Genomic DNA, 72,089 nt, shown 5'->3' on the forward strand with positions numbered 1-72,089 from the left:
TGAGAGCCACATTTTTAAAACTTAAACTATATAGGACTTCTGTGCATGGGCCACGAAGTTTCAATCACACTGTACGTGCGCACCCGCACATGGTATTTTGTGGAAGAGCCACACTCAAGGGACCAAAGAGCCGCATGTGGCTTGTGAGCTGTGGTTTGCCAACCACTAAGCTAGACCAAATGAGTATTATCTGTTTGTTGTAGGCACATGAATCCTTGTCTGAAATGAATATTCCACACAAACGTGACATTTAACAGAGTTTCATTGAAATCTGGTACACAACAGATATCCTAAAAATACATTGGTAGAATTAATTAAGTCAAGCTGAAACTAATTGAAAACTGAAAAAAGAAGAGCTATGAAAAAAAGTTTCACAAAGCTATGAAACTTTTCATGCAACACAATTTCTATAAATATTGATAGAAACACATTTTTGGTAAATTGATAATTTCACCAAATTTGATTTTGATGTTCAAAAGCAAATGTTTTAAAAGTTGATAAATTTGGAAATTTTGCTGAATTGACCTTTAGGTAGCTTGATCATTGGTGTCATGTCTTCAGTAAATAGATGTCTAAATAATTGTCTAGTGTCTGGATGCAGATAAATGTCAGAAGGGTATAAAATTAAGAAAAATATGTCACAGTCACTTTTCCCTCCCTTTTTTGAGAAGTAGGAAGTGAGGTTAAGTGCTGATAGTAAGAGATGAAAATCCACAGACTTTAAGTGGAAAAGTTTGTAGGGGTCAAAGAGATGACAGGATTGAGCAAGTCAGGCTTACCGAGTTGTGCTCAGTATCCAGCTCTGTTGATTCCAATTCCAATGTTTTGCGATATTTTTTTGTTTCTCAGAGCTCTCATTGATGAGGGCACAGGAGTAGAGAAACCAGATGATTAGTAAGTGGGTGGGAGAGAAAGGCATGGGGTTGAATAGGGGCTGCCATGAGAATGGATGAAATGAAGGATCATAACGTTCAAGCTGGGTTGAAAGGAAGAAAGGCCTGGTATACACAGGGAGACAAGAGGGAATGAAAAGGCCTGGAGTTGCAAGAGGTTGAAAGTGTAATATGTACACAGGGGCATGAGAGAGCCAGAGGCAAGAAGGTGGGTTTACAGAGTGAGATTCTGGAAGGTAAAAATTCAGGGGTAAAGTAGAGCTGGTCATGAAAGGGTCAATGGCCTGTTAAAGAGAGTGGGCTGCCTGGATGGTTTCCAGGGGGAGAGAACAATAAAGAACTATGGAGCCAGAGTCTTGAAGGGGACATGCACTTAGATAGGGTACGTGAGCAAATGGGATGGTAGCAGGTCTTGGGATGGTGAACAAGACTCTGGGCCTAAGACTTCCCTAAATGAGTAACCAGAAGCTGTTTCTTCCCACATCCACCTCCAATCACCCAGTGTGTTATAAAAAAGGCGGTAGCTGGTTCTCAGTATTTGTAAGATTCCTCCAGAGAGGCCTTTGATCTTTCAGTACTTGTTTCTATCTTTGCTAGCTCCACATTGACTTCTCAGTTGTGTTTTGAAGTAATGATATTCTGTCTGTTGTGATTGAATTTAATGGTTCATTATGTGACTAGCTCTAGGCTGCTTTCTCCCCAAAGGCAGACAGGTTAGAACTGCAATCTTGCCAACTTACTTCTGAGTTGTGCCAGTAGGTGGTCTAGGCCTTAGCGTTAAGGCCAACACCATCAGAAAGAGGTGGTATAACCAATGTCAAGTCCCAAAAGAGAAGGGCTTCACAAAAAGATGGAGAAGCCATGGATGCCAAAATGGGGAATAAGAAAGCTCTCTTCCCTCCACCTTTGCCCTTGACGTGTGATTTTGAATTTTTCCTTTAACCTATAGTGTCTGTCTGCATTGACTAAGGACTGGCAGAAGTACTCATTATAAAATTGCCGTAGTCTGCTCACGCTGCTCTAATAAAATACCATAGACAGCTTAGAAACAACAGAATTTTATTTTTCATTGCTCTGAAGGCTGGGATGTCCAAGACCAAGATGCCAGGATAGGTGAGTTCAGGTGAGGGCCATCTTTCTGGTTCATACCTGTGTCTTCTTGTAGTGTCCCTAAGTGGTAGATGGAGTAAGGGATCTCTGAGGGGTCTCTTTTATAAGGACACTAATATTGTTCATGAGGACTCCACCTAAAGGCCCCACCTCTTAACACCCTCATGTCAAGCATTAGGATTTTTAAAAAAATGTATCTTTATTGTTGAAAGTATTATACATGTCTCCTTCCCCCCCCCCCCCCCCACCCATTGACCTGCCCCTTCCAAGTATTAGGATTTCAACATATGAATTTGGGGGTAGGGGAGGACACAAACATTCAGAACATACCAAAAACAAATACATTAGTTTTCAAAATTCATGTTTTAAGTGTCTTCCTCTCAAGGTGCTACATATCTCTGCCCTGTCTCTTCTCTTTTCACTGTCAACTAACTTCTTGAATTGTCTTTATGGTTGTTGTTTTTACCCTCTCAAGAGACTGCTCTATCAGAGGTCAATAGTGAACACCCTAATTCCCAAGTCCAGTGTCCACAGATACTCATTAAAGCACTACTCCAGAGGCTGGCCAACATTAGGGTCTGACAAATACAAAACTTATCTAGTGTCTCTGCTCTCAAGAATTCACAATCTACACAAATAGATGTTTTGACATCCTCGTCCCCTGGACTTTGAGACACCAGTGTTCTAGTTGTAGTCCTTTTACTGTCCTCAGAGGGCTTCTCTTTCTCTCTCTGGTCTTTGCATGTTTGCTGTATCATAAGCCTTTTAAAAAATTTCTTACTCGGTATTTTTTTTTTGTTGGAATCTCATCTAGTCCAATTGCTTCCATTCTCATGTATGTTTATGTGTGACTTTCGCATCTATATTGCTAGTTTACATATAGACTCTGAGCTCACACAACTGTTACATATATCCTTTGTCCACATGATAGCTCCTTAAGGGGATTAATATGTTTTCAACAAAGTTCATCATGGCAATCTCAGATCTGCTTTTCCTTTGCTATTCTGTTAGTAGAAAGATTCTCTGTGAATGGAACTCAACTTATTCCTCTACCTCTTGTAATCCCACACAAGGTCTGATCTAATCTGTCTGTCAGCTTTTACCTCCCTTGCCTCTGGCTTAGTCTAGTCTTCAGTCTACTCCCTTTGAATTCCTAAAATAGGCTCCTATTTGGTTTCTTTGCTTTTAGTCTCTCTGTCTATCCCATCTTCCAGTCTGATGCAAGAATGATCTTTCTGAAATGTAAATCTGATGCCTTTTCTCTCCACTTAAAAATCCTTCAGTGGCTTCCCCTGGAGCACTTTATCATGTCTTACGTGGCCCTTTGTAACCTGATCTTGCTTGGCTTTCCTGCTTCATTTCCTCCACTTCTTCCTCAAATACTAAATCCCAGATGTACCAAATTACTTCCTTGGAATTTTTCAATCACTACACACTGCTTCATAAATCAGTGCACTTATACCTGCAGCTCTTGGTGCCTGGAATGCCCTCACAGCTGACTTCTCCCCCCAGTGCTTGATGAATACCTGTTTTCTTCAAGATTCAGCCATTTCCTCCGAAGTTCTTCATTGACCTCCTCCTTTCTTGGTACTCCAGTAAGCCTTGTGTGCATCACTTTCACACTATCTGGCCACTGCGCTACGTTTATTTGTTTATGACCTATCCCTCCAATTGGCCTTTTGGATCCTTAAAAACTCATCCCTGTATTTTCTATACTAGCACGGTGCTTTGAATGGAGGAATATACTTGCTGAATGTATGTGATTATTTTTTGAGTGCCTTCTATGCACAAGGAAGACACTGCACTAGGTACTGTGATGAATTTTGCAGGTTCTTTTCCCTCTTAAAAGGCAATTTCTCACTCTTTCATAGATTCTGTATCCTGTCTGATGTCAGCCTCCTTCCCCTCCACGTATACATTCTGAGTCACTCCATTCATTTCCTTAGCGTTAATTGCTGACAACTCCCAAATCTGTTCTCCCAGTAAAGAACTCTTTTGCAAACTCCAGATGCTCCCAACATCTTAAACTCAGCACACACAAAAGTGAACTATTTTATTATCCTCTGTATAAAAAGATGATTGTGGGAAAGTTTCTGTGACAAAATATATTTTTAAAAAATGAATTAGAAATTATGTCAGGATAATAACATTAAGTTTTCTGTGACATCCCTAAAAACAGCTTTTGTATTTTTTTTGCCTTGAAGTCAACAGCAGTAAAGCTTTAATACTGTGCTTTCTATGCTGGACTACATGGTGGTCTGCCAAGGTATCTGTGAAGTCACAGTGTAAGTGAGGCTCACCTCCAACAGAAGTTTGTGTGTGTGTGTGTGTGTGTGTGTGTGTGTGTGTACAATGTAAACTATTTGAGTTTTAAGAATGGAAAAATACTATTTTCATATTGTGAACATAATACAAAATACCAGAAGAGTTTAAACTCCTTTCCTCAAAATATAGGCACACAGACCATTTCTATTATTAGAGAATCCCAAGTGTTAACTACCAAATTCATGTCCCAGAGACAGAGATATGAATTAAAAAATGCCCATGTATTTAAGGGCACATAGAGGAAAGCCTTCGGGGTATAGACGTTATCCAATAGTGAACAATGGGAAATCAGCACTGCAGGAAGTTCTTTTTCAGATGAAGTAAGAGGAAACTGGGGAAGGGAGGAGTTAGTGAGCTTTAAATACCAAGCTAGGCTGAGAACTTTGTTCAATGCATTGATTCAGTCAATAGATATTTTCAGAAGCCTATTTTGTCCCATGTTCTCTACTGGGTGCCACAAGAGGGAACTGGATATGTCACCTAACCTCAAGAAGTTCACTGTGTAGTGAAGGTTGCTAAACAATGTAATTGTGCCTTTGCCAAAATACAGGACAGTGTGAAATTGGGCCACTGGAGAAATGCCTAGCTTTGCTTGGGGAATTCAGTGATTGTTTCACATAAGATACATCATTTTAGCTTTTGGCTAAATCTTGGAAAATGCAAAGGTATTTTCTGCCTGTGGTTTGTGAGAAAGTTTTCAGAAAACAGGAATAAGAAATGTGTGGGAAATGCATTAGATACTTGCTTACATCCTTGACAGTCATTACCAGCACTTAAGTCCCTGGAGAGGAAGAAGCCCATTTCTTCAGCCTTGGACTACTCAGCAGTGTAGCTTAGCACTGTCCTTGCACACAGCACCGTGTTTATTGTTTTGTAAAAGCTCAGCCTGAGAGCTCAGTATGTAAAGGACATGTGGCTTTCTCTTCATCATTTAATAAACTTATATTGAGCAGCTATTTTTAATCAGGTCCTTTGGTAGGAATAGGCATCCAGAAGAATGAGTCCCAGTTTCTGGCTTCAGGAGCTCAGTTGAGTGGAGGGTATCAGTCAAGTAGACAGACATTGGTGATCCAGGATGATGAAAACTTTGGTAGGTGTATGCCCCGAGGACTATAACTGCACACAGGGGCCTCGCCACATTTGGAGGGTGAAGTGGAAGTTGGAAGCCTCAAAAAGGCGACTTCTGAGTAGAGGTTTGAACAAGGTCTTCTATGGTTGGGTCTCAGCCTCATCTCCTACCATTAACTGCTTCCACTCTTCATAGGAAACTACTTGATATTTTCTGACTACCAGACCTTTGTGTCATAACAGTCTTGATTTTATCCGCAAAGGCAACAATGAGTCACTATAATTAGTGCTGGTTGAGATCAGTATTTTTCAGGAAAGGCTGTAATCCATTAGTGAGCCATAAAAATCAATTTAGTGAACTGGGACCAATATTTTTAAGAACTGAACTAGGAAAGAGTAGAAATATTACTATGCTATTTGTAAAGGCAAATATTTTGTGATGCCTTTGCTCTAATTATACAGTATATGTATGTGACCATTGTGTTGAGGTAAAATGCTCTTTGATCTATGGATCACAATAAAGAAAAAGAACCTTAGAAAACACTAAAGGTTCAGCAGAAATTAGTTTAGGCCTGTGCATTACTGAACCATCAATAGCAAGGGATAGAAATACTACGACTGTTTTAGAGTGTTCTGGGATGGATGTTTGGGAATCAACCCAGGTTAGTGTAATACAGTTAGGTAAATTCAGTGGATTAGAGAAACACTAAAGGCCTTGTGCACAAATTAGTGCACCAGTGGGGTCCCTCAGCCTGGCCTGTGGGATCAGGCCGAAACGGGCTCTCCAATATCCCGAGGCGGTCCTGGATTGCAAGAAGGTGCAGGCCTGGCTGAGGGACCCCACCAGTGCATGATCTGGGCTAGGGAAGGATGCCGGAGGGAGGTTGGCCAGCCAGGGAGGAACTGCAGGGAGGGCTCCAGGGCATGTTGGGTCCAGTCCCAGTCCTGATTGGCTGGATCCCAGCAGCAAGCAAACCCTTCCAGAGTGTCTGCCCCCTGGTGGTCAGTGCACATCATAGTAGACCAGTCGACTGGCCCTCTCCCCCACCCCAGTGCACATCAGTGAGTGGTTGAGTGGACTTAGCATATCATTAGCATAATTATCATATTACGCTTTGGTTGAACGGTTGACCGGACACTTAGCATATTAGGCTTTTATTATATAAGGATAGTAATGTATCTTGGTTCACTAAGTAATGAACTTGTGTGTATCCATGGTCAAGAGAAGCCATCCAGGAGATGCCAAGTTGTGTACAGTTAGGTATGTAGAAGGGGGCAGAGGGTTTTCTGGTTGGTAGAGACTGCATCAACTAAAGGTAACAAGGGGAGCTGTGCAAAAAGAACAGACAAAATAAGGACTTCCATGCTTCTGGAGCATAAGATTAGTGGCAGAAGAAGTAGCTGAAATAGTGAATGGATGCCTAATCACTGAGGGGAGTCATGGTAAGGAATCTGGATTCTTTTCCTATATGAATGGAGGAGCCACTGAATACTATCAAGCAGAGAATTAAGATATCAGAATCTTATCACTCTGGCTGCAGTGTGGAGGGAAGCAAGTCAGGAGACTGTTACAGTAATCCAGGAAAAATGTCTTAAATTTCAGACTAGGGAGAGTGACTGCAGATTTCAGAAACATTAGGGAAATGAACTCAACATGACTAGTTAATTTGACTATAGATGAGTGCAAGGAAGCAGTCCCTAGCTTTTAAAGCCGTCTCCTCTGGATATTGGGGTGATCCTGTGTCACTGATCTGTTGAGGCTAGAGTTCATTATTATGATTTTTAAAAATATATTTTTATTGATTTCAGAGAGTAAGGGAGAGGGAGAGATAGAAACATCAATGATGAGAATCATTGATTGGCTGCCTCCTATGCATGCCTTCTACTGGGCATGTGTCCTGACTGGGAATCAAACTATGAATTCCAGGTTCATAGGTTGATGCTCAACTACTGAGATATGCCAGCTGGGCTAGAGTCCATTATTTTTTGAAGGGAGTGGGCATAGCTGACGACTTTGCAGTAAAAAACTGGAGCCTGAGAACCTCTGAAAAGTAGACATTTGCAATACATCTGGTCCACTCTCTTGGGGGTCTGAAATTTTTTAAAGAGGTGTCTAGATGGCATAGTCCAACAACTGGGATGAAAAGTTATCATTAACAGGCCAGATTAGTAAAACAGTGTTATTTCCCTTATATTGTCCCTGAGCCTTCAGTAAATATTCTAGGATTCATGCACTCTTCTCTGGCCAAAATACGAAAGATGAAGTATCCCTTGAGGCCACTGTGGTGGTCCATTAGATTGTGAGCTCCTTGAAGGGGTAGGTTGTTTCTTCTCATTTCTGTATCCCTAGAATCGATTCCAGGGCCCAGCACATGGCAAACACTTGATCAAGACTGTATCCCTACTGCCTAAATTGATGCTGGGTACTAGCAGATGTTCAATAAGCACTTAGGGAACTGCTGAAAACTCCAAAGGGGCATACATTTCTGGGGCTAAGAGGAAAAACTATGAGAGTCAGCCATAATCTACCTATTACAAGATGTAAAGATGTGTTTTTTTTTTGTTTTTTTAATATATTTTATTGATTTTTTTACAGAGAGGAAGAGAGAGGGATAGAGTTAGAAACATCGAAGAGAGAGAAACATCGATCAGCTGCCTCCTGCACACCCCTACCGGGGATGTGCCCGCAACCAAGGTACATGCCCTTGACCAGAATCGAACCTGGGACCTTTCAGTCCGCAGGCCGACGACGCTCTATCCACTGAGCCAAACCGGTTTCGGCAAGATGTGGTTTTAATAGTAAGTGCTTTCTCTAGGAATCAGGGATGACTCCAACTTATCTAGCTGAGGTGAATGTTCATGCCAAGAAGACAGGAAGGGCATGAATTTTGGGGCAGAAGCACTCAGAGTTGCAGGTTTATTTAATAAATGCTTTGAGTGTCTAGTATGTCACTCAAAATATGTCAGAAAGAGCTTTCTGGTAATAATGTGAAAGGCAGATTGGAGCAGAGGGAGGTGTGGAGAACCCTGCTAGTAGATGTGACTAGAGAAGCTGCAGTGAAACAGCACAAGAATAGCAGTCACTGAAGCTACTATCTATCTGCTAGACCAGTGGCCTCTTCACCTTCACCCTTATCATCTGAGACAATGCGGGGGTTTGGTGGGCCCAATACATTCTGAAGGTCCAGCCCAAGGTAAAAATCTCTTCTTTCCACCATATTGGGGCTATGGAAATTGTTGGACCCTGTTCTGATGCATTTATTTTATTTTTATTTTTAAAAAGTATATTTTATTTTTTACAGAGAGGAAGGGAGAGAGATAGTTAGAAACATCGATCAGCTGCCTCCTGCACGCCCCCTTCTGGGGATGTGCCCACAACCAACTTACGTGCTCTCGACCAGAATCAAACCTGGGACCTGTCAATCGGCAGGCTGACGCTCTATCCACTGAGCCAAACCGGTTTCGTCTGTTCTGACACATTTAGCATGGGATGACAAAATTGAGTCTTCCCATGACTATCACCCTAGTCAAGCCTCTGAGCTTTGAGAGATGGGCATCCTGGCCGGGCCATGTTTGGTCACACTAATTAGTACTAGTATATATAAAGGAGCTTCCTACTTCTCATATGCCCAGACCATTGTGAAGCCGGATTTCCCCTTTCTCAGTTCCAAGAGAGGCCCAGATTTGACAATAAAAAATTTCCAGGAAATTCCCAGCAGGTTTAACTTCCTGATCCTCCTCCCATTTCAACCCTGTCCTTCACTTCACTCTCCCCTCCCGCCCCGCCTTCCACTCCAAGAGGAAAGAGCTTATGCTGGAGTTCAGTATCCTCTCTCAATGCTTGCACTCCTTTGGTCAGGATAGTAGTACATCGGAGTCCTGAGGTCCTCTCCTTTGAGGCCCATTCAAGGCTTGAGAGGAGCACATGAGGGTATTACGTGATCCTGCCTAGCAACAGGGGATGGTTATAGTGCTCCTTGAAGGTTCTCAGGGTACCAGATTCTTATGGAAGGTTCACTTTTAGATCCACACTCTCCAACCCTTGTTAGGAAGTAATTTTTCTCTAAGAAGTCCCAGGGGCTTAGTCTTTATGCTAGATGTCATAACTCAATCCCTTTTGGGGCCAGTTTGGAATTATAGGTACACCAGAGGCCCAATGCACAAAATTCATTCAAGAGTAGGCCTTCCTTCCCCTGGCTGCTGGCACCAGTTTCCCTCTGGCATCTGGGCTTCCCTCATAGCCCCAGCTTCGTCTGGAAGGACGTCCAGTCTAATTAGCATATTACTCTTTTATTATTATAGATGCCCCATATAAACCAGCATTAAGAAAAACAAAACTGTTGTAACCCAATAAAACCTGGATTTAAGAGCCAGAAACATACGTTGTGAATTTACTATCCCACGAAGACAGAGCATTTGGATAGTTCTTATTCTCAGAAATCCCAAGGTGAGAGAAAAAAAAAAATCAGTTTACATATATTCATACAAAGGATTTTACCTATTGTGCAAAGAGAAGGTTATATGGCTACCCAACAGGTCTGGGCTCCATTAAGACTGTCCACTTCACAACTCTAGCTCCAGTTCTTAGAGATGAAGAGATCCAAAGGCCTATGATCATGGGCACTGATGAGGCTACACACGCTTTGGCTCCAGTTAAATCCCTGGTGTTTGAGGTGTGTGGGAGCTGTGGATGCTTGCTTCCTGGTCCTGCCGTAGCCCACGAAGTAGCTGGTTTAGAAGTGTAAGGTTGCTATCTCTGCGAGGCAGGGGCAGGGGTGGGAGGCAGTTCCCTTTATACTCGATCACTGCCATCTTAGCCCGATCCTGCTTATTCCGATTTGGGATCTGCAGCATTCTCGTGTAGCCCCCATTCTGACCTTGGTACCGAGGGGCCAGCACTTGAAACAGCTTTGGGATCAAGTCCTTCTCCTAGAGGGGGAGAGTTACCCGTAAGAGAGCAGTCAGGCACCATTGCAGAGACATTTAGCTTTCAGCACTCCCAAAGGTAGGATCCCCAAACGCACACACCCAGACTCCAACCCACTAAACGCTCACCCCAATGTGCTTGAGTCAAAGTTACGCAGAGGGGTTAGTTACAGGCAGATGAGCAGATTAAGATTCTCACCGAATTGTATCTAAAGTCATGAGTTTCCAATTTAGTTGACAGCATTTGTCCCTAAGGGAGTGATTTTGCTTAATTCTGCCCAGCCCCCCCCCCCCCCCTTCTCTAACAACCCCCTCCCAACTCAGGAAACAAAAGAATGCGATTTGGGTGAAAGAATGGAGGCACTCACTGTGAGCCAGAAGTCAGCCATGCGCATGGCTCTTTCGTTGGTGTCTCCCAGCTTTCCATAATCGATGAGCTGTGAGGGCAGAATATCACTGATCCCACCCGAGCAAGAAACGAGGCGACAATCTTACTTCTCTAATGTTGGACTGCAGCCCATTCATTCCGCTAGCCAAGCTTCTGTCTAAATCAGGGCACTCCTAACCCCACAGCCCTAACCGTCTTCCATTTGAGGGGCCAGAGGAGTGGGCTCCGCTAACGTTACTGAAGGATTCAGACTTCGGGGGCAGGGCTTACCACGGAGGTCCCACTCCTTCCCAAGTCCAGCACGACCCCGCCCCCTCAGGCCAGACCCGCGCTGTGGACCAGAGCGTCCCGCCTCTGACCTTCTCAGCGTAACCCCTCATCTCGTCCACGCGCGCCCAGGACGCCTCGATGCGTTCGTGTCGCACTAGCCCCGTAAGCAAATTCCGCAACAGGTGGATGCGGGACTCGGGACCAAGGCCCATGCGGCGATAAACGCGGCCATGGGAGATGGCGGCGGCGACCGACAGCCGCATGTTACCCGCAACTCCCCAAACCCCTGGAGCCGGAACTGGAAACACACGGGAAACTGCGTGGAGGGGCGGGTTTGGGAGGACGCATGCGCTGTAGCTAAGTGCGTGGTGGACGTGTTTGCGCATGCGCACCAGAGCCTGCCGGGTTGGCAACCTGGGGGAGGGCGAGAAGGGGTGTTGACCTCGTCCCGGGCTGGCGAGCTGGGCGGGCTTCAGGCACCGCGTGCGCTCCCTGTTGGTGAGTGAACCAGGCGCCCCCTAGTGAGGGAGGAGCTGGCTGTCGGGTTCTTTTGCGCGGCCGGAGGCTTTTTGAGGCTCTTAGAGCGACGGAAGCTCCACCGCGGCGCCTGCTGGGAAAGTGAGTACCTGAGGCACCCAGTACTGGCGGCTCAGCCCCGCCCTGGACTGTGCGAGCAGGCGTGTCTGACCCAGGGAGGGCATCATTTTTTGTTTGTTTTGTTAATCCTCACCCTAGGATATTTTTCCATTGATTTTGAGAGAGTGGAGGGAGAGGGAGAGACAGAGAAACATCTATGTGAGAGAGACATATCCATTGGTTACCTCCTGTACACACTCCAATCTGGGGGAAGGGATGGGAGTGGGAGGGTGGTGCGGGACCTGCCAGCAAGGAACATGCTCTTGACCGGGATGGAACCCAGGACCCTTCAGACCGTGGGCTGATGCTCTATCCACTGAGCCAAACTGTCCAGGGCAGGAGGGCGTCATTTTGGACACAATTATTTTCAGCAGTCATGGTGAAATGAAAGGAGTAGCAATGATGTTCAGTTAAGAAACGCAGTGAAAACTTTGTTTTGTTGAGGTAGATACATATAATCATCCAAAAGCACTCAAAGGAAAAAGAATGGATTTATACTTTTAAATTACATCAGCGCATTTTATTTTTAAGGGAGAAAACATACACCTTTATGTGTTCAAGTAACATACAATAACATTATCGTTTCTGCTTTGGAGGCTTAATGACTACAAGTTTACAACGAATATGAAAATATTGTTCTTTGTTATGAGTTGAATTTGTGGTTCCCCCCAATAGGGCAAAGGATATGTTAAGTTCTTACGTCCCCTAACCTCCTCCACCGCCTCTCCAGTACTCAGAATATGGCTTCATTTGGAAGGAGGGTCATTGCAGATGCAATTAGTTAAGATGAGATCATACTGGAGTAGGGTGGGCATCTAATCCAAGTGACTGGTGTCCTTATAAAAAGAACAGAGCCGAAACCGGTTTGGCTCAGTGGATAGAGCATCGGCCTGCGGACTCAAGGGTCCCAGGTTCGATCCCGGTCAAGGGCATGTACCTTGGTTGCGGGCACATCCCCAGTAGGGGGTGTGCAAGAGGCAGCTGATCAATGTTTCTCTCTCATCGATGTTTCTAACTCTCCCTCTCTCTTCCTCTCTGTAAAAAATCAATAAAATATATTTAAAAAAATAAATAAAAAGAACAGGGGTGAAGAGACAAGAGAGGGACATACTGAGTAAAGAGAACCTCATGAAGACAGACACACATGGGAGAACCCATGTGACCAAGAAGGCAGAGATCTGCATTAGGCAGTAGCCAGCCAAAGATCCTAAAGGATTTCTGGCAAACACGAACTTAAGACAAGGGCATTGAACAGATTTTTCTCTATATCCTTCAAAGAATGTATGATCCAGCTGACACATTAGAGCCAACTCATTTCATTTGTTTTAAGGTGCCCAATTGTGGCACTTTGTTACAGAAGCATTAGGAAAGTGATACACTTGTCCCCATATATTTATGTTCACTGGACAGCATACTTAGAATTTGTCACTGACTTCACTAATAGGAGATTAGAGAACACTTCTTGTTAATTTTAAAAAGTTTATTTTGTTTGAAGCAACATAACAAATAATTAGGAAACATGGATATTTTGGTAGAAATTTATACTATCACACTTCACAATAAATTCTAGAAACTACAATGCCCTGTCTTGTTTCTTTTGGATTAAAACTTACAGCTTTCAATGATCTCCACAATTGAAAACTCACCATAAATATATGTTGGTAAACATTTCTGAAGCTCTTTTGCAAAAGTTGGAGAAAATGAACACTGCCACTGACATTATTTGATCTCTTGCTTCATAAGGAATGTCCTCTTAGTGAAAATGTACAGGATTATAGATTATTCTTTTTTATTTATTCATCTTTGGTAATATAAGACCATCATCTCTTGTTTCTTCTGATAGTCTTCAAAATTTGATTCTTTTTTCTATGTCAATTTCTTTACATTTAGCATAGTTAATATATTTCTCCACATTTTTTTCTTGTGTGTGTGTGTGTTCAAGAAACAATTTTAAACCTTTTTTGTTTTACTTTATGTTGTTCAAGGCTTATTTTGGCTAATTGCCAATATTTTTGAATCTGATTGACCTCATCTGAAACTTCACCTTAGTGAAAAAAAAGAGAAAAGTCTCATATAGCTAAGATTGTTTATTTTAAATTTACTACTACAATAGCAGGGCTATATTCTTTCATAGGGGTTGGAGCCAGAAAATGCACCTGAAGTGAGTTTGAAAGATCATAAATTTTTATGAATTTACTGTGAAAGTTATGGCTGTGGCTCAATACTGATAATCCTGCAAATTCATTTCCATGTAGAATGAAGTATTTTTAGTGGATTAGTTTTAAAAAGTGATAATTTAAGCCAGCTTATGTAGGTTACTCAACACTAACCATAGTAATTGTTTAGAACTTAGACCAACAGAAGATTTTTGTGTGAAGGTTATTGTATCTCTACCACTGTTAGCATTGTTGTGCAAGGAGATACGAATCAGATCGACTTTTAGTTAGTTTTATTGCTACTTTCAAATTCTTTACAGATGATTCACCTCCTTGTGCTTGCATCTGGGCGGAGTTCATCTACCTCCTGACTCTTGGTACCCAGTGGCTCTGAGTGTCCAGCGGAGCCCCCAGGAAAGGCATTCCGATGGATCTGACTATTCTGGGTGAGTCAACACCTGGAGTAACCCTGATGAGAGTTTAGGTTGAGCCTCTGAGGAGGTGTTGGTTGTGACTGTAGTTCTGGCCGAGGTGAAGAAAGTGGTCCCAAGCAATGTCTGGGAGGCATCTGAAGAAGAAAGACCCTAGCCGGTAGGAAAATGCTGTACATAGAATTTCTTAGCTTCTGCTGGGAGAAAGGAGCTGCCCTGTCCACAGTACTGCAGAGAACCCTGTATGATGGTGTGATAAAATAAACAATATTTATTTGTCTTATATCCTGCTTCCTGGCATAGAACTCCTAAATCCCTTGGAATTTCCTCAGTAATAGGGATAAAGGAGCATTTTTGTTATTCATAAAAAGTCCATTTCAACTATACCTGAGATTATGCTAATGAGATGACTCTTGGAGGATGAGGGCTGGCTACCAGAGGAGCTAGCCATGTGATTAGAGGGTTGGAGCTGTCAGCACTCCCTTACACCTACTTTCATTGGAGAGATTGGAGATTGACATAATCACCAAAGACCAATGATGCTTCCATAAAGACCCTAAATGGCAGGTTTTGGAGAGTTTCTGGGTTGATGAACACATTGGGGTGCTGGAAAGTTCAATGCTCAGAGTGGGCATGAAAGCTCTGAAGGCCTTCCTACATACCTTGCCCTATACAGCTCTTCCATTTGGCTGTTCTTGAGTTGTATCCTTTATATAAACTAGTAAGAGTAAGTAAAGCACTTCCCTGCTGTTTTAGCAAATTATCAAACTTGAGGAGAGGATCATGAGAACCTCAAATATATAACTGGTTGGTTAGAAGTGCAGGTGACAACTTGGGATGGGCAATTGGCTTTTGCAGCAGAGGATTAAGCCCCTGACCTGTAGAGTAGGGCTAACTCCAGGTAGTTAGTGTTAGAATTGAATTGTAGGACATTCAGCTGGTGTCGCAGAGAACTGAGAATTGCTTGGCGTGGAAAACACATGTGTTTGCTGTCAGAGGTGCTGTAAGTAGAGAGAGAAACTTCTTCCTTTACCCTGAATGACTGCATCCTATTCTGCTGAAGCCGCCCTGAAGCAGTGTCCTGGGAGCCAGTACAGGCAGCTCAGCGAGTGTTTAGTCAGGGAAGCACTTGTCAGTTGGACCTGAAGCCAACTTTTGGTTCTATCCTTAGAATCATGAAGGTCTAGAACAGTGGTTCTCAACCTTTCTAATGCTGCGACCCTTTAATACAGTTCCTCATGTTGTGGTGACCCCCAACCATAAAATTATTTCGTTGCTACTTCATAACTGTAATTTTGCTACTGTTATGAATAGTAATGTAAATATCTGATATGCAGGATGTCTTAGGTGACCCCTGTGAAAGGGTCATTCGACCCCCAAAGGGGTCACGACCCACAGGTTGAGAACCGCTGGTCTAGAAGTAGAGGGTTTGGCTCATTCTTGATCTATATATATGTATTTTTTTACTCTCTAGTCAAGGTCTTGAAACCTTTATGGATAGGATGTTCTGGGAAGGTCTAGATTCTAGACAGAGAGAGAGAGAGCTGTCTCTGGTATCAGATGGAATTGTGATCATATTACATTCATTTAAAATTAATTTTCCACAATTAGAATCATCACTAGGACATTGAAGATAACAATAAATCAAACATATCCCAAATGGAAACAAGAAACCTTGTAAGCAGTTGAATTTAGTAAAAGAAGTTACTGATCTATATGCAAATAAAGTTGAGGTTGTCCAGGGCTCTTGAGGGACATGAAGTTTGGATAGATGTCAGCATAACCCATTATGGTGATGTTTCCCTCTAGAAATGATGACTAGCTATTTCCATCTTGGCTTGCATTCTTCATGTGGTGTTCTCTCTCCCCTCCACCCCAGCCATTTTCATTTCCTAGTATTATTAGTGAGGTGAACTGCCTGCTACTGAGATTATAAGGTCTTTCAAGGTCAGAGAAGGACTGACTCAAGTATTTCATCTCTTCTCCCTCTCCTTCACCTCTAACTTAGTGCTGTGTTCTGTTGTGTTTTTTTAAACATTTCACTATAGGTTAGTAACTAAGATAAAGTTGATTTATTTTTTGTTTGTGTGTCCCTTGATGATTTCACTTTTACTTACAACAATTGTTTATTCTCCCCTTTGGGAGGAAAAGGCAAAGAAACACATTTCCTTCCTCCTAGAGCAGCAGTTCTCAACCTGTGGGTCGCAACCTCTTTAGGGATCGAAGGACCCTTTTACAGGGGTCGCCTAAGACCATCGGAAAACACAGATATTTACGTAACGATTCATAACAGTAGCAAAATTACAGTTATGAAGTAGCAACGAAAATAATTTTATGGTTGTGAGTCACCACAACATGAGGAACTGTATTAAAGGGTCGCGGCATTAGGAAGGTTGAGAACCACTGTCCTAGAGCCTCCAGAAGGAATATAGCCCTGAGAATAATTTGTGTTTCACCCTGTAAGACCAGTATTGGACTTTACACTTCCAGAAATGTAAGGTCACAGTCTGTTGTTTTCAACCACCAAGTCTGTGGTAAATTATTCCAGCAGCAAAAGGACTCTAACAGTGGGTTTCACATTGTACCTGTCAGGGTATATTGCACATAGTAGGTGCTCTTTGGATGTGTATTAAATGAATGGTCAAGCTTCCAAAATGTCTGGTTCTTAATTATGATGAAGGGATTTTAGAAATAAATAAGGATGTTTCAGTGAGGATTCCAGACCAGTATGATATACTGTGACCAGGAAGTTTTCTTCCAGTTTCTCTCTCTCTAGTATTCAAACCTGCTAACTTTCAGGCTAAAGGACTGGAGGTAAGTGGAAAGAGCACAGTCTTTGTAGTCTAAGGATGTGGATGAAGATGACATGGTTAGGGCTTTTCCTTAGTCCATGAGATACATTTATTTGTCAACAGAAGACTAAAATTCTTTATAAAGGAAATGTATACTGTTGAACCTCAGAGGTAAGACAGGTGAGAGTGGATGGGAAGAGATCAACCAATGAACTTGAGTGCATATATGCATAACCTGTGGACACAGACAATGGGGTGGTGAGGGCCTGGGGCAGGGGAGCAGGCTGGAAGAGGAAAAAAGGAGGACCTATGTAATACTTTCAACAATTTTAAAAAAATAAAGGAAATGTCTAAAGAATAAGGCTGGCCCATTGAGCTTTGACCCAAGAACCAGGAGGTCACGGTTAGATTCCCAGTCAGGGCACAAGCCCAGGTTATGGGCTCAATCCCCAGTGGGGGCTGTGTAGGAGGCAGCCTATCAATGATTCTCTTGCGTCAATTATGTTTCTATCTCTCCCTCTCCCTTCCTCTCTGTGAAGTCAATAATAACATATTTTAAAAATAAGGTTGAGGTAATAATTAGTTTTTGTTATCCAGAATGGATTTGGCTATGTTTCAAAGTGAGGACTCAGTCACAGAAATGTAGTGCATCAAGGTCAGGTAGAGGGAGGCTCTGGGGTTTAACTTTTCAAAGATGCCCTGGGTGTTGTTGTACTATGGGTGCTCAACTGAAACACATTGGGCCCTGGCCTGTGTTGCTCAGTGGTTAGAGAATCAGCTTGTGCACTAAAGGGTCATGGGTTCGATTTTTGGTGAAAGGTGTGTACTTGGGTTGCATATTTGATCCCAGGTCTTGGTTGGGGGTGAGTGCAGAAGGCAACCAATTGATGTGTCTCTCTCACATTGTTGTCTCTCTCTCTCTTTCCTTACTTCCCCTTCCGCACTCCCTTCCATTCTCTCTGAAGAAATCAATGGGGAATAACCTGGGGTGAGGATTAACAACAACAACAACAAAAGAAACCCATTGGGTTGCCATAGGCCTACCACAGTAGAGTGAGTGAGTTGACTCAACCATCAAGTAGTGTGGACTGCTGGGCCAATTTTCAGAATGGAGGATGTGGAGTAAACTTAGGGTTGTGCAGGCAGCAGAATCCTTGGAAACAGCAACTCAGGGACATTGTCCCTGCCAAAAATCTAGACCCCAAGCTAACTAGTCAATTCAGCAGTGATATCCTGCAGAATGTTTAGCAATTAGGTGTATGAAGGAGAATGCTCAGGAGACCAGCAGGTGGCAGCCACCACAACAGGAAAAGCCTTTCTCAAGGAAAGGCCTTCTGAGTGATTAAGCATTATTTTTCCAATAGAAACCACACACTTCCTAATAGGATGTTTAAATTGTCAGATTGAATTAAGTGTAAACTGGATTGAGACTTTAATTTTTTTCTCCTGCTGACCATGAATGGGGGGGGGGGAGAGAATATTACATTCTAGACTAAAATAAGGAGAGTAAAATATTTCTCTATATCATCTGATTTTTACTGTGCCCTTCTGCAAGGTCATTCAGATTTCTTCTTGGATGAGCTTTTCAGAAGAGGGAAGAGAGGACCAGAGAAGTATATATTAATTTACCTTTTTTCTCTTTCTCTCTCTTTTTTCCCATCCCTGTTTCCTTTTCTGTTTTTGAGTTTGGAAAGTTGAGAGGAAATTTAAACTTTTATCCATAGCCTATTTGTTCTTATGTGATTCTCCCTTCTCTCCTTTCAGGAGGATGCTCTCATGACAGGAAGGTTTACAATGAATACACCCATTCAGCAACCCTTTACTGAAGATTCAGTACATATGAGACCCTATGATAAATACAGGGCATATGAAGAAGGAAAGGCTGGCCTTCACCTATACACAGAGTGCAGGGAAATAGGCACTTAAATAAATGGTTGTTATAAAATAACCATTTGAAAAAAAAGTAGAGACTAACTTTTATACTGATTCTTCTGAAGCCTATGTCTGTGAAGCCATCCCTGACCCCCAATCAGTTACATTCTCTTCATCTTTGGCTAACAGTCTACCTTGCATTTCCATGCCACTTACCATATTTTATTTTGTCCTGTGTTCATTTTTCCTAACAGCCTGTGTACATCTTGGGAACAAGATCTATGTTTAATTCACTTTGTAAAGCTCTGGGTCCTGGCAAAATTCTAGATACACAGAAATGTTGAGTGTGAAACAGTGTCAATCTCAGCCTGTGCAAAGATATATGTTCAAAGATGTTAATTACAATGCAGTTTATAATAGCGAACATTTAGGAACCTGGTTGCCACTTGGTAGAGATCTGTTTAAGTACAAATAAATGTATATTTAGGCATTAACAATTTTTTAAATAGACCAATATTTTTTATCTAAAAGGTGTCCTTAGGAAATTATGAGCGGAAAGGAGATTATAGGACAGTCTGTATACTATATGTTATTATATGTGCACTATTACACATATTTAAGTATGTGTCCATATGCCTGGAAATATTGTCATTAAATTGTTCACAGAAGTTTATCTGAGGGGTGGGATTTTGTGTGTTTTTAATTTCCTTTTGTATGTTTTTCCACATTAAAAGTTTTTTCAATGAGTAAATATTATTAAAAGCGATGGGCGCATCATGCAGTGTGCAGGTGATGTTTTACTGAGTTGTACACTTGAAACCCATATCCCAATAAGGTCAATAAAAAAATAAAACAACAACAACAAAGATTTAAAAAATTCCATCAAAATCTGATTGCACAGACTTTCCTTTAGATGGCGTACAGCAAACATGTCAAACTCACTGCCTGCGAGCTGCATGTCTCGTTTATTTGGCCTGTGTTAGCCTTTGAGTTTGACATGCTTGGCCTAGAGGTAGTTTAGGCAGCGCTCACTGATGGGCAGGTCTGCAGGTGGCAACAGCAAGGCCCATAGTGGAACCGTTTTGCAACCAGTGTGATAATGTCAGTGTTTGGAGTCCTCTGGACAGGATTCATCATGTCAATCAGGGTGTAGCCACAGTTGGTCTGAAATAAAAAAAAAAAACCTATGCAGTGTTGGTTGCATTGAAGAAAGCACACTCAGAACTTGGAGCTCACCAGAAAAAAATTCTCCATGTTGATATATTGGTATCTCAATTGTGGAACTTACTGCTGGGGCTAGACTGTTATGTAATTTTATGCTCCAGGAGTGTTTGGATTCCAGATTTGTATTTGACAGACCTCTTCCTGTGTCTCCTTTTATATCTATAATTGGAAGCAAGACCCAGATATCAATGCAAAGATATGGCCAAAGACCGTATGGTGTTGGGCTGCTTTTTCCTGGTTATGATGTTATGAGTCCTCATATTTTTCAAACCTGTCTCTCTGCTAACTATTTTTGACTGTAGAGCTGTGTCCATTGGAGCTCATTCTCAATTAGCTCATACTTACTTGGACAGACATATTTCTGGGTTTATGGAATGCAATTTGAATGAACTGGTTAAGCATGATCTGCGTGCTTTAAGAGAGACACTTCCTACAGAATAGGACCTAACTATGAAGAATGTTTCCATTGGAATTGTTGGTAAAGACTTGGAGTTTATGATTTATAATGATGATGATAATGTGTTTCCATTCCTGGAAGGCCTTGAAGAAAGGCCACAGAGAAAGGCACAGCCTGCTCAACCTGCTGATGAACCTGCAGAAAAGGCTGATAAACCAATAGAACATTGATAATCCTCCATTCTATATGTGTATTATCAAATGTGTAAGAACACAGGAACATGTACTAATGACAATAAGCTATAGTTTGAACCAAAAGATGCAGTGGTGAAATGGTATGTTTTAGGAATCAGTCCAGATGTGAGCTCTTTCTAAGTACCTTCACTGAAACCATATTTTTTCTGAAAGGGTCTATATAATCGTTATCTAGAAAACATATGTACTAATGTTTTTATATGAAGAACATAGTGTCTTTAAAGGTTTTAAAGACAATGGTAAAAATTATTTCATCTGCTGGAAAAAAATATGGATGGCCTTTTCCTATTATGCATAGGACAGTCTCCCACAAAAAAAGAATGATCTGGCCTCAAGAGTCAACAGTGAATGAAAACATCTATCAGAATTGTCCTCATAAGGTTCTTTACTGCCATCTGGTGGTTAGAGAAGGGCCTACAAGTTCCATGTAGCTCCAGAGGAAATTCACATGATTGAAGTAGGGCCTCAGAAATAAGATGGAAGGCCATAAGTTGGATAGCTGTAGTTCGAATGGGAGTCAGGGGAAGAGCAAGGAAAATTTATGGTTGACAGGTTCTGTGATGATATTACGAAGGCCAGTATTTGGTTGTGAGGCTACCATTCTGTATTTGTAAACCTTACATTAAAATTTCCAGTTTTATTGTGACTCTAGAGACAAGAATAACTACATGCTGAGGCAAGAAGGGCATCATTTGCAGGGCTTAGGCTTTCTTATTTGACCCCACCCTTCTTGCCCTCACCCTGAAGGCCATGCAGAAACAAATTTATTTTTGTTCTGCTCATCAGTTTTACCTATTTTTTTTTCACCCTCCAGTTTTCTTTTTCTAAATATTGCTTACTACTGAGTGACCCATCTGACAGCCTTGTCTCATGCTCCTATTCACTGCTCTCAACTTGGTGTGGACCACTGCTTACTTTCCTGCCTGCTGGTCACTTCTGGAAGGCCTACTTTCTCTCACCTCTCAAAAAAATGCTTCTCTTTTCCAACAGGTGTAGGAATCTTATGCAGCCCTTATTTCCTTTTTGCACCTTCTTTTTGAAAAATATGTTTTTATTGAAAGAAAGGGAAACATTGATTGGTTGCCTCCTGCACCCTCTTGGACCTGGGATCAAACCTGAAACCTGGGTATATGTCCTGACCTAGAATCAAACCAGTGACCTTTTGGTGCACAGGGCAACGCTCAACCAACTGAGCCATATGGGCCAGGGCAGGACACACTGTTTCTTCATTCTTACAATCCCATTGTTCAAATCCATTTATATGATAGCAATCTTTATCAAGGCCATGTTCTATTAACCATCGTTACAACTCCCTGTGGTAGTGGACTCTTGGTTGCCTACCTGTTTCTTTTGTTAGGGTAATCACATCCTCCTGGTTTCTAGTGGTTAAGTGCTTGCATATGATTTCTGTTACTTTCTTTTTTTTTAATTTAATAAATCTTTATTGTTCAGATTACTACAATTGTTCCTCTTTTTTCCCCCCATAGCTTCCCTCCACCAGATTCCCATCCCACCCTCTGCCCTTGCCTCCCCCCACTGTCCTCATCCATAGGTGTAAGATTTTTGTCCAGTCTCTTCCCGCACCCCCCCCACACCCTTTTCCCCCTGAGAATTGTCAGTCCACTCCCTTTCTATGCCCCTGATTCTATTATATTCACCAGTTTATTCTGTTCATCAGATTTTTTTATTGACTTGATTTTTAGATTCACTTGTTGATGGATATGTATTTGTTGTTCATAATTTTCATCTTTACCTTTTTTTCCTTCTTCCTCTTCTTAAAGAATACCTTTCAACATTTCATATAATACTGGTTTGGTGGTGATGAACTCCTTTAGTTTTTTCTTACCTGTGAAGCTCTTTTTTTTTTTTATTGAGGTATTATATGTGTACATATCTTACCATTGCCCCCCCCCACCCCACACCCATACATGCCCTCACCCCCCAGAGTTTTGCGTCCATTGTTTATGCTTATATGCATGCATACAAGTCCTTCGTTTGATTTCTTATCTCCCCCACCTCTCCCTAACTTTCCCCCTGTAATTTGAAAGTCTGTTTGTTGCTTTACTGTCTCTGTATCTATCTTTTTGTTCATCAGTTTATAATGTTCTTTATTATCCATAAATGAGTGAGATCATGTGGTATTTTTCTTTCATTGACTGGCTTATTTCACTTAGCATAATGTTCTCCAATTCCATCCAGGTTGCTGCAAATGATGAGAATTCCTTCTTTTTATGGCAGCATAGTATTCCATTGTGTAGATGTACCACAGTTTTCTGATCCAGTCATCTGCTGACGGGCACCTAGGCTGTTTCCAAATCTTAGCTATTGTAAATTGTGCTGCTATGAACATAGGGGTGCATATATCCTTTCTGATTGGTGTTTCTAGTTTCTTCGGATATATTCCCAGGAGTGGGGTTACTGGGTCAAATGGGAGTTCCATTTTCAGTTTTTTGAGGAAACTCCATACTGTTTTCCATAGTGGCTGCACCATTCTGCATTCCCACCAGCAGTGCACGAGGGTTCCTTTTTCTCCGCATCCTCGCCAACACTTGTCGTTTGTTGATTTGTTGATGATAGCCATTCTGACAGGTGTGAGATGGTACCTCATTGTTGTTTTGATTTGCATCTCTTGGATAATAAGTGACTTTGAGCATGTTTTCATGTGTCTCTTGGCCTTCCTTCTGTCTTCTTTTGAAAATATTCTGTTTAGGTCCATTGCCCATTTTTTTATTGGATCATTTATCTTCCTTTTATTAAGTTGCATAAGCTGCCTGTAGATGTTGGAGATTAAACCTTTATCAGTGATAGCATTTGCAAATATGTTCTCCCATGCAGTGGGCTTTCTTGTTGTTTTGTTGATGGTTTCTTTTGCTGTAAAAAAGCTTTTTATTTTGATGTAGTCCCATTTGTTAATTTTCTCTTTAGCTTCCATTGCCCTAGGGGCAGTGTCAGTGAAGAAGTTCTTTTGGCATATGTCTGAGATTTTGTTGCCTGTGGATTCCTCTAGTATTTTTATGGTTTCCCGTCTTATGTTTAAGTCCTGTATCCATTTTGAGTTTATTTTTGTGTATGGTGTAAGTTGGTGATCTAGTTTCATTTTTTTGCATGTGTGTGTCCAATTTTCCCAACACCATTTATTGAAGAGACTGTCTTGACTCCATTGTATGTTCATGCCTCCTTTGTCAAATATTAATTGAGCATAGTGGTTTGGGTCGATATCTGGATTCTCTATTCTGTTCCATTGATCTATATGTCTGTTCTTGTGCCAGTACCAGGCTGTTTTGAGAACAGTGGCTTTGTAAAACAGCTTGAAATCTGGTATTGAGATCCCTCCTACTTTATTCTTCTTTCTCAGGATTGCTGTGGCTATTCGGGGTCTTTTTTTATTCCAGATGAATTTTTGGAGAGTTCTTTCTAGGTCTGTGAAATATGCTATTGGTATTTTGATGGGGAGTGCATTGAATCTGTAGATTGCTTTGGGTAGTATGGACATTTTCATGATGTTGATTCTACCAATCCATGAACATGGTATGTTCTTCCATCTGTTTACGTCTTCCTCTATCTCTTTTTTCAGTGTCCTGTAGTTTTCCGCGTATAGGTCTTTTACCTCCTTAGTTAAGTTTATTCTTAGGTATCTTAATTTTTTTGGTGCGATGGTAAATGGGATTGCTTTTTTAGTCTCTCTTTCTGTAAGTTCACTATTGGTGTATAGAAATGCCATAAATTTCTTGGTGTTAATTTTGTATCCCGCTACATTGCCGAATTCATTTCTTAAACCTATTAGTTTTTGATGGAATCTTTTGGTTTTTTTATGTACAATATCATGTCATCTGCAAATAAGGACAGCTTCACTTCTTCTTTTCCAATTTGGATGCCTCTTATTTCTTCTTCTTGCCTAATTGCGATAGCTAATACTTCCAGTACTATGTCAAACAGGAGTGGTGAGAGTGGGCATCCCTGTCTTATTCCTTTTTTTAGGGGAAATGGTTTTAGTTTTTGCCCATTGAGTATGATGTTTGCTGTGGGTTTATCATATATAGCTTTTATTATGTTGAGGTATGATCCTTCTATTCCTACCTTGTTGAGAGTTTTTATCAAGAAAGGGTGTTGGATTTTGTCAAATGCTTTTTCTGCATCTATTGATATGACTATGTGATTTTTATCTCTCAATTTGTTTATGTGATGTATCACATTTATTGATTTGTGGATATTGTACCATCCTTGCATTCCTGGGATAAATCCTACTTGGTCATGGTGTATGATCTTTCTGATGTATTGCTGGAGCCGATTTGCTAGGATTTTGTTGAGGATTTTGGCATCTATGTTCATGAGGGATATTGGTCTGTAATTCTCTTTCCTTGTGTTGTCTTTATCTGGTTTTGGTATTAGGGTGATGCTGGCTTCATAGAAGGAGCCTGGAAGTGTTCCTTCCTCTTGAATTTTTTGCAATAGTCTGAGGAGGATAGGTTTTAGTTCTTCCTTGAAAGTTTGGTAAAACTCTCCTGTGAAGCCGTCTGGCCCCGGGCTTTTGTTTGCCGGAAGCTTTTTGATGACTGCCTCAATTTCTTCCATAGTTACTGCCTGTTGAGCTGTTTAGATTCTTCCTGATTGAGTTTTGGAAGGTTGTATTTGTCTAGGAATATGTCCATTTCCTCCAGGTTGTCCAGTTTGTTGGAATAGAGTTGTTCATAGTATTTTGTAACAATCCTTTGTATTTCGTCAGGGTCTGTTGTTATTTCACCTCTTTCATTTCTGATTTTGTTTATTTGGGTCCTCTCTCTTTGCTTCTTGGTGAGCCTGGCTAGAGGTTCATCAATCTTGTTTATCCTTTCAAAGAACCAGCTCTTGGTTTTGTTGATCTTTTGTATTGTTTCTTTGGTCTCTATGTTGTTTATCTCCGCTCTGATCTTTATTATTTCTTTCCTTCTGCTTACACTGGGCTTTTCTTGTTGCTCTCTCTCTAACTCTTTGAGTTGTTGGGTTAGGTAATTTATTACCATTGTTTCTTGTTTTTTGCAGTAGGCTTGTAGAGCTATGAACTTCCCTCTCAGGACTGCTTTCACTGTGTCCCATAGATTTTGGATTGTTGTGTTTTCATTGTCATTTGTTGCCATGATGTTTTTTATTTCTTCCTTGATGTCTTTGGTAACCCAGTCATGGTTTAATAGCATGCTGTTTAGTCTCCATGTGTTTGATTTCTTTGGGTTGTTTTTATTGTAGTTGATTTCCAGTTTTATGCCACTGTGATCTGAGAAGATACTTGATATGATTTCTATCTTCTTGAATTTGGAGAGACTTTGCCTATGTCCTAACATATGGTCTGTCTTTGAAAATGACCCATGTGCACTTGAGAAGAATGTATATTCTGTGGCTTTGGGGTGAAATATTCTGAAGATGTCGACTAATTCCATCTGGTCTAGTGAGTCATTTAGGATTGATGTTTCTTTGCTGATTTTTTGTTTAGAGGATTTGTCCAATGGTGATAGTGGGGTATTGAAGTCTCCTACTATGATTGTATTGCTGTCAATCTCTTCTTTGATATCTTCCAGGAGTTTTTTAATGTATCTTGGTGCTCCTGTATTGGGTGCATATATGTTTACCAGAGTTATTTCTTCTTGTTGGATTTCTCCCTTTAGTATTATGAAGTGGCCTTCATTTTCTCTTGTTATGTCCTTCACTTTGAGATCTAATTTGTCAGATACAAGTATTGCTACCCCAGCTTTTTTTTCATTTCCATTCGCCTGGAAAACCTTTTTCCATCCCTTTACTCTCAGTCTGTATGCGTCCTTTTTTTTGAGGTGGGTTTCCTGTAGACAGGAGATATATGGGTTTTGTTTTCTTATCCAATCTGTTACCCTGTGTCTTTTGATTGGAGCATTCAATCCATTTACATTTAAAGTTATTATTGATAGGTACTTATTTGTCGCCATTTTTATTCTATACCCCTGTGTTCCTTCTTTGCTTCCCATTTCTTTCTTTCTTTCTTTCTTTCTTTCTTTCTTTCTTTCTTTCTTTCTTTCTTTCTTTCTTTCTTTCTTTCTTTCTTTCTTTACAGCAGACCCTTTAGCATTTCTTTCAATGCTGGTTTGGTGGTGATAAACTCCCTTAGCCCTTTTTTGTCTGTGAAGCTCCTGATTTCACCTTCAATTTTGATTGATAGCCTTGCTGGGTACAGTATTCTTGGATTGAGACCCTTCCTTTGCATGACTTTGTATATTTCATTCCATTCCCTTCTGGCCTGATGAGTTTCTGTTGAGAAATCAGTTGCTAGTCTGATGAGGGTTCCTTTGTATGTAACTGTCTGTCTCTCTCTGGCCACTTTTAAGATTCTTACTTTGTCATTGGTGTTTGCCAACTTAATTATAATGTGCCTTGGCGTCGGTCTTTTGGGGTTCATTTTGCTTGGAACTCTGTGAGCTTCTTGGATTTGTGTGGGTTTTTTCTTCCCTATATCAGGGAAGTTTTCTGTTATTATTTCTTCAAACAGGTTTTCTATTCCTTGCTCCGTTTCCTTTCCTTCTGGTACCCCTATTATCCTGATGTTGTTTTGTTTTGTGTTGTCCCGAAGTTCCCTTAGGCTCTCCTCATGCTTTCTAATTTTTGTTTCTAGAAGCTGTTGTAATTGGGTATTTTTTTCCATCTTGTCTTCTAGCTCACTTATGCGGTCCTCTGCTTCTTCTAGTCTACTCTTGATGCTTTCTATTGAGTTCTTTACAGCAGCGATGTCATTTTTCATTTCTTCTTGGTTCTTACTCATATTGTCGAATTTGTCTTCCATCCTTTTCAGCCACCTTATGACCATTTCTCTGAATTCTTTCTCTGATAGGTTGTTTGCCTCTAATTCGTTTACTTCCTTTTCTGGTGATGCCTGCTTTTCTTTCCTATGGGGGCTATTTCTTTGTCTCCCCATGGTCTCTCTTCTCCAGATGTCTGGTTATATAGTTCTCTCTCTCTGGCGTTGATTTAAAGGTACAAAATACAACACAACCAGGCACAACGCACAAGGCACTGAAGAGAATTGTATTCACGATATTAATAACCTCCAATAAAGGTAACCACCAGAGAAAGACAAATTAGGGAGTGGAAGAGGGAGAGTAAAAAGAAAGAACAACAACAACAACAACAACAAAGAGTGTGAATCTGAACTTGGGAAAAGAGCAGAAAAAAAATAAAAGAAAAAAAAGTAAGAGAGACAAGAACAATACTAAGAGAGAAAAGGGGAACAGACAAATTAGGAGTGGAAGAGGGAGAGTAAAAAGAAAGAACAACAACAACAACAACAAAAAGAGTGTGAATCTGAACTTGGGAAAAGAGCAGAAAAAAAATAAAAGAAAAAAAAGTAAGAGAGACAAGAACAATACTAAGAGAGAAAAGGGGAACAGACTATATATATGGAGAGTAAACTCCACTAGAACAACCACTAATCCCAGGAAACTCCAGCAACACGAGCCTGGAGATTAATACAAACTGCAACACCAACTAATATCAAGTGAGGCAAGGGAAAACAAAAGTAAAAAACAATCAAAAACAAAGCAAACAAAAGAACCAACCAAACAAACAAAAAGAATAATCAAAACAATCTCATAAAAAAGCATAAAAATTCAATCTAATCAACATTCAAGCAAACAACAACAAAAGGCCAGAGAGAAAAATAAATTTTTTTAAGGTAGCGTAGAGAGAGGTATGTATGGATTTGGAGCAGGGGGTTGGGAATTAGATATATAAGTAGGGTGAAATTTTAGCAGAGGGTAAACTGAAAAAGTAGGGAAAATCTAAAGCCAGAAAGGGTTAAGATAAACAGGAGACCAAAAGGGGAAAGGTTAGGAGGAGAGTGATGGCATAATGTTAGCGTTGAGATAGGATAAGGGAAAGATGCAAATAGAATGTAGGACACTAATCCCAAAATAAAAGGAAGAGAAAATCAAATGACATTAAAAAAAAAAGTAAAATAATAGTAATAATAATGCTGATTGAAAATAAAAATGTAATAATTAAAAAGATGAAAGTCGAGTGAGGAAAAAGAAAAAAATTTAGTTTCTTAAGTAAAAGGTGCAAAAAATGAAAATAAAAAAATTAGAATAAAAAAATTAAAAAAAAATTGAAAAAAGAATTTAAAATTAAAAAATAGGAAGACTAAAATGTGCAGTAGCAGCTGTCATTCACTTCCTCTATTATTCTGTTTGGTATGCCTGTTTCCCAGTCTGGGCGGTATTTCAGTTCAGCTTCGTTCCACTGCTCCTTAGTGTTGTAAGCCAGTCCTGCTTTTTAAGCCCGCCGTGTCTTAATTTCTCGTATTTATTTTTGATTACACCAGAGACAATTAGTGTTTCAGCCCCTGGGTGGCAGTGTTTCTGAATTGACTTCCGGGCCTCTCTAGCTTTTTTTTTTTTTTTTTCCCCCTCTATGGCACTCACTACCAGTTTGTGGAGGTGTGCGCCTCAGAGCTGCCTCTCCGATGGTCACACGCAGCTCTGCTCCCCAGGTTCCGAAAAAACAACTTCCCCCTGCAGTCTTTCAGGGTTTTTCCACCTGGGTTTTCCTATGTATTGTGCTTAGTAATCAGAGTCGGAAAGAGCCCAAGTGTGCGGACAGTGGGTCTGTGCGCCAGACTAAGGAGCCTGCACTCCTTTGAAAATTCTTAGTCTGACCCTCCTCGTCAGATTAAAATGAGTTGCTTTTAAGAGGTCACTTCTGTTAGCAGCTCAGAGGACCCCCTTCCACATTCACGGATCACGGCAGCTTCAACTGCCGCCGATTTTTCTAGGCACAGACCTCCTGGTTCCTGCTGGTCCTGCTGCTCGTGCGCTTCCCTTCCACCGCGGGGATTAGAAACCACACCTTATTTCAGGCGAAATCTGACCTTTCCGTGGTGCAGTGAAGAGTTCCTTTGAATCCGAATGTTTGCGCCGATAGGGGACCGGTGTTCTGGTGCTTGCAGCTGTTCAGTGTTTGCAGTTGTCGCGGAAAGTCAGGTTTCCAATAAAATCCTCCTTTCCTTGCAAGATGGCGAGGAGCCCAGTGAGCCCGCAGCTCTGGGAGGGGACCCAGCCCCTGTGGGTGCTGCACGGTCAGGGGAACTCTGCCCAGCACTCCCCCGCCTTCTCCTGGAGTTTAGCTGTCCCCTGGCTTGCCAACATACACTCCCCCTGCGAACCTCTGCTGCTCCTACTCTCCGCCCCAGGACCAGACTCCAAACACGACTCTATTCCGTCGCCATTTTTTCTCCTCCCCCCTGTGAAGCTCTTTATCTGACCTTCAATTCTGAATGATAGCTTTTCTGGGTAGAGTAATCTTGGTTGTAGGTTCTTGCTGTTCATCACTTTGAATATTTCTTGCCACTCCCATCTGGCCTGCATAGTTTCTGTTCAGAAATCAGCTGAAAATCATATGGGTGCTCGCTTGTAGGTAACTAACTGTTTTTCTCTTGCTGCTTTTAATATTCTCTCTTTGTCTTTTGCTCTTGACATTTTAATTATGATGTGTCTTGGTGTGGTCCTCTTTGGATTGCTTTTGTTTGGGGTCCTCTGCGCTTCATGGACTTGTAAGTCTATTTCTTTCACCAGGTGGGGGAAGTTTTCGGTCATTATTTCTTCAAATAGGTTTTCAGTATCTTGCTCTCTCTCTTCTTCTGGGACCCCCATAATTCTGATGTTGGTATGCTTGAGGTTGTCCCAGAGGCTCCTTACACTATCTTCAAATTTTTGGATTCTTTTTTCTTTTCGGTTGAGTGTTTTTTGCTTCTTTGTATTTCAAATCTTTGACTTGATTCTTGTGGTCCTCTAGTCTGCTGTTAGGTCTCTGTATAATATTTTTTATTTCAGTCATTGTATGTTTAATTTCTAGTTGGTCCTTTTCCATATCCTCAAGGGTCTCACTAAATTTATCAGCCTTTTTCTAGGAAATTCTTGAAAAAGCTTATAACCATGGTTTTGAACTCTATATCCAGTCTTTGCTTTCCCTCATTTCTTTCATTTGTGATCTGTTTCTTTCTCTCCGCATTTTGCTGCTTCCCTGAGTTGGTAGCGTAGCTTTGTGTGCTAGGTGTCCTATAGGGCCCAGTGGCTCAGGTTCCCCAGTTACCTGAGATGGACACTCTTGGTGCACCCCTTTGTGGACTATGTGCACAGCCTTGTTGTAGTTAAGTTTTGATTGTTGTTGGTACCACTGGGAGGAATTGACCTCCAGGCCAATTGGCTGTGAGGATCAGCTGTGTCTATGCTAGGAGATCTTCTGCGCTGGAGACAGCCTTATGAGACAAGACTTGCAAAATTGCAAAAGCCTCTGTGCTCAGCTTGGATGAGGCAGAGTCTCAGGGTGGAGCAGACAGCCTTGGCTTCCCATCAGCCCTGCCCTAAGAGGCCCCTGGGTCTTAGTATTCCTTGGTAATCACTGCAAGCACCTCTGAGAGAAAGCTGCCCTTGAGTTTCGCCCACTGCCAGACTGTCCAGTTTCTCCCTGAATGAGTCTGGGTTCCCAGAGTCTCACCCAGAACTGAAGTCCAGTGCAGTCATGATCTTCCGACTACCTCCTGCTTGAGAAAGCCAGCCGCACACTCAATAGTCAGTCCTCTCTGTGTGCACGCGCCTCCAGACTTCTGCCTTCCACAGCTCCCCTGAGTCTCAGTGTGCTTTTCTCTTTTCCTGACTGTCCAGATTCCCCCCAAATGAGTCTGGATTCCTAGAGTCTCACCCGGAACTGGAGTTCAGTGCAGTCGTGAGTTTCCGTCTCCTTCCTGCTTGAGAAAGCCAGCCACACACTTAGCTGCCAGTCCTCTCCGTGCACCTCTGTACCTCAGCCTTTTGCAGCTCCTCTGAGTTTCAATGTGCTTTTCTCTTTCTTTCTAGTTGTAGAATTTCCACTCAGCCAGCTTTCCTGTGGTTCTGGATGGTGTCCATTTTGTCTTTTAGCTATAGTTTTGAAATTGTTGTGCGAGGCAGCAGTTTAGGTGTTTACCTATGTCGCCATCTTGGTTTCTCCTCCATGATTTCTGTTACTTTTGAGCTTCATCATCTCCTTAAGTGTTAATGAGCGAGAGCCACAATTGAACATTACTAATGCCTTGGAGAATGTTGTTTCCTTTGGGTGTGGGTCTTCTGGCCTAACACCATTTAAATATTCCAGCATGCCCATCATACCATCACCTTTTATTTTTTCCTTTATTCCAAAAACTCAGGTATTTATATTGTGCTCAGTGTGGGATTTTGATCTCACTAAGCTTCTACAAGCCTTTCTACTTTTAGTGAGTTTCCTTAGTGAACTTTTTCAATCCTCTAGACCAGTGGTTGGCAAACTGCGGCTCGTGAGCCACATGCAACTCTGGCCCCTTGAGTATGACTCTTCCACAAAATCCCACGGCCTGAGTGAGTATATTTTGAAAAAGTGGCATTAGAAGAAGTTTAAGTTTAAAAAATTTGGCTCTCTAAAGAAATTTCAATCGTTGTACTGTTTATATTTGGCTTTGTTGACTAATGAATTTGCCAACCACTGCTCTAGATTATGCATTAAATCTCATATCCTAAGAATGTGTACCCAAGACAATGAATTTGTGCCCATCCAGTCTTATGTTCTAGTTTCCTTTCTCCTCAGCTCCCAGACAAGAAATAAGGTATCTTTCTGGGAGGGTCAGGCAGCCAGAATTACTCATCCTTAATAGTTCTGAGTTGCAGAGGCTAAGTTTCAGGAGATGTTGCAGAGAGGTTTGGGCTCTTTTCTTCCTCCCATTCCTACTTCTTGGTGTGGAAATCCTACCACAGTAATGGCAGGATAAAAATACCAGGACCTCATTGTCCTTGACTTGGCTCCCTTGGAAAGGCAAGCCAAGAAGTTTAGAGGCTACTGCTCTCCCCCTTGGCTATAGCACTGGCTCAGAGATATTTTCCAGGAAAAAGGAAGTTTATAATAATAGAGAGCCCTGAAGATCTACCACAAAGGAACTGACTTTATCAGAAACAGTGTGGGGGAGTCCAAGTGTAAGGATTCTATGGAAAATAATGGAGATTTTGGTGGTAAGCATTATGTCTTACAGGGGTGGGGAACCTTTTTCTGCCAATAGCCATTTGGATATTTTTAACATCATTGGTGGGCCATACAAAACTTTCAACTTAAAAATTAGCCTACTATATTTGGTCAAACATTTCATTAACTCGCCCCAAATGCCTTGGCAGGGCCATACCGAATGATTTCTCAGGCCTTATACAGCTCATGGGTCTGACAAGTCCAACGATCCCCATCCCTGATTTAAGAAGAGAGGAATCTACATTATAAAAGGCCCATAGCCTTAATGCTGGAACGCTGGAATGACCAAACAACAGGTCACCAGGAGATGCATGGAGCACCTCTGGTCCCTCCCCCCACCACGCTCGCTGCTCCCCTGGCAGCAGGATGGGGCTCATGGCTCCTCACAGGCAGGTGGGGGGAGAATTGCGGGGGTGCACAACGGGTCTGGGTCTCACGCAATTTTGCGTGCTGAACCTCTACTAACTCCATAAGGGCCAAACAATGAATTGAAACAGTGGATTTACTTTTACCTTACATGAGGAAGACTGTAAGTAGAGCAGGCTTTGGGTATAAAGATATGTTTAGAATCCAGTTTTGACCATGTCAAGCTTGAAGATTTAAGACATCCAAGTGGAGGTGTTAAGTAGGCTTGTGTTTGATAGTTGGACAGAATGGTAGGTGAGACATATGTATTAGGGGTCAACATGTAGGTGGTATTTAATGCCATGGGGACTGAAGACACATTAAGAGAGAGAGTGTAGATATAGAAGGAAACCCAAAGATTGGGCCTTTGGAGGATGTAGCTACATTGAGAGTTCTAATAGAAGAGGAAGAATCTATGGGTGTAGGAGGAAAAGCAAGCATGAAATATTCTCAATTCCAAGTGAAGAAAGTGTCAGGGAAGAGAGAGTGGTAAAATGATACTGGTAGTGAAACTGGATACAAAATGGGTCCAGGTTGCCTGTTACTACTTGAACCCTTGAAGTATGCTAGCATTGAGAGGGAGTTAAGAGGAAGGACCAGTAAAGCAGAGTGATATAGGAAGTAAAGCAAGAATTTACTACTGTCAGATCCAAGTGAAGAAAGTGTTTCAGGGAGTAGAGAGTGATAACATGATGGTGGTAGAGAAAGCAAAATGATTGAGAAAAAAAAATTGGATTTAGTAAAGTAGAGGCCATTGGTAACTTCTATTTAGTTAACATCAGCTGCATTATCTATTCGAAATATCAGAACCAGTTTTGATTCTTTCTTTCTTTCCAACTATCACCACTTCCACCTCCAATATCTAGTAAACCTGCCCTGTCAATTGTATTCCACAACCATTATGCATCACCTACACTGGGTAAATACCATTCTAGATGCTTGCATATAGAGATGAACAAGACTTGGACCCTCTTCCTCAAGAGCTTACAGTTGAGAATGTGGTACAGGCATAACTACCTTTCAATATAGGAGCAATTATAATGTTAATAATTATTAGAATTTCTGCTGCTGCTACTCCTAGAACTCTAACATATTAGAACACATACTTTATGCCATATATATATATATATATATATATATATATATATATGATCATCTCAAATAATTCCTACACTTTTATGAGGTGGCATCATTTTATAGTGAAAAAAAACCAAGGAGAGAGATTAAGTAACCCATCCAGGATCATACAGCAGGTAAATGGTGGAAGCTCTATGCAAAACCAAGTAGTCTAACTTTCAAATTTGTGTTCTTCACCACAACTGCAAGCTGGCTTGCCCTAACTTACAGAACTTGACTTATATCTACTAATTCATTCCCTCACTTTAAATTACCTTTGCCTTCTTGCTTCCTCTTTTTATTTTTTTATTGATTAAGGTATTACATATGTGTCCTTATTGCCCCATTGTCCCCCTCATCCCCCCACTCATGCCCTTATCCCCCTGTTGTCTGTATCCATTGGATGGCTTATATGCAAGTATACAAGTCCTTTGGTTGATGTCTCACCCTTACCCCCACCCTCCCCTACCTCCCCTCTGAGGTTTGAAGGTCTGATTGATGCTTCTCTGGTTGCTTCTTCTTTTTATTGTTTATTGAAATAACTTTTCTAATAAATCCCTTGTGAATCTAAGTCTTAGACCTGCTTCTGAGGAACCTAAGACATATTCTTCCATACTGCTAAAGAATTGTGATAGTGACATCTCTACATCTTTGATTGATTAATTAGTGTTTGAAATAGCTGTAACTACCAATGAAGCACCAAAGGCGTCAATATCTTGAGATGCATTTTGAGCTATAAGTTAAAACCACATTTATTTTGTTCTTAACTGTGATTTCCCAAAAAGTCCTTGTTGAATATTCCTGCCAGTGAAGCCCAGATGAGACTATCTCAGCCTATCAATGTGGTTATAATAAAATGTTACTCAAAAGCAAAGGAATAAGGAAGCTGGGAGAGGAGGTATAACATTATAATAACTTAGAGTATACTTACTCAGTATATGGCACTAAATGCTTCTATATGACAATTCATTTATTTTCCCCAAGAATACCATGAGAAATGTACTATTTGAGAGATACTTGAGTAGAGAGAGATTAAATTACATGCCCAAGGTTTCACAGGCACTACTAGTACTGCAAAGACAGCAGATTAGTAATTATCATGACAGTGTCAATGATAGGATACAAGCTTTCCTTCACTCCTTGTCCACTTACAGCAATACTGTAAATGGCTGAATGACTTTTTGAGATCTTAGTGAAGGGCTAGAATGATTAAGGAGAATTACAACTTTGAGGGAATGGGAAAAATGGTATGTTTCATATGTCTTTCCACATAGTCCAATGGAAGAGCATGCCAAACTTAACGGGGCCATCTTTAAACACACCGTGTTGTAGTCAACTCAGGCTGCCATAACATAATACCATAGACTGGGTGTCTTAGACAATAGAAACTTATTTCTCATAGTTTTGGAGCATCTAAGATCAAGATGCTGGCTGATTGATTTCCTGTTGAGGGCTTTCTTCCTGGCTTGCTAATCTCACTCTGATTGTTGTGGGGACACAAACATTTAATCCATAACACACCCATTCCCTGGACTTTCTCATATTTTTATCCTCTGGGAGAGAGAGAGAGAAAGAGAGAGAGATCTACTTCAAAACTTCTCAGTGCAGGCAGACCACTTCCAGTAAGGCTACCACTAACCCATTGCAGCTGCTGCCTCTAATGAATCACACCAGAAGGAAGAAGGATTACTAAATTAGACCAGATTTTGCTGAATGGAAACAGTATAACAGTGCTGGTTCCTGGAGAAGAAGAATCTGGATGGGTTCCCTTAATTTATGCTAGTTTCTGTTTTGTCTAATAATGACAACAAAATATATATTTTTAAACCTTTCAAGCCCAGCCAGGTTGGCTCAGTAATTAAGCATTGACCCATGAGCCAAGAGGTTGCCTGTTCAATTACTGGTCAGGGCACATGCCAGGATTGTGGGTTCAATCCCCAGTAGGGGATGTGCAGGAGGCAGCTGATTAATGATGGTTCCCTCTCATCCATGTTTCTATTCCTCTATCCCTCTCCCTTTCGCTCCCTAGAAAAAAACACACAATAACACACCTTTTCATGTCTGGATTATATGAAGCTAAATTTCTCATTGAAGGGGAATGCTTTGAAGAGGCAATGTATAGGCCATCTTTGTAAATTAATCATGTTTATCATGGAAAAAAAAGAAGAGTTATTTGAAGATGAAAATAAAGGTGTTTTTGGTTAAAATAAAACACTGCAGTGCAAGTTTTCATCTTCCTTTAAGAAACTTACATCTTATTCATGATGTTTGATTTTGTCTTAGAATCTATCAACCTTCTGGCCCCATATCTAAAGGCCTTCTGATTCCTTCTTTCCCACTGCATGTGGGATCTTTTGCTTAATGTACTTTGGAATTCCCCAAAATCTATGGATGTGGTAACCCCAATTCCTGTTTTTATGTCCCCTACTTTCAATGACTTTTTAGAGTCCTAATCCATTGACTTTGTCTCTACTGACCCGCAAGTCTGACCACCTCTAATCCTGTGAGCTACACCTGGACCCAGTGCCTCCTACTCGTGGTGATCCTGTGATTCTCTTCCTACTAATACCTATTCCTACTAACGGCTTCTCCCTCAGTGACCCCAATCAAATGATATTGTAATCACCTTAATCTTGATCCCTCTTTGAAGGCAGAAAACCCAGTTCCTACCTACTCTTTCCTCTGTTTCCATTTATTTCGTGTCAGGTTTTATTTATTTTTTTAAATCACTTCAGCTCAGCAGCACAGCCTCTGAATCTCGTGTGTGTGTGTGTGTGTGTGTGTGTGTGTGTGTGTGTGTAAAGGACATTTAGCCATAAATTCAAGGTGGCAGGAAGAGTTGGGTGGGAGCCAAGCGGTCACATTTTGGGCCTCTTCTCACTCTCTTTGCCCTCCTGGGCCTAGACTGTAACCTCCTCTTAGAGGTGCACCTTTGCTGGGACCACTTTCAATTACAGGTGAAGGAGCTGCCCACAGATTTAGTGTTCACCTTGAATAGGTGCTTCTAGTTATTTTGGATCTCCTCATCGTTCAGCCTGAGGACATTGACAATCTGCTGTGCTTCCTGGAGGCTGTCTGGAGAGGTTAGAGGGGCTGCAGACTGGGGTCAGGCATGTCCTGGGGCATCAGCTGCTGCCCAGCTGGCTGCTCGCTTTTGCTTCAGGATTCTCCAAAGGCCCTGCTCACCACCTTGTGCCCCCATCACAGTGATCTGGGTCAAGTATGTGGCTGATCCTTACAGGTAAATCCTTGATGGCAGCACCACATAGCATTTTTCTACCTTAAGACCAGGTGGTTCCACGCACAACAGAGGCAAGCTGGGAATCTCCTTAAGTGTGTGTGACCAGAGGTTTTGAGAGGTGATGGATGGCAACTCAGTCATGAGTTGGAGACATATGGTGACCACTCTGCCTTAGAGGCACAGCCTCTGACCTAAATCTCATTTAATAATCACACTGCTTAAATGTCTGAGGAATTTTATTTTATTTTTTTTATTGAGGTATTATATGTGTACATATCTTACCATTACCCCCCTACCCCACACCCATACATGCCCTCACCCCCCAGAGTTTTGCATCCATTGTTTATGCTTATATGCATGCATACAAGTCCTTCGTTTGATTTCTTATCTCCCCCACCTCTCCCTAACTTTCCCCCTGTAATTTGAAAGTCTGTTTGTTGCTTTACTGTCTCTGTATCTATCTTTTTGTTCATCAGTTTATAATGTTCTTTATTATCCATAAATGAGTGAGATCATGTGGTATTTTTCTTTCATTGACTGGCTTATTTCACTTAGTATAATATTCTCCAATTCCATCCAGGTTGCTGCAAATGATGAGAATTCCTTTGTCTGAGGAATTTATCAAAGGTGATTTTTATTTATAGACAATTTTAGATTGAAAATCAAAGTTAATGTATGACACATGATACCTCATAAAGGTCATTCTAGATTCATTAAACAAACAACAAAAGCATTCAGCAAATGTTAATTGAACATTGCAGTTTTTACTGTTCAAGGACACCTGTTTCCTTTATAATTTTTCTGTTCAAGGATTTCTTTTGCAGACATGGGTCATTTGACCTCAAACTGAAAGTATGCTTGAAATTCTCTGGGGATTCAAAGCAGAATCAGCACTATTTCCCAGCTCTGAAGATACAAGTTTTTGACTGCTGTTCACTGTCTGTTTACACTGGCTATGGAGGGATAGAGTGTGCCTGTAAAGGGAAGACATGGATGCTCTTATGTACAACATGAAGACATTTTCTTTGTATCAAGATTATTTTAAGTCATTAGCTTTGAGAACCTAGCATGTCATTTTTGCAGAAGGTGTGGGTTTGCACATTGGTGATTTCTTTCCCCTCTCAGATTCTTGGTTATTATCAGAGTTTTTCATTTGCATTCTGATCATGATCCTATGACTCATACAGTGTGAAAAGTCACAAAGGTGCCTATTTTGGAGATAAGTATTTCCTTACATTTTAGTATATAAAAGAATATCTTATTGAAATAATCAGAATATAAAAACTATATATTCTTTGCTATTTTATTCTTAAAGGAATAGTTTTTAAAATTATTAATGACATAATGAAATCTGATCCTTGTTGACAGCCATGATTAAAGTGGACCTTCTTGCCTGCTCATAAACCTTGTTCCAAAAGCCAGGTCTTCTTAAGCTTTTACAAATACCAGGCTTTGAATACCTAAGCTCTTAGGAACCTTTATGTTTTATTTCAGCATGGCACGGGGAACTGCCAAGGTGCTATAGAAGATGAGGGTGATAGTCACATGAGAAAAACAATAATTCAATTTCTATTTTCTATATTTCCTTAATAATGTTTCCTGAATTGATACAGGCTCTGTCAAGTCTGTGTTATTATTTCCCAGAACAGAATATGTCTAAATATCACCATGCTTGGGAATCATCTTTCCATCAGTATTTTTCCATTAAAGGATTAGTAACATTTTCTCAAGATTTCAGAGGCAATTTGTAGCATTCAACCAAGAACTGTACATTCATTTGAAATAGTCATATAATTAATATATAGAAATTTGTAACTATCTAAATTGATTTTGATTTTCCTCTATGAAAACAACTTTGTCTGGGACTTTATAAAACACTTTAAAATAAAAAGCATCCTGAATAATAGCTTAAATTATGAAGTAGGAATTTTAAGTAGATATTAGATTTTTATTATATGTTCATATTTTTTAGCAATTTTTTTCAACCAGAAGGAATTGAGATAAAGAAAAAGAAAGTCCTTTTAACAAGAAATTTTAAATCTTTGAAATGTTAATTGATTTATATTTAGTCATTTCATTTGAAAAATGGAAATAAAGTTTCTCATTGTGAGGAGTAGGTATTTTCGGATTGTTCAGGTACTGTGACTGTTGTTTAGATTCTGGTACTCTTTTTATGGGCATTGAGTATTATTGCTTTTTCAAGTCATCAAGCACATTTTGTTTTGTGATGTTGGTCCATTCATGAGGGATTTCACCGCTACCTGTAAATTTTTTCTGATATTTTTCTTCTAGCTTCTTTCTGAAGTGACTGACAAACCATTTCCAGTATGTCTGGGTGGATGTGTCTGGGGTGATGCTCCATGTGGCATATTCCCCTTCTGCCTGTCGATAGGCCTTATATGGGAATTTACAGCCATCCTTCAAAATAAAATAACAATCACTTGCTACCAAGCTAGTACAGAATTCAATGGTAAAGTGGTCTGTGTTAACCCAATAGCCTCCATTGACAGCCCGAGGACGGTGGAAAGGAACACTGTGGTCTCCGTCATGGTTAGAGATTGTGTTTGTACAGATTGCTCTACAGAAGGGACACTGTTTCCAGCAGCCACAGAGATGTTCAGAAAGCATTTTCTGAATGTCAGACACAATGTCTTCTACAGGCTTACTCAAACACTCCTGTTCTACTGTGATCATTGCGGGATCCAAAGCTTCACTCATGGCTCCTTTGAGAAACTCAATATCTTTAATCTCCTGGTGTTCAATGCTTACCAAGTCTTTTCGTGGAAAGTTCAGGTTACTCCCCAGGTGATCACAGAACAAATCCAACCACCCAGACACAGTGCTGCTCTTATCTTTAGCTATTGCTGTGGATTTATGAATAGCTGAGAGGATGACATTCTTGATGTCACCTATACTTATTTTTAAAAAGGTCTTTATTTCATTACTTCTTTGTTCTGAACAATATCTTTCAATATGTCTTTGAATATATTTCCTAAAAAATGATTCGGGATTATGAATGTACTCCCAGCAATCATCAAAATTTTCGTTTTCTGCCAAAGAGATAAGAATGTGTTTCTCCAGGTTAGCCCTGTTTCCATTGAATTCTGGGCAGGTAGCTCGCATGTTCCCGGCAATTTTAGGGGCCATTTTTGTCCAAATCATGTCTGAGACAGCAGGAGTGAGTTTGTGCCATAGAAAATCAGCAAATGTTTTGATTGAGGTTGCTCCTTGACAAGAGATCTTAAAACTCATGAAGAAATCATCTTTCTTGCTTTCCAAATAACGTACAGGATCATTTGCTCTTTTGAATGCCCTATGCATCTCCTTAAAATTCTCAGATGCTCTTTGGAATAAGCACAAAGATAAGTCAATTTTGTACTTACTTGTAAATGTGTATCTTTCTTCAGTGGGTGCAGATTTCACCCCCTCTTCTATTATGTTCAGGATTTCATGGAAATAGCTTGGATTGTAATCACACTGTTGCCTTTGGAGGTTTTTAATAGTTTCAGTATATCTTGAAACAATGCAGTCAGTAGTTCTCTTTATGGACTCTTTATCATGTACTTCTAATTTCCTTGTTAATACGTACAACCTTTTGCTCATTTTGACATGTTTTTCATAATTGATTTCAAACTCCTTCCTAGACTTTTCCTTCAGTATATTCACCATGTCAGTCTCCTTTTTAAAATAGTCCAAAAGAATGTTTTCAGAATCCACATCAACGTTAGGCTCTGCGACTGGAGGGAGAGTTGAGGACACAGCATAGACCCATTTACTCCAAAGTTGATTGAATTTGACATGCAGCTCTTCCTCACTCAATTCTTTATCCTTTACAGTTAAAGCCAATTCTCTGCTTTTTTCCAATAATTCCTTTTCATAACCTGACTTTTTCTTATCCAGTATTTCTTGATTCTTTTTGTAACTGATATGTCCCTCAGCTTTATTTTTGCTCTCAAAAATAAGTGCCTCTTTAAGGTGTATTAGTTTATTTTCAAAACTTGCTTTCCACTGAATCATTATTTCACTCTCTGGATCTTCATTAAAGTATTTTTCAATTTCTTGTTTGATGGCTTTATATTTTTCGGTAACTGGAGCCTCAAGTGTGCTTATTGTCAGTTCCTGGATTTTGCCATTCTTAATCTGATTGACGAGCTGGTTCTGCAAGTCTAGCACACGACTCCTCAGTTCCCAGGTCCAGTAGTTATACATAGTTTCCAATTTGGTCATGGCCATGACCTCTCGGGTGTTCCTGAAACTGAAAATAAAGTTCTCATTCACCAGGGCTCTCCACAAATCTTGAACTCGCAATTTCACATCTGAGATCTTCATGATGCTGCCCCTAGACTCCTGTTTGGCAGCCCTAAGAATTCTGCTTTTCAGTTCTTGGACATTGTGGCTGTAGCGAGGATTGGGAGGGGCCATTGGGGGATTGCCATCCCAGAGGTGAGCAAAGTAGTAAACATGAGTATTGACATCAAATTTAATGATATCACCAAAGCGGGTTACATCTGAGCACTGTTCTTGCTCAGCTGCTGTTGTGGCCATTTCATCTAGTCTCTGCTCTAACCGCCTCCTTCCTTCCATTGTTTGGTCTTTAGCTGTGACTTCCCCCACATTCTGATGGACAAAAAGGCAACTTGGGGAGATTTTTACTTGTTTCATCCTCATAAAGGCTTGGACAACTATTTGTAGAATATCTTGCATTTCTGATGGATTTTCCCCAAAAATATTGATCAGAGTCAAGTTTCCAAGTCCAATGACAAAGGTTGCCAACTCATTGTCACGATTTTTGGATTTACTGCTGAGTTCTGGGGCCCGAAGGCCTTCTGTGTCCACAACAAGCACAAAGTCAAAGCCCAGTTCCTCTGTGAAAGTGTCCTCGACCTTCAGGAGCTGCATGTAGGCCCCCCGGGTACACCTCCCAGCACTGACAGTGAACTGCAGCCCAAAAAGTGCATTCAGCAGGGTGGACTTCCCTGAGCTCTGTAGGCCAAGGATAGAGAGAACAAACAGCCGTTTGTTTCCAAGTTTCTCAGAGACCTTGTCAAAAACAGCTCCCACCCACTTTAGAGGCACATATGAAGCATCCCCATCCATCAGCTCAATGGGAACACCAGATATCATCAGATCTGCAGCAATCTGGGGAAGGGAGAGATAAAGGGTATTTTTAGTGGGGGAAGCTTCTTCCAGAGCTTCATAGATCTGGCCAACTTCTCTGAGAAGTTGCTCAATTCCCAATGTACAGTCACTAATCTCCGTGGAGATAGCGTCTATCTCTTTTTGCCAGCGTTGGAGGTCAGTGCTCTTTGGTGCCTTTTGCTTTTCTGTTTGTATCAGCGACCACAAATTGTTTTTCTTTTCATTCAGTTTTTCCAAGTGTTCTGCAGTTAGGTTGTCCAAAAACACACTCAGCCATTGCAAAAAGTAGTGTGTGCTTTGAGTTTCTGAATGATTTTGGAGTATTTCAAGGACAGACTGCATTAAGTCATTGAGAGGAAAGGCTCTTCTCAACTGTTGATTCCGTATTCTTTGCTTTTCTGTCTCAATCTCACTCTTGTGTTGTTCAATGCTTCGATTCCCTTTTTCTCTTAGATGATAGAGTTCTTTGTCCTTTTTACACCAAAGGTGCCATAGGTGTCCCTGAAGGGGCAGTAAGTTTTCCTTCACCTGAGAAATATTCAGTTCTCTCAATAGAGCTATTAGGACCTCTGCCTTTTCTTTGGCTTCCTTGCAGTCTCTCTGGTCTTCATCAATAAGGAATCCTTGCTTGCGAGCTATTGGGGTACAGTCCTCTAAGCTGAGAGTAGTGCCTGAGAGCTCCAGCAAATGTCTAATTGTAGTAACAAGCTCCTCTGTTAATTCTGCTTCATTTCTGTTCCTGAGACCAATAATAATTTTTTGTTTAGAATTATTGGTCATGTTATTTTCTTTATTATCAAGTAAACATATCAAAGGTCTAGGTGATTGACTCAGGTCACGAACAATTTTTCGGTTTTCTTTATTGTCATCAGAAGTTGACATGAGGACAACAATGAGAGAAGAGACCTCCTGCAGGAAGCTGAGTTGCTTCTTATGTTCCTTTGCATCTCCATGAAGATTGGTGAAGGTCAAGCAATTGTCAAATCTGTCCTCATCTTCCCCTCCTGGACAGAACCAGCAGATTTCCACCACTCCCCCCATCAAGAGACAGTCTTTGGTGCTCCCTCTGCAATGCCGGTGGAAAAAGACATCATGTTTACGTTTACTGAGAAGACAGTTCATGATCTGAGATTTGGAAGCAGAGAAGCCATTTCCAACTCTTATAAAGGACACAATGGGGGTAGAGACTCTACACATCTGCTTATTCTTGTAATTGATCTTTTCCTCTCTTGGTGATTTCCTTGCTTCCTGCCAGCTCCTTCTAATTTGATTGAGAGACCAGAGAGAGAATTCAATTTGAGAATTGCAGGGATTAGGTATGAGAAGAGGGAGTGCAAACTGGCAAATAGAAAGTTTGGAGAAAATATACTGTCTGGCCAAATCATCTGCACAGTGAAGAATTGCCATCTGAATATCCATAGGGTGAATATGGGGCCTAAGGTTAGCATCTGAAGGGTTAATGCGAGTATCACTGTCTTCAAACAAGTCTTCATATGGATCAAAAGCCTCATTTTCCTTGTTTGAGACACTGGGATAGACTTGTTTCTGTGTGTTTTCATCATTTCTGAAGACTAGGTATCTCACCCCATAATCCAGCACTTGTAGCTTCTGAAGGAAATATAAGGGCAGCTCCCTTTCAGAGCTTGGTTGTGTGTTGTATACAGAAGTCTTATTGACCAGATGGAAGTTAGCTCTGCTCATCATTTTTGGGTAGTAATGTTCTAGGCCTAGACACTGAAGTAAGTTTAGGAAAGCTGTATGTTCTATGCCTTCCCATTTGCTATTTCTATTATCACATGGATCATGGGATTGTTTCTTTTCATTGAAAATACTTTGTAAGTTTTTTCCTATCTCATCCATTTGCAATGAAGAGATGGTGGCTTCACAATTACCATCAATTAGCAATCTCAAGTCTTTCTCTAGGTTTTCCCAATCCTGATCTGCTCCAGGTTTGGAGAGGGCATGGACAACTTCTTTTGACAAAAATTGGCCCATGAGATGCCTTATTAATGCCAAGCGTTGTGTTTTCTCTTCTGGAGAAACAGCCATGACTCCAACGGTAGCTGTCAGACCTGTGAGCACCAGGAATGCCTGAGCTCTGTACGTGCAAATATTTTTGAGTTCCTGGTATTTATCTTGGGCAGTTTGCATTTCATGCAGTAGGAAGTCTAACTCCTCACACCCCAGGAGATACTGAAACTTATTGTTTACCACATGATACCCTGCACCAGCTGCAATGGAGAGTAGCAAGAGCTGTGTGTCGGGCTGCTCTGTTTCTCGGAGGTAATTCAAGAAGCAGCCAAGAGACACACTGACCTCATAAGTCGCCTTTCTTTGAGCTTCTTCCACCGTTTCTGCTGACTCAGATTTGGCCATGGTTTCCATGAAGTCATTGTGGGTTTTCTTTAAGATTTTAATTAATTCACAAAATTCAGAGATGTTGATGTGCTCTTCTGATTCTGACTGGAAGACCCACTGCATGATGGAATGAGCCTGAGGAAAGTTATTCACTCTGTAGATGTGAGGATCCAAAAGGCTGCGCAACTGAGATTTAATAAATTTAGTTTCATAGATGGAAGAATTTTTGCAAAAGTTAACAGTGTTTATCAGAAAATTCTGCAGACCACAATCTGTGAGGCAAATATTAACCCAAGTGTCATAACCTTTTATTTTTTGACTCAACATTTGCATAAAATTTATCAGTTTTTGAAGCTGCTCTTCAGGATCTGATACCTCCCAAGATTTCACATCCTCTAGGAAAACCCTAGCCGCCTTCCCAACACTCAATAAGTCTTCTCCATCCTGGGTCTGGGCAGTGATTCCAGTCAGAGCAGTGTAGCTATCTTTCAGTAGGCTAGCTACCTGATATGGATCCTTAAAATCACTTCTGTGGTTGAAAAGGATGATGTCCCAAATGGGCACCAGCTGAAGGCCCCGGTCAATGACACTCCAGGTTTGATTACTGGCAACTAGGCCAGCTTTCCACTGGAGAAAGCCATTTGCTTCTGGTGGGCCACCTGTCTGAGCCACAGATAATTCGACTTTGGTTTGGAGATTTTGGAAGGTTGTGCTTTTGGTGGCAGTTTCTGAACTAGAGTCTGACACATCCACACCTGCAGCAACCTTCACTCCAAAGCCACTGTAGCTGCCCCTTATGTAACCGTTCAGGGCCTCTGCTGACTGCTGTTTTACTTCTTCCAGCTGCTCACTCCGGAAACCCTCTGATATGGCTTTCCACCAGTAGATTCCTCCCAGGTGCAGAGGGCCCTGGTTGGCATGAGAGCCAAACCTGTGGAAGAAAGCTTCAGCCCTGTGCCTCAGCAAGGGGAGTGTGTCTGTGTCTGCAGGCTGACCCAGAAGGTCTTCCATGCATTTCAGTTCCTGGAGAGCAGCCTTGGAGAACTGGAGCTGATCCATGGAAAAGTGGCAGGAGGCAAGTGGGACATAGCTGAACTTGGTAGAGCAGAAATAGGAGTGCTCAGAACGTGATTGTTGGGTTTCCTTGGATTCCGAATGTTTACTGTGGTCCATACCAGCTTCCACGCTAAATCCCCAACCTCCGCCCTTGGCCGAGGCAATTACACTGAAGCCCAGCTTCTCTGTCATCTGAGTGAACTTGGATTCTTCTTGAGAAGATGTAAATTCCCTGCTTTCCATCCGTGTGCCATGCTCAGGGCCAAAAATTAAGAACTCCTTGGGGACACTGAGTAGCTCTTCTCTCTTGTGTATAAGCTCTTTTTGGTAGCTGGTTTTGTAAATTCCCTGCAGGGCCAGCCCTCCAGATGCCCATCTCACGAGATCTCTATCTGGGAGGTTTTGCTTGTGAGACAGTGTGCCTTCCATGAGGTTGAGTTGTCTCTGCATGTGTTCTATCACTTCTCTTAAGGATTTTTCAGGGGGTGGCCAGTATTCTTTGGGAATCTCCATTGCCTGCCTCAGCTCTGCCTCTTTTTTCCTCACTGCCTCTTCTTGTCGTTGCCTCCCTTCTGATTGCAAGTCTCTTAGCTCCTGCAGTGCCTGTTCTGCCTTCTTCTGTTCTTCCTTTCTCATTTTCACTTGAGACTCCTGTAACTTTGAAAGGCTATTTGAGTTAAGTAGCTTCTCCAGGGCCCTTTTCTCCCAGGGATGTTGTGCCTGGGATTTCAACTTCTGGAGGTCTTTTTCTTCTAAGTGTTGTAAGGCCTGTGCACAGGTCACACCCAGCTGTTCCTGCAGCTTTGGCAACCAGTACTCAACTGCCAGTCCTACTTCTCTCAGCATCTCTTGGAGATTCTGCCTCCTTTTGCCTCTGTCAAGGGGCTCATCAGACATGGAGTCTGCTGTGTCCATCACTGTGGAAAGAAAAGACACTCAGTTAGCTTCTGTCATGAATTTAGGAAGTGTCAGCCACCTAAAAAAGAAGGTGGGGGGAGGTGTAAGAGTACTAAAGATACAAGTCTCTGCCCTGGTATGTGGGTTTAGTGGTTAGAACAGTGTTCAGCAAACCACGGCTGGTGAGCCACTTGTGTCTCTTTGGCCCTTGAGTGTGGCTCTTCCACAAAATACCACGTGCAGGCGGTATTCAAAATAGACTCGCCCAGACTGAAAACAGACTTCTGCGTGCGTGTCCGCACATGGTATTTTGTGGAAGAGCCACACTCAAGGGACCAAAGAGCCTCATGTGGCTCTCGAGCTGCAGTTTGCCGACCACTGTGTTAGAGCATTGGTACACACACCAAAGGGTCATAGGTTACTGAACAAGGGCTGTACTGGGTTCCCAGTTGGGGTGTGTGTGGGAAGATGTTTCTCACACTAATGTTTCTCTCTCTTTTTCTCTCCCCTCCCTTCCCACCCATTCTTCCTGTCTTTTCCCCCTTAACCCTCTCTCTCTCCCTCCCTCCGTCCTTCCCTCCCTCTCTCCTTCCCTCCTTCCCCCTCTTCCTCCTACCTTCCCTTTTACACTCTCAGAAAAGCAATGGAAACAATATCCTCAGATTTAACAACAGCAGCAAAAAGATGCAAGTCTTTAAGGCTTTCTCATCCTTTCATTTCATTGTTTTATAAAATATACTAGAGGCCTGGTGCACAAAATTCGTGCCCTCAGCTGGGTCCCTCATCCTGACCTGCACCCTGTTGCAATCTGGGAGCCCTTGGAGGGTGTCCTACTGATGGCTTATGCCCACTCATTCAGATATCCTTAGTGCTGCTGCATAGGCAGGAGAGGCTCCCACCACTGCTGCTGCTCTCGCCAGCTGTGAGCCTGGCTTCTGGCTGAGCGGGCTCCCACAGGGGAAGCGCTGCTCAGCCAGAAGCTGGTTTCACAGCTGAGGAGTGCAGCAACAGTGGTGGGAGCCTCTCCTGCCTCCACTACAGGAGGGCAGTAATGAGCGAGGGGTCCCAGATTGCAAGACCCTGGACTGCGAGAAGGATGTCTGATTGCCAGTTTAGGCCTGATCCCCAGGGGGCCTAAGCTGGTGGACATCCCCTGAGGGGTCCTGGACTGCTAGAGGGTGCAGGCTGGGCTGAGGGAACCCCACCCAGTGCATGAATTTTGTGCACCAGACCTCTAGTTTTATAATATTCATTTACTCTCCTGTTCTTTAAAATACAGTTCTTTTTGTATAGACAAGGTCTTAGTTACATTTTCTGTACCTCTCCCAGGAGTAAGTAGTGATAGTCCCTTCCTTTGGTGTCCACACAGCCAGAAACCTCTCTTTAATTTTACACACAAAGGAGCAGTGGTTTGATTTTGTGTCATACAAAAGGGAAGCTGGGTGGAGACCCCTGTGTAATTATACTTCCTTGCCCTACCCATGGATCTCCTGAATGACCAAGGTGTTTGGTATTATTGGTGACTACATTAGGCGGGGAATCAGCCCATGTAAGGGCTCTTACCCATGAAGGGTCAGGAACATAAGTCCAAAATACTTCCCCATTTGCCCCAGGTAATATTACCATACAGCTGATGACTGCTAGCATGGGAAGTAAGACGTTCTCAGGCATTCTTGGGGTTCTGGTTACCTCACAATTCCTTTTTATTTTTTTAATTTTTTATTTTAGCATTATTATTATTTTTTTACATATGTGTCCTTATTCCCCCATTACCTCCCACCCCCCACTCATGCCCCACCCCCCTGTTGTCTGTGTCCATTGATTAGGCTCATATGCATGCACACAAGTCCCTTGGTTGATCTCTCCCCCTTACTCCCACCGACCCCCTCCTGAAATGGAATTGCCATGGCCTACCAGTGATGGCGAACCTATGACACGCGTGTGAGCACTAAATATTTAGTTTTTGGTTTATTAAATACAATTATATATAACAATTATACATTTATGTTATTTAAACTATAAATATCGCGAAATAATGTTTTTTCCTCAAAGTGACACACTACCCGAGTTATGCTCAGTTTTTTGGCGAAGTTTGACACATCAAGCTTAAAAGGTTGCCCATCACTGGCCTAGACCAAAGAATATCCTTACATGATATTATTCTACAATGTCATTATAATTTTTCCCAGATTTGTGTTACCCCCATTACCTATAATAGTACCTCGCACCCTTGGGAATCAATAAAAAACCATCTTTTTGGTGCTTGGAGACAAAGGTAACACATCTCTTGATATTTTAGAATTACAACAGCATAATGTACAATTATCACAAACAAACTTACAAACTAATTCTTTGAATGTCTGGCAGCAATTTAAAAAGGACGTGAAAGGATTTAATCACTTCCACTATGTAGAAGGCCCCTTGGGAAGGCACCTGAGCATTCTATATTGGCCCCTCTTGCCCTTCTGGTCAAGAGGGACCCTCTTCTCACAATGCAGTTACCCACAGCTGTTGCCTGAGCTTTCTGTTCATGCCAAGGTTGAAGCCTCGTGATGGCTGGTACCATGGATCTGTCTTTCACCCAGTGGGGTGAGCTGGGCCCTCCCTGAAGAAGAAATCTGGGTTCCCCAAGATATGTGATCAGTGCTGGGGCCCCGCCAGCAGGCAAGGGGATCCCAAGGCAGGTGCTGGGCTCGGAGGCCACAGGGGCATAGGCTACCAAGGAGACAGAACCTCACCTCACATCATCCTGCTTGGCCCAGAAGGTGGCTGGTTAGCCAGAGATGGGTAAGATTCCCCAGGGAAGGAACAACCTAAGACAGGCACAGTCGCAAAGGGGCCATCAGGAGAGAACTTGGGGATCAACAGAGGTGGGGCACAGACACTCACCCCCCCAACTTTGCAGGGGCCTGAACCCTCACCCCTTCTGAGGGAGGTCTCCTGCCCCCATGGCTGCTTCACTTCCCATGCCAAGCTCAAATCGGGACCCAGGTAACAGAGACTTGGCCGACAGCAGATGCCCCCTCACTGCAACAAGACTTATTTGAGTTGTCTTGTACCCATGGTGTAGGGAAGTGGGATTTTTGATATCTAAATCCAGCCTAGCACCAGGAATGCTCAGGGCCTACGCAAGAAGGCAAATAATCCTTTCCAGTAATATTTACAGGGTAAAATAAGATTGTTGTTAGAGTATTAAATTTGACGATAAAATAGTAGTCAAGTTTTCAGGCTAATTTAAATTGGCTAATTGAAATAAGCAAATATTCTAGAAAAATTAATTGTACTGGACAAAAAGCTGCTCCTAAAGTGTTAACTAAAATTTTTATTGGTAGTTCATCTCATGGTAAAATTGTGTAACATGAAATGAACCTAAAGCAATCATATTTTAGTGCAAAAAATTAAAATTTAAAAGCTATCAAGACTATATTATAAAATTTCCCAAAGCCTCCTAATATTTAAATAAAAAAGGGGGATAGTAGAAGAATATCATGTAAGGAAAAATATCCTGTAAGTAAATTACATCTAGAAAATTTTTACTTTAGAAAATTAACTTTCATTTGTAATGCTAACAGCAAGACACCCAGGTAAAACATATATGGTGTAAAAACAAGCCAAAGGAAAATCATTTGGACAAAAAATGAAAAAGGATTGCAAGTCAAATTTATAGAAAAGATTCCTTTATTAACTTTTGGTCGAGAATATGTTTGTATGTTTTCATAAAACAACTCCAAGACCATGTGGATTCCTGAAACAGAGAGGAATTGACAGGACTGCTCCAGCCATGAAGACAGAAGAGAAATAGTCCAGAGATGGAAGACGCTGACGATGCCTTGCCATACTAGCAGTCAGCAGCTGTGTGTTGCTGCAGGTTTCCCAGGACCAAACCAGAGAGGGTCGAACCTGTATTACCACCATTTGTCCACCATCCAGAACTGAAATATCATTGCTGACATGTACACATAAAGAACTGTTGGACATAGAAATTGGGACTCAAAAGAACTGTTGGCCCAGAAAGAAACTCACTACAGACTGATTCATTTGCCTCTCAGCATAACCGTTATTGCTTGTCTCATTTTCGGTTCTTATAAGTGTATTTCTAGTATCACATGATCTCACTCATCTAGGGGAAATAATGAACAACATAAACTGATGAACAAAAACAGACCCGTAAACAGGGAAGCATGGATCAGACTATCAAACCTCAGAGGGAAGGTAGGGGAGGGTGGGGATAAGGGGGAGAGATCAACCAAAGGACTTGTATGCATGCATATAAGCTAACCAGTGGTCATGGACAACAGGTGGGTGGGGGCATTCGTGTGGAGGGGTTTGGGATGGGAATGGGGGATGAGGACAAATATGTGATACCTTAATAAAGAAATAAAATAAATAAAAATAAATAAAATAAAATACAGTTTTTGAAATCGGCATTATGGTGCATAAGCTATTTCTCTTTTTTCCCCTCCCATTTTGTAACAATTAATTAGACACCTATCCACAAAGAAATGTGCCTCTCTGTGGGAATTTGGGATCATGCCAAGGATGTCAAATGAGTCTTGCCTACCTGTTCATCTAGTAATAGGCAGAGGACTTCAGTATGGGCTATGGAACCAGCAAAGCCAGCAATTCTGCCCCAACCGTGTTAACATAGTTTTTAAGCTCACTTGGGCACATACCTACAGATGAAAGAGAATTTGCGGAAGTCCAGTCTTTTCAACGGTAGATTTCAGCATGAGTTTCTGGACATTGCATGGGCTGAACTATCTGATGGTGGCAATTTCTCCAGTGTGGGAAAGGAGAGTGGTTAGTGAGTGCCTGGCTACCCAAGTTGTGTGGGACATGGCTTGAGAAACACATTGCTTTCCAGCAGCACTCAGAGTCCTGTGGCAGGACCTTCATGACCAGGGGAAAGGAAAAGATGGGAAAGAAGCAGAGAACAATATCAATGAGCATTAAAAGGATAAGGTTCCTGCTGATTTGCTCAGACTTCAGCAGAAAGGCCTTCCATGTCCCACACAGAGAACCTCATCTGAGGATCCTGGGTCAGCAGGTAGTAACAATGCCCCAAGTGCTAAGCCTGAAACTCCCCTTTACTGCAGCCACCCACTTGTGTGCACTCCTGTGTTGAGCAGTGAGAGCTCATCTGGAAAATGTAGTGGAATCTGAAGAGCACACTAGGATCTGTGTGCAAGGGAGAAACCACACACTTGGGCTATAGCGCCACCTTCTGAAAACAGTGAAAAGCTAAAAGTTTTTTCTTTAATATCACAAACAGTACAATGATGTCCACTCCCACCATTTTTATTCAACATGTTATTGGAAATCCTAGCCATAATATTGAGAAAAGAAAAATAAATAAATGCATCTGAATTGGAAAGAAAAAACTCTAATTGTCATTATTTGTAGGTGATGGTACTGTACAGGCATGGGAAAAGTAGGTTTACAGTTGAGAGTACAAGAAGCAAGTTGTGACATTTTTTTGAGTTAATAAAGCTATTGTAATTATAACCTGTATGCCTTTTTCCATATGAACAACTGTAAACCCACTTTTGCTCACCCAGGTATACAGAAAACTCTAAAGACTCCTCAAAAAATTATTAAATGAAATTAAATTCATTATTAAATGAATTCAGTAAGGTAGCATAATACACAATGAATTCTCAGAAATTGGTTGCATTTTTATACACTAATAACTTACTATCAGAAAGAGAAATTAAGAAAAAAATCCATTTACAATTGCATCAAAAAGGATAAAATGTATAGGAATAAATTTAATCAAGAAGATAAAAGACCCATACTGAGAAAACTATAACTCAGTGAAGAAATCGAAGAAGATACAAATGAAGCAATAATGTGTCTATAGATAGGAAAAATTAACTTGGTTAAAATGTCTATACTACCCAAAGCAATCCTCAGATTTAATGCAATCCACATCAAAACACCAGTGTCATATTTCATAAAACTAGAACAAATAATTCTAAAACTTACATGGAAACACAAATGATCCTGAATAGCCACAGCAATCTTGAAAAAGAAGAACATACTTTGAGGTATCATGCTACCTGATATCCAACTATTTTAAGGCTATAGTAATAAAAACAGCATGGTACTGGCATAAACACAGACACCTAGGTCAGTGGAACAAAGTAGAGAGCCCAGAAATAAGTCCATTCTTGTGTTCAACTAACCTATGACAAAGGAAGGAAGAATATAGTGTAAAAACAGTCTCTTCATTCAACAGTGTTGGAAAAACTGGACAGATACATGTAAAAAAGTGAAACTAGATCACTTTCTTAGGCCATATAAAAAATAAATGTAAGCCCGTTTAAATACTTGGATACAAAACCTGAAAACAAAACACCTAGAGGAAAACTTAGGCAGTATGCTCTTTGAGTACTTTATCTATAATAATAAAAGGATAATATGCTAATTAGACCAGACATCCTTCCGTATGTCATTCCGGATGTCCTTCCTGATGAAGCCAGGGTTGGAGGGAAGCCAGCTGACGTCCCAGGTGCCTGCTGGCAGCCAGAGGAGGGAAGCCCGGGTCCTGGGTGCTGGAGGGAAGCCGGTGCCAGCAGCCAGGGGAAGGAAGGCCTGCTCTTGCACGAATTTTCATGCATCGGGCCTCTAGTAATGTGTATAAGTGTCTTACCAGTATGTTATTATGATTGAACCTAGTATAATATTGTATGCCTACTGTACATGAAAACTGAATTTTTAAAAATTATACTACATTGCCTTAATAGAATGAAAATGAAAAATCACATAAGAATAGATGCAAATAAAGCATTTTACATACTACAATATTCTTTCATGTTAAAAATTCTTAACAAATTGGGAATAGAAGGAACACAGCTTATCATAATAAATGTGATACATGACAAAACCACAGCTAACATACTCAATGGTAGAAAATTGAAAGCTTTTTAAATAAAAAATCAGTAATATGACTAGGGTGCCCTCTCACCACTCTTTTTCAACATAGTACTGGAAGTTCTAGTTAGAGCAATTAGGCAAGACAAAGAAATAAAAGTCATCCAAATGGAAAATGAAATGGTAAAATTGTTATTATTGCAGATAGGATGATTTTATACATGAAAAATACCTAAAGACTAACCAAAACAACAACAACAACAAAACAACAACAACAACAACAAAATAAACACCCATTGGAACCAATGAATGAATTTAGTAAAGTTGCAGGATGTAAAATCAGCATACAGAAATCAGTTGTGTTTTCATACATTAACAATGAAACATCTGAGAAATAAACAAAGAAAACTATTTCATTCACAATAGCATCAAATCAATACTTAGGAATAAATTTAACCAGGGAAGTAAAAGATCTATGCAATGAAAACTACAAGGCTTTGATGAAAGAAATTGAAAAAGACACAAACAAATGGAAGATATCTTAGACCTTGTGGATTAGAAGAATTAATACTGTTAAAATGTCCAGACCACTCAAAACCATCTATAGATTCAACACAATCTTTATCCTAATTCCAATACATTTTTCACAGAAATAATAAAATACAACCTTAAAATTTGTGTGGCCCCATAAAAAACCCCAAATGGTCAAACAATCCTGAGAAGGAAAAACAAAGCCAGAGGCATTACAATTCCTGCTTTCAAACTATACTACAAAACTATAGTAATTAAAACAGTATGGTACTGGAATAAAATAGACACCTAGACCTATGAAACAGAATAGGGAGCCAAGAATTAAACTTCTGTATATGTGGTCAACTAATATTAGACACTAGAGGCCCAATGCATGAAATTTGTACACTCAGGGTGGGTCCCCTCAGCCCGGCCTGTGCCCTCTCACAGTCTGGGAGTCCTTGGGGGATGTCTGACTGATGGCCTAAGACAGCAGTTGTACATCCTTAGCACTGCTGCAGAGGCAGGAGAGGCTCCCACCACCACTGCTGCACTCTCCAGCTCTGAGCCCAGCTTCTGGATGAGCAGTGCTTCGCTTGTGGGAGTGCACTGACCACCAAGGGGCAGCTCCTGCATTGAGCGTCTGCCCCCTGGTGGTCAGTGCGTGTCATAGCAACCAGTCGTTCCACTGCTTGTCAGTTTGCACATTAGCCTTTTATTATATAGGATAGGGGTCAAAAACACTCAATGGAGAAAGAATTGTCTCTTCAATAAATGGTGTTGGAAAACTAAATAACTACATGCAGAAAAATGAATTGGGACCCTATCTTACACCACTCACAAAAATAAACTCTAAATGGTATAAAGTTTTTAACATAAGACCTGATACTGTAAAAGTTATAGAAGTAAACATGGAAAAGAAGCTCCTTGACATTGTTTGTAGTAAAGATTTTTTTGGATATAATTTCAAAACACAAGTGACAAAAGCAAAAATCAAGTGGAAGCACAGCAAACTAAAATGTTTCTGCACAGCAAGAGAAATTTAAAAAAATAGGGTAACATACAAAATGGGAAAAATATTTGCAAACCTCCTATTGCATAAGGGGTTAATATACAGAATGCAAAACTATAAACCTCCAAAAATTTAATTAAAAAATGGGAAGAGAAAGTAAATGGACATTTTTCCAAAGAAGACATCCAAATGACCAAAAGGTACATGAAAAGATGCTGAACATCACTGTTCATCAGGAAAATGCCCATGAAACCACAATGAGATATCACTTGTTCCTGTAAGAATGGCTATTATTAAGAAGACTAGAGGCCTGGTGCATGAAATTTGTGCACGGGGTGGGGGAAAGGGGTGTCCCTCAGGCCAGCCTGCACCCTCTCCAATCTGAGACCCCTTGAGGGATGTCCGACTGCCCTTTTAGGCCCCACAAGGATCGGGCCTAAAAGGGCAGTCGGACATCCCTCTCACAATCTAAGACTGCTGGATCCCAACTGCTCGCCTGCCTGCCTTCCTGATTGCCCCTAACCGCTTCTGCCTGCCAGCCTGATCACCCCCTAACCACTCCCCTGCCAGCCTGATTGATGCCTAACTGCTCCCCTGCCAGCATGTTTGCCCCTAATTGCCCTCCCCTGCAGGCCTGGACCCCTCCAACTGCTCTCCCCTGCAGGCCTGGGTCCCCCCCAACTGCCCTTCCCTGCAGGCCTGGTCACCCCCAACTTCCCTCCTCTGCTGGCCTGGATAACCCTTAAATGCCCTCCGCGGCAGGCTTGATTGCCCCCAACTGTCCTCCCTTGCAGGCCTGGTCCCTCCCAACTGCCCTCCTCTGCTGGCCATCTTGTGCCGGCCACCTTATGTCCACATGGGGGTCGGATCTTTGACCACTTGGGGACAGTCATCTTGTGTGTTGGAGTGATGGTCAATCTGCATATTACTCTTTTATTAGATAGGATAGAGGCCTGGTGTATGGGTGGGGGTCAGCTGGTTTGCCCTGAAGGGTATCCAGGATCAGGGTGGGGGTTCCCTTGGGGTGTGGGGTGGCCTGGGTGAAGGGCCTATGGTGTTTTGTAGGCCAGCCATGCCCCCTGGCAACCCAAGCAGAGGCCCTGGTATCTGGGATTTATGTATCTTCTACAATTGAAACTTTGTAGCCTGGAGCTGAGCCAAGCCTCCTGCTCGCTCCGTGGCTGGCAGCCATTTCTTTTGGGGTTTGTGTATCTTCTATAATTGAAACTTTGTAGTCTGGAGAGGAGGCCTATGCCAGCCAGGGCTACAGAAGCTTTGCTTCCTCCATTGCCAGGAGCAACCCTTGCCTCCTGGTCTTTCCAGCTCAGTGGCTGCCGCCATTTCTGTTTGGATTTGTTTATCTTCTATAATTGAAACTTTGTAGCCTTGAGTGGAGGCTTAGGCTGGCAAAGGCAGGCAGAAAGCTTGGCTTCCTTTGTTACCGGGGAAACACAAGCCTCCCTCCTGCTCTCTGTGGCTGTAGCCATCTTGGTTGGGTTTATTTGCATATTTGCTCCTGATTGGCTGGTGGGCGTGGCTTGTGGGTGTAGCGGAGTTAGGGTCAATTTGCATATTACTCTTTTATTAGGTAGGATGAGAGAACAAGTCCTGACAAAGATGTTAAGAAAAGGGAACCCCTTTGTAATGATGGTGGCAATAGAAATTCATTGGGCTCCTATGGAAAAGAGTGTGGAGGTTTCTCCAAAAATTTAAAAATAGAATCACCATATGATCCAGCAACTTTACTTCTGGGTATATAACCTAGGAAGTGAAAACAGGATATTGAAGAGATGTATGCACTACCATGTTCATTGCAGCATTATTCACAATAGCCAAGATTTTACACACACACACACACACACACACACACACACACACACGAATATTCTTAGTCTGTTGTGATATATTGCATTGCTCTTTGAATGTTGAACCAGCTTTACATAACTGAAATAAATCCCACTTGGTTGTGGTGAATCATTCTCTTATAAGAATGATTGAATTTAGTTTGCTAATATTGTCTTCATGAGAGAAGGAAACCTCATCATTTGGAGAGCCAATCTAGGCTCAGAGACCTTGGCAAACTCTGTTATCCTCACTGACCATCTATTCCAATGGTGTGCTGGAATCAGTCTGTACAGGCTCTTGAGAAGCATTTGCTAAATTTTCAGGAATTTTATAAGACAATTAAAGCACAGGCATTATGAAAAATAAACTAAGAGTCACATCAGCAAATAAGGGTCAAGAGTTCTGAGGACCCATCCTTTCACTGCAACTTACAAAGAAACAAAAAAAGAAAAAACAACACACCATGATATTCAACCCCATTGGAACTCTACAAAATTGTCAAAGGTGTATAGCAACCAAATGAATACGAAATGAAGGAAAAGGCAACTTAAAAGTGATAGGGGAGTGTTGTGGCATTTTTACTTGCTCTTGGTGTCGCCCCTCCCTTTCCTTCCAGAGGTCTTGAAGGTATCAGCTCACATTTCCATTATGGAACCCTGTCCCTGCTTCCCAAGGGAGAAGAGTTATCTTGTTCTATAAGAATTATATTTGTCTATTAGGATATGATTGAGGCTGTCTGAGGACTGATATAAGGCACTTTGGCTTTGTTTTGCCTAACACAAAGCTTTCTTAGGGGAAAGGAGCCAAGTGAGGGCATCTCTTGAAAACAATGAAAGGAAAATGAACAACCCTTACTGCCTTGGGGAAGAGGTTGAGGTTGAGACAAAGAATAGACTCACTGAAAACTGGCAGGAAAAACTGAGGAGAGATTTTGTGTGGAAGTAGGACATTAAAATGCTCCCTGTGTAGTATAGTAATTAGACAGTATTGTGCAAACTTAGGACAGGATATATGCTTAGAACCATAAACTCTTCCCTCTAATAATCCTTAGGCTCAAGTGAAGGCTAAGGCAGAGTTGTAACAGGCTCCACTAAACATTGAAGGAATGCTGAACACTGAGCCAATATGCAAAGAGAGTTTGTGTGTGTGTGTGTGTGTGTGTGTGTGTGTGTGTGTGTGTGTGGATATTGTGTAGGAGTTACACTTTTTAAAATATATTTTATTGATTTTTTGTTTTTTTGGTCCAGGTGAAGCATCCATTTTATATGAAAACTGCTGTTTGAAATTTTAACCCTGCTAATTGGCTTCTGTAAATTCTTGCTTGCTAAGACTACTCCCACTTCAGCAAGGCCATTAAATTTTCCCCAGACAAGTTTATCAGTGCTGGCGCCAGGCTAAGCCTCTGGTTGAGGTCTCAAGGCCCCAGTACATATGGGCTCTTTAAGAACTTGCAAAAGGGGCGGAAACACCCATATTTGGGAGACAAAGAAGGTAGAATCATATAAATAGAGAGAATTCCTGCATGTTGGGGCCCAGAATTTGAGATACATTTTCCTCTGAACCCTCGCGTAATAAATGTAACTCCTAGCCGAAACCGGTTTGGCTCAATGGATAGAGCGTAGGCCTGCGGACTGAAGGGTCCCAGGTTCGATTCCGGTCAAGGGCTTGTACCTTGGTTGTGGGCACATCCCCAGTAGGGGGTGTGCAAGAGGCAGCTGATCAATGTTTCTCTCTCATCTATGTTTCTAACTCTCTATCCCTCTCTCTTCCTCTCTGTAAAAAATCAATAAAATATATTTAAAAAAGTGTAACTCCTACACAATATCCAAACACACACACACACACACACACACACACACACACACACACACACAGCAACTAAGAAAAACAAACCTTGAGCATGAGGAAAAAATATGACTGCCATATTAGAGTTATGCAAAATCTTTACTTTTCCACAAAAAAAATTGAAAACCATGCAAAAAACCCCCAAAACACCCCACTAAAATATGGCCCATTCACAGAAAAATGGACAGTAACTGTCCATGAGGAATTGTCTGGCAAGGACTTTAGATTAACGGGCCTAAATATGCTCAGAGAGCTCAAGGAAACCACTGACAGAGAGTTGGAGGACACCAGGGGAATGATGTCTTCAAATTAGTAACCATCAATAAAGATACAATTTACAATAGCCAAGACCTGGAAACAGCCCAAGTACCCATCAGTACATGAGTGGATAAAAAAGACGTGGTACATTTAAGCAATGGAGTACGAGGTTCCTGTAAAAAAGGAGGAATTTGTATCCTTTGTGACAGCATGGATCCACCAAGAAATTATTATGCTAAGCAAAATAAGCCAGTCAGAGGAAGACATATATCATGTGATCTCACTTATGAACAGAATAAACTGACAAACAAAATAGGACCAGAGGCATGGATACCTGGAACAGACTGACAGATCTCAGAGGGGAAAAGGGTGGGGGTGGGGTAATGACTACAAGAGATTAACTAAAGAACATATATGCATATATGCATAGTCCATGTGAAAGGAGGCAGAAATAGAATGTTGGGGAACCAGCTGGTATTGTAAGAAATATTACTCATGCTCTGTTAACCATGATTTTTTAAATTCTGATTAAAGAAGGCACATTCCACCCTGGCCGGAACTGACCTTGAAATGGAGCCCTTTCTCCCTCATTTGGAGCTGCCTATTATCATGGAAAGATTATGTTGCAGAAACCAGAACAGCTAGCCCTTTGAAGACCCCAGCCCCCTTTTTGCATATCACTAAGCCCTTTGAAGATCCCCAGTCCTCTGCTCACCTGATAATTGCCCCTTGGTCCACCCTTTGGACATTTCCCCCTGTAACTCCAGCCCTTGCATATCACTAAACCTTTTGAAGATCCCCAGTTCCTTTGCATATCTGTAAACTGCCCTTTGGCCTCTTTTTCCTTTGTACATGTCCTATATTAAAAGCCTAATATGCAAACTGTCCCCTCTATGGCGGTCCTTGGACCAGGAGTTCGACTGCTTGCTATAACGTGCGTTGAGCACCAGGGGGCAGCGCGGAACATGGTGGGCATTGGCAATGAGGTGCTGGCAGCAGATGGCAGTGGAGGCCCAGCTGGCCCCAATGAGCTCAACAAGAGCGAGACTGTGGCAAGATGGTGGAGCAGGTGAGCGGGCAATGCCAGGCCAAGGTGGGTGGGAGCAGGTGCTTATCACCCAGCCGATTACTCCGCAGACAGTGACGAGTGGCTTTGGTGGGGAGCCCAGCCCTGATTGATTGCCCTGCAAATGGCGACCAGCGGCAGCAGGAGGAGGTGGGAGGCCCCGGCCCTGATCAATTGCCCTGAAGATGGTGACCAGCAGCGGTGGCGGGGTTGGAGCCGCCGCCTGACTCCCAGGCACTGAGGGAGCCAGGTGGGGGTAGGGGGGGGTGGGCTGGCTCGGTTAGATTGCCCCCCAGGCGGTATGGTGGAGCAGGTGAGGGGGCGGTGCCAGGTCAAGGCAGGTGTCAGGCGGGGCTGCAGGGCTGCGAGGCTGGGGGCATGATCTGGGGCCCGATCTGTCTCTTCTTAATTGGCTCAAGTAGTGACAGGTAGCATGGACCCATTATTTGTCCAGTTACAGAGGGACACAGACAATAAAGTAATTAAGGCCTGGGGATGCAGGGAATGGATGGAGGTGGGCAAAGTGGGGAAAATAGAGGATATCTGTAATAGTGTCAATAATAAAAAATAAATAATATAGATTAATTAAGAAATGATAGTAGAAGTATATATTTAGAAATATGATAATCATCAGAAAAAAATAGCTGAAAGAGAAATGGTTGCTAATGAGAAATAGTAAAGAAATAGTAAATTAGTAGGTCAAAGGGATTCTGGCTTATTAAAATCATGAATCACTCAGGAACAAAAAAAGAGATACAAATTATAAAAAGGGACCAAGCAAATTCTGAAGTTAAAAATTACAATTGAAATGAAAAATTTCAACATGCCAACATATAAACGTCCAAATTTGTAGAAAATTTTTATAAGAGCTTATTTGAGCCAAACTGATGACATGCAAGGAAGGAATATCTCAATCTCCCTTGAGAGTGATTATTCTTCCAAGGGTCTGAAAAAGATTTCTTTTTTAAATATATATTTTTATTGATTTTCAAAGATGAAGTGAGAGGGGGAGAGAGATAGAAACATCAATGATGCGAGAGAATCATTGATCAGCTGCCTCCTACACGCCCCCTACTGGGGATCCAGCCCACAACCCAGGCATGTGCCCTTGACTGGAATAGAAGCAGGGACTCTTTAGTCTGCAGGCCTATGCTCTATCCACTCAGGCAAACTGGCTAGGGCTACTCTGGCATTTTAAAGTTACATTAACCGAGGTCAGTGGTCGGCAAACTCATTAGTCAACAGAGCCAAATGTCAACAGTACAATGATTGAAATTTCTTTTGAGAGCCAAAATTTTTAAACTTAAACTATATAGACTCACCCAGGCCAAAAACCGACTTCTGCGCATGGGCCACAAAGTTTCAATTGCCACACTCAAGGGGCCAAAGAGCTGCATGAGAGATTTTTGAAAGCAGCAGTTTGCCTACCACTGACCTAGGTGCACAAGAACAATGGACAGAGCTTGCCTTTTACTAAAGAAGTTATAGGTCTGGGGCATGATTACCCACCATGACCTGGCCAGTTAGGAATTTATGGTCAGATCACCTTTTGAGGATACTTTCAGTCTCTGGTTTATTACGGAACCTCTTTTTCTTTAAAAAATATCAGATTTGAGCAGGCATAATTGAAAATCATAAAAGTTGATGATAGGTCAATTGAAATTGTTTAGTCTGAGGAACAGAAAGAGAAAAGAATGAAGAAAAATGAAGAGAACCCTCGATACCCGTGGGACACTGTCAATCTTACAAAATACATAATGGGAGGACTGGAAGGAAAGGAGAGGGCTAAGGGATGTGGACGAGTTTTGAAGAAACAATAGCCAAAAAATGTCATCCTATATAACAAAGGCTAATATGCAAATCAACCGAATGGCAGAATGACCAGTTGCTATAATGCACACTGACCACCAGGGGGAAGATGCTCAATTCAGAAGCTGCCTCCTGGTGGTCAGTGCCAGAAGCCTGGCTCATGGTCGGCGAGTGCAGTGTCGGTGGCAGGAGCCTCTCCCACCTCCATGGCAGCACTGAAAATCCCTCTGGGGGATGTCTGACTGCTGGCTTAGGTAGACATCCCCCAAGGGGTCCTGGACTGTGAGAGAGCACAGGCCGGGCTGAGGGACCTGATCCCCACCACTCCAACCCCCAGTGCACAAATGTCGTGCACTAGGCCTCTGGTAATTTTATAAAATTCATGAATCTACACATTCAAGAAGGTCAGTGAACTCCAGCAGGAACAAACAGAACAAATCCACACTGGGACTCATTATATTACAATAAAACTTTTGAAACAAGGAGAGATGACAGAATTTTGAAAGCAGCAGAATTGATGTGACTTGTCATGTACAAGGGAAAAGCCTCAAAAGAAAAAAACAGTAAATTTGTCAACAGAAAATAGAAACCAAAAGGCAGTGTAATGACATATTTAAAGTACTGAAAGAAAAAAAAAAGCCTGTTAGCCAATAATCCTGTATCTGGCAAGGCTATCATTCCAAAATGAAGGAGAGCCCTAACTGGTTTGGCTCAGTGGATAGAGCATTGATCTGTGGACTGAAGGGTCCCAGGTTCTATTCCGGTCAAGGGCATGGACCTTGATTGCGGGCACATTCCCAGTGCAGGGTGTGCAAGAGGCAGCTGATGGATGTTTTTGTCTCATTGATGTTTCTAACTCTCTATCCCTTGCCTTTTTTTCTGTAAAAATCAATAAAATAAATTTTTAAAAAATGAAGGAGAAATTAAACTTTTCCAGGTAAGCAAATGCTGATGGAGTTCATCACTACTCAATACATCCTACAGAAAATGCTAAAGGAAGTCCTTCTGTGCTGGTGGCAAATTCCAGCAGGTCATAATTATGCAAGAAGTTCATCAAAAGGCTGATGAACCTTGGGGCTTTTGCAGGGCTGAAGATGTACATATTATTGCCTTCTGCCAAACAGCTGAGGGCAATTCCCCTAACCCAATGGTCAGCAAACTCATTAGTCAACAGAGCCAAATATCAACAGTACAATGATTGAAACTTCTTTTGAGAGCCAAATTTTTAAAACTTAAACTATATAGATTCGCCCAGGCCGAAAACAGACTTCTGCGCATGGGCCACGAAGTTTCAATCGCCACTCTCAAGGGGCCAAAGAGCTGCATGTGGCTCACGAGCCACAGTTTGCCGACCACTGCCTTAACCTGATAATCCTTTACTGTATACCAAACCTTACCTTTGATATATATATCTGCTTTGCTATAGGGCAAAATGTGGGAATAAAAAGCCCTGGTTCTGGATATTCAGAAAACTCACCACTAGAGTAAAGCCTCCTCTGGCTCTCCCATGCCTCCAAATTTTATATTTCATGTCTAGTCTGATTAACTTATGTGCAACCCCTTTTCCAGATTCTTTGAACCCTTGCAGATGCGGAAAAACCCCAGCATTTATGGCTCCTGAGACAAGGACATCTGGAGAAGATTTGCCAGAGTGAAAAAAAGAAGTTAATCACCGGTAAAGGTGGGGTCACCGAAAATTTGGAGGGGAGATTCACTGCGTGTAAAGCCCATACCAAGCCTAGGAAATTCCAAACCTAGGTGGGCAAGAATGTCTTTTGTTTTAAGAAAGGCCATAATCGGGATGAATTTGGTTAAAAGGCAAAATTATAGAGAAATTAAAATATGGAAATGTACTTCCTTAAATCAGGCTCAAGGAAAAAGAGTGCCATTGTCATATTTAACTATGTGGGTTCTTTTCAAATTGCAAAATGCCTAATTCGTATTGGGGATAAAAAATCTATAATACCTAAGGCCCTGCCAGATCCTCCGCTTCTGATGTGGAGAGACTCCACAGTGAAAGAGGGTGGAGCTGTTAATCCTCTCGCTAAGTAACTTTCTGATGCTTTGTTAAAAATTTCCATAGGTTGCTTTGGGACAGGCAGATTTTAGCTAAAATAACTTTAAAGGCCAATCAATACTATGAAGAGTGGAATAGGAAAGGAACTGTGTAGTTTAATGTGTTTATTGTTAGTTTATTAAGCATGGCTTTAGTTTAATTGGGAAAAGAAACACGGCCAGACAATTTGCTAAATTTCCCCAAAGGAAGCAGGATGTGGGGGTGGAGAAACACGTGGTGATCCTGTAAATTGGATGCCCACTCCTGAGAGTGCTATTAAAAAGTCTCATTCTCGCCTTGGTTTTTCCCGTTCCATCATTTAACAATTTCGCAGAATTTAGGTATGCATCTGAGATTTCTGTACTCCAAAAAGAGAAAGCTAGCTTAAGACAAAAAGTGTGCACCATCTGATTTTGGATTTTAGATAGTTTTGGGCTAAATTTAAATCTTTTAATGGATGCTACAGAATGGGTTCAAGGCTGCTTTTTCCTCAAAAAGATGGTGGAGACGACCCAAGGAAAAAATACAGGCAGGTTTTAAACAACAAGGTTAGTGTTTCCATGATAAAGGGCAGTTTTTAAATAATAATGAACCGCATTCCAAAGTTAACATTAAGGCCACCAGAAAGTCAGTAAATTATCTCTGTTACAGAATTTGCCAAAGAAAACACCTTGGATAATAATAATTTACTTTAGAATCTCAAAATTTTTGAAACATAGATGTAACTAAAATAAAGGATTTGTAGTAAAGCTTCTCAATAATAATATATTAATAATGAAGGTTCAATGGCCCGGGGGAAACTGTCTTTGCTCCTTGATGAAGGAGGAGGCTGGGCTGGTCGCCCTACCCCAGCAGGAAAAATGTGGTAGTTTTACATCAGGCGGCTGGGCCAAACCTGTTTCACCAGCCAGCACAACGTGGTTTTCCAGAGCCTTTGGGAACTTAAAACTTTGGAGTTTGCTAAATTAAATGATAAAAATTTATTGAATGTCTAGGTATTTTAGGATAACAAAATACTGAAATGTTAACCTGAGTTTGCCTCATATGAAAAATCTAGAGGACAGAATTGAAACTATTTAATTAAATGTGTCTTATATTTTTAAAAATGTAAAGTTATTACTAATCTAAGAAATGCTAAGTATTTAACTTGCCACCTAAAATTTAAGGCTTCTAAGAGTTTAAAGTTCAAATTAAGTTGAGAGAAATTATATAGTTATGGTAACAAAATTCCTAAAGCATAGACATTTATTTTTGAGAAAAGAATTCTTGTATTTTCTCTGGAGAAATTAGTAGTTTAAAATACATTGATGTACCAAGTGTGGTAAAATTTCAACCTAAGATATAATATTTTATATGGTCTTATTAGGCTTAATTCTGCAGTCTCAACCAAATTTTTAATATGAAAACAATCTTAAATTTAATTGATATATTTTAGAATAATTATAAAAAGTATATAATATAGCATTTGAAATATATGTATATTTGATGTTCTTTCTAAGTCAAGTTTCAAGACTTTAACCAAGGAATGACTTGGAACACTCCAAGGGCCCTGTAGTGACTCAAAAAATGTATTCTCTCTTCTTAAAAGAAATATTTTAAACTAAATTAGGCTGATTTAATATACTTGAAATCATGTGAAAAGCTTTATAAGAAATTAATAAATATATTTTATTTATATACATATAATTTCATTGTTATTAAGGTTTCAACCTATAAGGGAGGGCAAGGCAAAGTTGCTAAATATTTTTGAAGATTTAGCAATGGAATTTAAGACAAAAAGCCCTCAGGCAGTTTGCATTTTAAGTGGGCTGGGGGTAGGGCAGCATTTGTGCCTCATGGATTGAATATATGGGTTTACAGCTTTGCTGTTTCAATGGAGGTGCATACTTTAATGGCTTAATGGATTAGCTTATTTAAAAAATATATCTTATTGATTTTTTACAGTGAGGAAGGGAGAAGGATAGAGAGTTAGAAACATCAATGAGAGAGAAACATCAATTGGCTGCCTCCTGCACACCCCCTACTGCGGATGTGCTTGCAACCAAGGTACATGCCCTTGATCAGAATTGAACCTTGGATCCTTCAATCCGAAGGCCGACACTCTCTCCATTGAGCCAAACCAGTTAGGGCTGAATTAGCTTTTTAAAATATAATCAAGGTCTCATATAATTTCAGTAAAATGAGAAGCCAAAATTTTATTAAAAATATATTTCTTTATTGATTTCAGAGAGGAATGGAGAAGGAGAGAGAGATAGAAACACCAATTATGAGAGAGAATCATTGATTGGCTGCCTCTTGCACGATCCCTACTGGGGATTGAGCCCGCAACCTAGGCATGTGCTCTTGGCCAGAATTGAACCTGGGACCCTTCAGTCCACAGGCTGATGCTCTATCCACTGAGCCCAGCCAGCTAGGGCAAGAATCCAATATTTTTATAAGCAGTTGGCTTTAACAAAGGCCAATGTAAAAATTTGCATACCGCTAGACCTCTGAAAGTTACTGAGAAATCCCATAATCCCTCTGTGTATACAAATGATTTCTAGTAAAAAAAAAAAGCTATTTAAAAGTTTACTTAAAAAAAGCTTAATAAAAAGGAGAAATTTAAAAAATGTAAAATCTCTTCCGCTACTTTAGGTTAGACTAAAGGTTGTTGTTCAAGCATTAAATCTGATCATTAATAAAGTCACCATAAATAGAAAGAGAGCACTTAATGTGTAGGCATGAGGGTACCAGTCAGCATCTCAAAAGCAATCGTGTTTGTTGATTTCTGTAAAAGAAAGTAAAAGGTTTAAAAAAGAAACTCTCTAACGGTAGCCTAGAAATTACTCTGGAAGGAAATAAAGAGGGGTTTCCTTCAAATGTCTGGAGAACTGTAGTTAAAAGTCAATATATTAGGCCTCAGAAGGAAAAGTAAATAATTTGCACTTTGTCTCCTTAAACAAAGCTTATGTAAATATACTTCAAGACTGATAACAGAAATTCAATTAGTGTCATTTACTGTCCACAGCCAAGGACAAGTAAAGTTAGAAAATAAGCCTTATTTCAGAATAATTTAAATTGCCAAATTGAAATAAGTTAATATTCAGGGGAACTTAGTTGTACTAGGCAGGAACCTATTCTTGGAGCATTAACTAATTTTTTACTGATAGTTCACCTCATGGTAAAAGCTGCTTAACATGCAATGAATCCAAACCAGTCATATTTCTGTGCAAAGAATTGAATTACAAAGCTATCAAGACTGCATTGCAGAATTTCCAAAAGCCTCTTGATATTATCTAAAACAAAAAAAGGGGGGGGGGAGAGATAGTGGAGTAATCTCCTGTAAGTAAATTACATCAAGCCTTAATTACTAAAATTTTTACTTTAACAATTTTTTTTCACTTATAATGCTGATAGTAAGTTATACATGGTGTCAGAATAAGCCAAAGGAAAATGGTTTGGAAAAATGAAAAGATCCCAAGTCTAGTGTATAGAAAAGATTCCTTTATTAACCTTTGGTGGAGAATATGCTTATATATTTCCAGAGAACTCCTCCAAGCCTATGTGGATTCCTGCAACAACGGATGCAAGAGAGGAACTAACCAGACTACTCTAGCCACAGATGGCAGTGGCCCCAAGCAACACGCTGAGGAGACAGAGGAAAAACAGTCCAGAGATGGGGGATGGAAAAGACGCCTTACCATGCTAGCAGTCAGCAGCTGTGTGTGGCTGCAGGTTGCCTAGGACCAAGCCAAAGAAGGTCGGACCTGCATTGCCACCATTTGTCCACCATCCAGAACTGAAATATCATTGCTGCCATGTCACAGGGGACAGTGATTGGAAAGGGAACCCATAAAAATCTATTAGACAGTGATTGGAAAGGGGACTCAAAGAACTGTTTGCCCAGAAAGGAGCTTACTACAGACGGATTTCTTTGATGCCTTGCAGCAATTTAAAAGAACATGATAGAAGGAGCAGAGCTCTGCAAATGACAAACATTCTTGTTCAATTTACTAAATAAAAAATGGGGATATGCTGGTGATAATTTCAGCACGTCATAATTATGGAAGAAGTTCATCAGTAGGCTGATGGACCTTGGGGCTTCAGCAGGGCTAAAGATCTACATATTATTGCCTGCTGCCAGAGAGCTGAGGGCAATTCCCCTAACCTGATCATCCTTTACTGTATACCAAATCTTACCTTTGATATATACACATATCTGCTTTGCTATAGGGCAATATGTGGGAATAAAAAGCCCTGGGTTCGGACATTTAGAGAGCTCACCACTAGAGTGAAGCCTCCCCTGACTCCCCCATGCCTCCAAATTTATATTTCATGTCTAGCCTGATTAATTTACATGCAGCCCCTTTTCCAAATTCCTTGAACCCTTGCAGATGCGGAAATACCCTGGCACTTCTGGTTAATATAAATGAACACTAGTGGTAACTTGAAGCCATCCTATATAATAAAAGCCCATTATGCTAAGTGTCCAGTTGTCTGTTCAACCAATCAAAGCATAATATGTTAATGATATGCTAAGGCTGCTCAACCGCTCGCTATGACATGCACTGACCACCAGGGAGCAGACAGTCAACCAGTTGACCAGTCACTATGATGTGCACTGACCACCAAGGGGCAGATGCTCCAACTGGTAGGTTAGCTTTCTGCTGGGGTCCGGCAGATCAGGACTGAGTGAGATGGGCTGGGCACACCTTGGGACCCGCCAGTGGCCCTTCCCCCTGGCCAGCCCCACCTCGAATGGCCCCCAATACCCCTAACAGGGCTGGGGTTGGCTGGAAAACCTCCCACGGCCCCTCCTCCCCAGCCAGCCCCGCCCCTGATGGGCCCCCATCAGGGCAGGGTGGCTGGACCCCACCTGTGCATGAATTTGTGCACCAGGCCTCTAGACTATAATAATAAAAGCATAATATGCAAATTGACCAAACAGCTAAACAGTGGCACGACTGTCCAGACTACCATACTATGACACCAACTGGCACCAGGCCAGCCAAGGCGGGTGTGATGCCATTGGTCGGGGGCCCAGCCATTGCCCAAAGATCACCCTGCAGAGGGAGGCCCAGGCCACCAACCAGTGGAGCGATCAATCAGCACTCTGTACTAAGAGAGTAACTTGGGGCTACTTTCCATGAGGTGGTTAGAGAATATGTGTTTAAAGAGTTGTGATTCTGGTGCTAATCATGAGGTGCTTTAGACTCTCTTGCCATGTCCAACATTTTCCAGTGTCTATCAAATTGAATTATCCAGCAAGCCCACTTCTGGGGAAACATCTGAAGGAAATGAAAATGCTAACTTAGAAAGATTGGCACCCCCATGTTCATTACAGTATTCTTTACAACAGCCAATACAAGGAAACAACCTGAGTGTCCTTTGATGGGTAAACGGATACAGAAAATGGAATGTTATTCCACCATAAAAAAAGAAGGAAATCTTGCCATTTAAAACAACATAAATGGACCTCGAAGGCATTATGCTAAGTGAGGTAAATCAGTGATAGAAGAACAGGTATGATCTCACTTGTATGTGAAAACTAAAACCAAACAAACAGAAACAAAAACAAGGGAACTCACAGAGAACAGATTGGTAGGTTCCAGGGGTGGGGGTGTGGGGATCAAATAGGTAAAGGAGGTCAAAAGATACTAACTTACAGTTCTAAAACGAATGAGCCCTGAAGATGTAATGTACAGCGTGGTGACTCTAGTTGTTAATTCCATATTATTTTTCAAAGTTGCTAAGAGAGTAAAACCTTAAAAGTTCTCATCACAAGAAAAAAAGTTGTAACTGTGTGTGGTGGTGGATATTAAGTAGACATTGTGGTGATCATTTTGTTACATACATTGTGTTGTACAACAGAAACTAACAATGTTAAAAAAATTTTTCATTTGCTTCTGTGTCTCTGCCTTCTATGCTAGATCTTATTGCGGCAGGATAGTAAGAAGGTAAGAAAATTACTGGGGAAGTGGGATAGGGAAACTGAGACAAGAAAATTAAACAAAGACAAACAATTTAAATAACATACAGCAAGCCTGTGAACCCGAAGAGCTTATCTTCCCTAATCATGGTCACTTGAAAGCAAAAGGTTTATACATCCCCTCCCTAATCAGGGAATACAGAGCTTAAATCACCCTTGTCTGGGAAATAAAGAGCAGAGACCCAATTAATGCCATTTGTGCCAGCTAAACTCAAGGACAAATGAAGTTAGGGGAATAAAAAACAAAACAAAAAACAATTAAAGCCAGACAGACTCAAGATAAAAGTAAAACAGTAAAGCAGACCAAAGAATGATCCCAAACTCCCCTATGCCTTCATTTTGATGCATCAGCACATTAAAAATGCACCTGGAAAGTTGATGAGTAATCTGCTGAAACCCTCCCCTAAGATTCTTGCCCTTGGACAAAAAAAAAAGAGAAAATGTCCTCAGGACAAAGACTCACTGTGGGTTCACTCTAGACTAGAGCATGCCCATGCCCCTTCCCCCTAACCTCTAAGGGTCCCCACGAGACTTGCAACCAGGAGAGAATAAGGCAGCGGCAGCTCGTCCTGGGCTTACCCCTGATCCTATCTCCAAGGTCCCCTTTTCTCTGACTTCCCAGTGAGCTAAGAGTAGCTGCCTTGGCTCACTTCTTTCCTATGTTTCTAGGAAGCTAAAGCATTGCACAGCCTACCCTAAGCTCTTCCTGTGTTTCACAGTCTCCAGCTTTAATAAACATTCTCTGAAAATCACCTGGACTCGTGTTGTGAAATCTTTTCTACACAAAGTCAAGAACCCACACACTACAGGCTGGCCTGAGGCAGACCTGCTCCAGGCCATCCAGGTCCCTTCCTGTCCAGTAACATTATTATTCCCTTTGTATTTGGAGATGCTCTTTGTACATGTTGGATTAAGGATGTAGAATGGCTTATTGAATTAGAAACTCATCCAGATTTCCCGGCTCTAGCAATTTTGGGGTATCCATACACTTCTGATGGAGAAATGGTGAAGTAGGTACCTTTTATATCTTGGAATCTCAGTCTTCTTATTTCTTTCCCTAAAATGTGGTTCCTGTAGGATACTTATTAAACACTAGAGGCCCAAGGCCAGAAATTCTGCAGGGGTAAGCCTTTGCAGGCCTGGCTGTTTCATGACCCTGTGGCCCTGCCCCCTGCTGCACCCCCCTTGGCCTGGTGCTGCCAAATTCTGCCACCCCCCCCCCCCCCCCCCCCCCCCCCCCCGGCTGGGCTACCTTTTTTGGGGCAATTGCAGAGTCCCATGATTGATCGCCCTTCTGGCCAGTGGCCTGGGCCTCCCTCTGCGGGGCAGTCATGGGGCGATGGCTGGGCCCGTGACCAATCGCATTGTACCCGACTTGGCTGGCCTGGCGCCAGTGCGTGTCATAGTGTGGTCCTGGATGGTGTCCGCATGGTTGTTCCACTGTTCAACCATTTGGTCGATTTGCATATTACTGTTTTATTATATAGGACTGGGCATTAGTTTGTCCTATTTATTTGACCTATTTGTATGAAAAGCTATTGAATCTATTATTTTTCTCCCTATTGTGGTCCATCTTGGACATTGCATCCCGAAACTCATATTTAAATCATTTGTTTACAAAATTTTGAAAACTCTTCATTGGTTTAGGATATCATCACATTACTTGGCCATGACCTTCAAGACCTCTCATAATCTGGCCACAACCCAGTTCCTTCCACAACCACTCTTTTTCCTCTTCCTACTTTCCAGCTTAATTTCTTCTCTTAGAATCTATACTCTGCCATCCTTCCTCAGCCTCACAGTTGTCTTAATCCTGTATACTGAGGGGATACGGAATACATGTGCCAATTTGGCAAGTGGATTGTTTTGAGATGAAGG

The 72,089-nt window shown here is 41.4% G+C and overlaps 2 protein-coding genes and 1 pseudogene across 2 annotated transcripts; 1 reads left to right on the plus strand and 2 right to left on the minus strand.

Annotated features, from left to right (window-relative positions):
• Nucleotides 1–9,670: 9,670 nt before the first annotated feature.
• MRPL17 (mitochondrial ribosomal protein L17) lies at nt 9,671–11,299 on the minus strand. Its single transcript, XM_008159833.3, has 3 exons — nt 11,070–11,299; nt 10,691–10,759; nt 9,671–10,325 (listed from the first exon to the last, which is right to left on the minus strand). The coding sequence occupies exons 1-3, from the start codon at nt 11,241–11,243 to the stop codon at nt 10,050–10,052; spliced, it is 519 nt and encodes a 172-aa protein (XP_008158055.1). The 5' UTR covers nt 11,244–11,299; the 3' UTR covers nt 9,671–10,049.
• An 8,344-nt stretch (nt 11,300–19,643) lies between these two features.
• LOC103302821 (proteasome subunit alpha type-1-like) lies at nt 19,644–20,718 on the plus strand (annotated as a pseudogene).
• An 18,988-nt stretch (nt 20,719–39,706) lies between these two features.
• On the minus strand, nt 39,707–46,987 carry LOC129151266 (interferon-induced very large GTPase 1-like). The gene has a single exon (XM_054725518.1). The coding sequence runs from the start codon at nt 46,985–46,987 to the stop codon at nt 39,707–39,709; it is 7,281 nt and encodes a 2,426-aa protein (XP_054581493.1).
• Nucleotides 46,988–72,089: the final 25,102 nt, after the last annotated feature.

The sequence above is a fragment of the Eptesicus fuscus genome, chromosome 13 (genome assembly GCF_027574615.1).
Source record: "Eptesicus fuscus isolate TK198812 chromosome 13, DD_ASM_mEF_20220401, whole genome shotgun sequence".
NCBI classification, from domain to species: domain Eukaryota; kingdom Metazoa; phylum Chordata; class Mammalia; order Chiroptera; family Vespertilionidae; genus Eptesicus; species Eptesicus fuscus.

Excerpts from the sequence above, each read along its gene's own strand:
- MRPL17 (XM_008159833.3), bottom strand. The coding sequence starts at position 11,243 with ATGCGGCTGTCGGTCGCCGCCGCCATCTCCCATGGCCGCGTTTATCGC. Across the intron at positions 10,760-11,069 it reads TGAGGGGTTACGCTGAGAAG|CTCATCGATTATGGAAAGCT; the intron begins GTCAGAGGCGGG and ends CTGCCCTCACAG. Across the intron at positions 10,326-10,690 it reads TGGCTGACTTCTGGCTCACA|GAGAAGGACTTGATCCCAAA; the intron begins GTGAGTGCCTCC and ends CTCCCCCTCTAG.
- LOC129151266 (XM_054725518.1), bottom strand. The coding sequence starts at position 46,987 with ATGGACACAGCAGACTCCATGTCTGATGAGCCCCTTGACAGAGGCAAA.